Below are 72,089 nucleotides of genomic sequence, written 5' to 3'. Positions count from 1 at the left end.
AAATTGTGTTCAAAAGAGTGATAAATTTGCATCACAAAACTGCAAACCGGAAAAAAGTCAGACTCCGTTATCACTTGACACTACTTTCTGGGGCGTATCACTGCGCCGCGCGGTGCATCCAGCTGCCCGGAGCGCGTCATGCAACTTAAAAAAGTTAACGATAACATGTCTGACTACGACACTGATGAAGATGACATTACATTTAGCACAGAGCCAAGGGGATATCTTTATGAACCCGAATATACTGATGCTGAAATTCGTCAGATGGAGTTAGAACGGGTGAAGAGCCACAGCCGGAGCCGTGAAAGAGAGAGAGGGTGATAGACAAATGGTGGTGCACTTGTCAGAAGTATGATGTCATGCCGACAGAGGTGGAGTGCTACTGCTGCTACGAATGGAGCCTCATCATGCCACAGATGCAAGACCTTTCAATTGATGAGGAGGTCAGCGTTGCAGCTTCTGTCTGCATCACAAACAATAAGGACTTATCTGCACTACTGAATGAAGGTGTCTTACAGACCTTTTTTCACGTATCTAGGTACGTGAAAAAAGCAGTAGCACTCCACCTCTGTCGGCATGACTTTATACTTCTGACAAGTGCACCACCAAATGTCTATCACCCTCTCTCTCTTTCACGGCTCCAGATGTGGCTCCAGGAGCGACATGACTGTGCCTCGTCTCTCTCTCTACCATTTCTAACTCCATCTGACGAATTTCAGCATCAGTATATTCAGGTTCATAAATAAATAAATGGCTCTGTGCTAAATGTAATATAATCTTCATCGGGGTCGTAGTCAGACTTGTTATCGTTAACTTTTTTTAAGTTGCATGACGGTGCCTACGCGCGCCGGGCAGCTGGATGCACCGCGCGGCGCAGTGATACGCTCCAGAAAGTAGTGCCAAGTGATAACGGAGTCTGACTTTTTTCCGGTTTGCAGTTTTAGGATGCAAATTTATCACTCTTTTGAACACAATTTGTTTTGACAGGAAAAAACGCTTTATTTTGGTGACCCCAGCCATGTTGCTGGACTACTTTCGTCTGGACCAAAACCGAACCAGATCTCGGGTCACAGGACGCTGACAAGGGGTAAGACAGTGCTGATGTACAAAACGATTGGTGAGGATGCCATACAGGTTCAAGTCAAAAAATCCGAACTATGCCTTTAACAGATTTCAAATACACATTTGTCTTTAATTATCTCAATCTTAACAAACGTTGGAGGAAAACAGGAAGACATTTATAACTGTACTTCGAATTTACTTGAAGATACAAGGTCTACAAGTTTCAAAGCAAAAGATCTTATGATCAGTAGTTTCCGGGAATTTGTTTTATTTATCATAAACAGAGGAGCCAAAGTGTAAATCTGAGTATCTGAGGTTGGCAGAAAATGGTTCAGAATGAAATGAATCCAGTACGAGCTGGCTGGTGGTCTGGAGATGCCAGGCTACTACTCAAAAATACTTCTTTCTCCGTTTTAAATGTAAGGGAATAACTTCTAGCAGAGAAAAATAAGTGGTTTGTCAAGAAATGTATGTATGTGGAATAGAAATGTTTAAAAAGACTCAAAGGCTTGATTTGCTATCTCTGTATTAGTTTTATTTTAAAGGAGTAGTTCCTTTTTTCCAGTGTGGTTGTGTGAGGTATTTTTCAAAGGTTGGTTGTTTACTGTCAGAGAGTCCCAGACAGCTCAACCTCTTTGTTCAGACAATGTTCAGAAAACCAGAACAAAAGTTAGATTCAATGTTGTTAATAAGACACTAAATGTTGTTAACAAACACTGATGTCAGTGTGAGAGTCTCTTCGTCTTCTTACACTGGGATGTGTCTGTGAGGGGCAGTCGGCCTTGTTTCAAGCAGTGAAAGTGAACCAACCTGGAGCTGGGTTCTGTTATATCGTTTCATTGTATTATCATATTTTATCAAATATTCCTGAAATGTACTGGCAGAATTCGGCATCTTTTCCCTTTTATTTACACTTTTTTTTTTACACTGATGCTGATCTAAACTTAACATCATGTCACCTGAAGGTGTGAATCTCAAACCTGTGTGCCTGCAAACAAGCCTTTCACCTAAACTTAAGAGTTTTGATGCAGTTTTCCTGCCTTCAGAGATAATAACAATCAATCAGGTGGACTTACAGCGAAGAGGACATCGAAGTCTGCTCCAGTGAAAGGTTCATCCATCAGGTCTTCAAAATAATCAGCCAAAGAGTCTAACGTTTCATCAGCCAGCTTCTCGTACTCTGCTTCTGACAGCTCCCTGACACACAAAGTCACACATGATGAGTTTTGAAAAACACTCTAAGTTGATGAAACTACAAGAAAAGAAGGATACTGTGTTACCTTATCTGCACAGGTGTGGGTTTCTCCAGCCTGGGAGCTGTCAGGTGGATGTTTCTCCTCCAGTGAACAACATCTACTCTGCTCTGTGAACACTGACACAGACACACATCAGACAAACTCACTGCAAAGTCTCTTCAACCATTAGAGGAGGTGATAACATCAAAAAATGTTCAAAGTTGAGACATTTTACTCATTTCTTTGTATTTTATAAAACAATGTTTTTTTATTATCCCTTTTGTGATACTCTCTGATTTAATTATTTGATTGATTCATCAAAATTAATGGCTCTGTGAGAAGTATAATCTGTATTGTTTTTTCTGGGTTAAAGACTGTTTCCCATGAGCACCATTACCCAGCAACATAAAAACATGACTCTTACCAAGGTGTGCGTTTGTTAAAAAAAAAAAAAAAAAAAAAAAAAAAAAATCAATGGAGAGCAGGTATTCTTTTTAACACTACTTTTCTTTGCTCAGGACAACATTTCTCAGGATGCAAAGCAACAAGGTGATTTACTTACTTGTAGTTACATAGAGCTACAATCAAACTTTGTAAACTCGGTTTTTAGTTTAGTGTCGAGAAAGTGATCAGACTATCTGTTTAGTGCTCCTCACAGCCTGGTGCTTTTAGACGTGTCTGTAACGTTAGTGAATCCTGGTTGTGTCCTATCAGAGCTCATCTACCAACTCCAACCTCACCAAGCAGAGCCAACGTAACCTCACTCTTCATTTTATTGATAGTTTGAACAGACCACTGCAGAATAACTGCTGACTGTGGGTTGGAATGGACATTATCACAAACAGCTTAACCTGGGTCTTAGCTTGGGCTCTATCACTCTCCTGTTTAGCTCTCCTCTGCTCTGACGTTTCTCATCTTTTAGCTAGTCCAGCTGCAGTGTCCACCATTAATACAAAATTAATCACAGAAATCCTTCTCAGCTGAGAAAAAAAGGTCAGAGCTCTGCAAAACTTTGCCTATTGGCACAGTGTTGTTATACCATAAATTACCTTTATCAATTGAAAAGCATGTCTCCAGTGTCTCTTATTCCGAAATGTTGGTTGCGATTTCACTAAATCTTTCAAGACAGATCGGGCTCTGAATGAAGAAGTGCTGCAGCTCCTCATTACTCCATCACAGTTTCCCTCAGTAAACAATCTGTTCAGCCGAATTAAATAGAAACTCCAAAACTTGTCTGCAAACATCGTACTTAAAGTTTCCACTACATGTATTCCAGCTGTCAGAGAGAATCCTTAAACTGTGTGGTTTCTGAATGCAGTCTGGCAGGACTTACTTTGATAGCAGGCTGACTGTTAGGATGCAGAGTGTGTCTGGTGAACGGAGGAATCCCCGTGAGGTGTGACAAACTCCTCAGCTGAAATGTTAAAGGACATAAAGTTATTTTGACCCTGGTGGACTTAACTGCGTGATGTAACAGTCAGCTAACAGCCTAAACGGCGACATAATATCCACAAAGCAGCTCGTAATGACTCATTTCTCTAATGTTACCTGGAGATAAAGGTTCCTGGTCGTCTGCGCGTTCACCAGGTGATACATCTTTAAACACAGACACGGAGTTTTATTAAAGATCATCATCATGGTCCCCTGCTGCGTGTTTACCTTCCTGAAAGTTCATCCACACCGGTGTCCTCCCTGTGAATTCTTCTTCTGGGTCTATAGGTCAGCTGAAAACTGACGCTTGGTGCGCACACTGCCACCTAGAGGACGGATGGTGCCAGTGTCCGTTTAAAGTTTTAATGAAAAGAGTTTCATTTTCTCTTCCAGGACTAAAGTATTCATCAGATCTAAGCCTTTGAAATTTTATTTCCGAGAACTCGTGCTTAAATTTCAGTCTTTATGTCTATCTCTCAAGTTTGCTTTTCTTTTCTTTTCTTTTCTTTTCTTTTCTTTTCTTTTCTTTTCTTTTCTTTTCTTTCATGTATTTATTTATTTTATTATTATTATTATTATTATTATTATTATTATTATTATTATTATTATTATTATTATTATTATTATTTAAAAAAAAGAAGGAAAGAAGGATTCTATAATTTCAGGGCACGTATGTGTTTAAAAGTGTCTATAAAAGTGTATAAAATATGCACTGTAGAACAAATATAAAGCCTAAGGGATGAGATGAAATAGAAACTTAACTTTTGTACTTCACCTCAACAATTCACCAAACAATTAAAATGTGCCTCTACAGCACAGTGTGAGCTCATCAAAGTGCTTAAACTGCATGACAAAATAAATTAGTGTGAAAAGATGAGACAGGGAATAATGAGCGTTGAAAACTAAACAATCACGTCAATGTAATCTGCTGGGGACTTATTTGGGGTGGTGACGTTGCTGCTCTCCGGTGCTTGGGCCTCACACTGCTTCCTGCTTTTCTCTACTTCTCCACCAGATGTCCTCAGATCTGCAGACCTGATATAAGCAGCCCGGTAGATCTCCGCCGTCCTCACCTGTTTTCATTTCAGTCAGTGACCTCAGTTTAGAAAAAACTATATGTTCATCATTGCAAAAAAGCTTAACAGATGCAACAAATTTGATGTTATTTTATTTATTATTATTTTCTATAATGATAAAAAAAAAAAAAAACACGTGTATTTTTTTTAATCACTAAACAGTAAAAAAAAAAAAAAAGAAATTTCATTAATACTTACAAAAGTGCTATTATATCAGATATATTAAAAGGTAATGATTATGTCAGAGAGAGGGATAATGTGACACGCTCAAATGGTTTCATTTTGTGATTTTTTTTATATGTACAGTTAGTTGTAAATGGGAGCTGCGTTGTTGCACTTATGCACAGATATTGATTTTATTTTCAGTACCAGTGTATGCCACAAGAGGGCTCATTCAACCTCTGTGTGAGACAGCTTGGTGCGGTCAGCAGCTGCTCTCAGAATTTTCATTTTCCAGATTCTGGTTTTTACTTTTTTCAATGCTTTTTAAAAAACAAACAAACAAACAAAAAACAATAAGATGTAAAAATTTCAAGTGTTAATATTTTATGGGAAAGAAAACTTAAAAATGTTGTTGATAGACAACTCAAAAACACGAGTGTTGAAAATATTTAAAAAGACAGGCAGAAGCAGGAGAAAGATACATACTATCTGTTGTATGTCTCATGTTTTTTCCCTGTTGTTCACAGAAATACCTTATCCGACTACAGTCTTCATGTCCAGAGCCTGTGACACACAAGTTCATGGTTTGATATATCCTTTGGGTCACAGTGAAACAGTTTGGTGAGATTTTAGAGTTAAACTTAAGATTTTACCCACATACAGTTATCTGCCCCATGCAGTGTTTTTCTGTTTGAAAAATAATCAACAAGCTGCACAAAAGCTCACACCTTTGACAATCCAAAACTGAGCTCAAACATTTCTGTCTCCCACTGACACAGCTTTTTATAACATAATCTCATGAAACAAACTTTGTCATGGCTTTGATTGATTATTTAATAATGATGAATATTTTTCACATAACTTTTGACTTTTGTCACATTTATGTTAATCTGTGTCATGATTTTGACTTTATTCTTTACACTTTGATCTAACTTAATGTGTTAATATACTTAAACGACCAAAAATGCCTGACTCACTTCCTCACTTTTGAAATCAGAGACTCATGGAGACCTTCACACAGCTCACACTGTGTTTTCATGTTATGTCCAATGTGCTCATTCAGGTTTCTTGGTAGAAGCATGTGTGTGTGTGTGTGTGTGTGTGTGTGTGTGTGTGTGTGTGTGTGTGTGTGTGTGTGTGTGTGTGTGTGTGTGTGTTAACCCTTTCAGTATCAACACCTCAGAGCAGCTCACATTATTCATGACTTTGACCCACCAGAGGCCCTGCAGTCCTCAGCCAATCAGGGGCCTCACAGCTGGGGAGATGGGTAGAGCTGGGCTCTGATTGGCTGGCAGCTACTCTGGTGAGGCCGAGCTGTGTCGGATCAGTGGAGGATTTCTGACTGAGACGCTGTGAGGAGATGAGAGGAGGGGAAAGTTAAACCTGGATCATCTCATTATGTCAAACTTCTACCGACACACACACACACACACACACACACACACACACACACACACACACACACACACACACACACACACACACACACACACACACACACACTTACTGATCCCAGTGATCAATACTGAAGCTCCAGTAAACGTAGTGAGCTCAGCTCTGTAATTGCAGCTGATCTTATCATAGACTGGCTGGAGATGTGATGACACATGCTGATCATATTAAAGCCTGCTGGGCCAAATTCTGAACACAGAACCAAAGTTTTGTATATTTAAAAAAAAATTCAATTCAGATACTTTTGTGTTGAGTGAATGAAAACTGTGAATAATGAACATTTCAACATTAACTGTGTGCTCAACATAAGGAAAAACTATCTCTTTGAGTCACTGTAATGCACTTTTTGATGAAAGACATCTTTCTACAGCCATCAACCTGAAAAACAGGAAATGTGACCAGTTTTTCAGAACGTTTTTCCATGCCTTACAATCACGTTCACACAGGAGTCACAACCAGCTCTTCCCCTGCGGCCACTCGTTGCAACAGACTCAGAACTGTGCTAGTAGCTTTTCTGATATATTACGTCTGCTGTCACATCAGAGCTGAAATTAAAACACACAGGACAACCTGTAATTGTAAAGTTTGTCTTTATTACAAAATATATCCAAAATATTTTCCATTCGCTGAAAAAGAATATTTCTCAGGACATCACAACGAAATCTTTAAGCGTCAGTGTGCATGTTCATTCAGGGTGAAATACAAACATTAGTATCTCTGCAGTAAACGGGCTGAAAACTGTTCTTCAGAGTTATTTCCTTTGGTTCAGGAATCTAAATAGAAGTCACCTGAGCGTCTCCATGCCCATGTTAACAATAAATCTGAAGATGAACAGTTCCTGATCTGATGCATAGTCCCATGAGGTGTATAACACCTGGAGCTCCCTGAATTATCCTCCTTTCTTATTAAACCACCTGTTGTTTCAGTACAGACAGGCTGCAGTCTGAGTTATAAAGTGCCTCATGTTTTCCATTTGTTGCCCTTCATATATTGTATGTATTTAGTCCCTCTTAAAGTGAGTCCTGTAGATGTTTCTGTCATTGTGTTGATCTGTTCTCATGATCAACCAGGATATAAGTCTGCTGAGCTGTGAGGCTGCTTTCTGTAAGCTAACAAACAAACAGATGGTGAGGAAAGAAGCAGAGTTATGATCCTGTTTTCAGCTGCACACATTTCAAACTTTTGTTGTTTAGCTTTATGAAATATTTGGCAACAGGACAACAGAAATGTTACATTTGAGCCCAATCTTAAAGAAGAAAGCTTTTTAAATCTCTTTCGGGGTCACAAGGAGCTGGAGTCTATCCCAGCAGTCATGGGGCAGGGGTACTCCGTGAACCAGTCTGCAGCCAATCACAGGGCTAACGTGTAGAGGCAGACCACCAATCACACACACTCAGAGAGCTGCGGGCAATTTAGAGTGACCAATCCACCTGATGATATGTTTTTGGACTGAACCCACACATACAGGAGGAGAACATGTAAACGTCTTCTTGCAGTGAGTCAGCCGGGCAAACCATGATGTTAGAATACAATGATTTAGCTGCTCTGTGGTAAAAATAAAAAAATGCAGAAACAAATTGATTCAACTCCACTCAGCATTGTGCGCAGCTTCTTTTTATGTCCAGCATAGATTTTGGTCCACAGACACTGGTGTGCCTCTTTGAAAGCACTTGATTTGCAGGTTGATTTTTGTTGATTATTAATTAGTCCTTTCCTGATCCAGGATCTGGAGCTGCTCTCAGGTTCAGGAAGCTTTCTTTGTGCAGGTTCCTGGGGTCTCCTGCAGGTTCACCTTGGATCTGCACACAGAAGAAGTTCATCAGGTAAATCAACATACATTAGCTCAGACATTTTATGACGAGACAGATTTTATTTTTAATATCTAAAAACAAATATATTTGAGCGGGTCTAGAGCTCCGCCTTCAGCACTAACTGTTACAGGTCTGGTGTAAATCTATAACTGCGTTTTTCTTTCAATTAAATACCTAATGAAGAATAAGTGCAGATTAGTGATGGGGAAACAGTTCTTTTCAGTGTACTGAATCAGTAGAATAAGCTCAGTAAAATCATTTGTTCAAAAGATTTGTTAACATAATTGTTCAGTACTGTCTGCAGCTCTGCTAGTGAATCAAAAAGCTGACACACGGCCGAATGTTTCATTCTGCTCGTGGCTGGCCGGTGATGAATAATGGGCCAATGAGCTGAGAATTTTGCAAGAGAAATTTAAAGTTTGCAAACTGAAAGCAGCTGAAACGATCACACAAGTTTTTCCCTAACTGTTGTGTTTCATACGTTTAGTACACAAATCATTCACTGACTGTCCAACTGAGAGGAGGACACAGACTTGGAGGCGGAGCTCCTGTTCAGTACGTTCAGTGATGACTCACTGAGCCTCACACACACTGTACTGACTGAACTACAATCGAATTGAGACTGTTGTTAGTGGATGTCGAATCAGTCAGCTGAGTGAAAGTAAGACAGATTTATTAGCTGTCAGCAAACTGGCAACAGCCAAACCAACATTTCCTCAACATCTAAATGTTAAATAAGTAGATGTAGAATGTAGGGGCGGGACTGAGCGACACAGGCCCCCTGACCCAATCCTGTCCTGTTGGTTCAGTCAGTATGAATCAGGGACATGAAAGGAAGAGTGAGAATGACTTTTATAGTCCACAAACAGAGGGACACGAGATGAGAGGAGGCCACAACTGAAGTTGACAAATAATCAACTCTTTTCAGCTGGTGATTCAGTTCAGTTGGTTTACCTAGATGAGTCATTCATTTTTAACAAATTGGTCACAAACAACACATCACGGGTGCAGATACATGCATTAAGATGTGTGATTCATTTATTGAAATTAACTGTACTGTGTTTTATGATTTTGGAATCCAATAAGATAACACAGAACATGACTTTGGCCCACTGATTCTCACCTGTTGTGTGTCATGTGACTCTTCACCAGGTGTCCAGCAGCCAGAGCGGCCATCAGTGAGAGCTCTCCAGCCAGAACGGTTCCACAGACGACCCGGGCCAGCTGACGGGCGTTTTCACCTGGACAGTCCTGACTGGCTCCCTGCACGCCGAGCATCTGTGAACAGGAAACCAACAAGTACAGATTACAACCTGAGGAGTACAGATAAATACTGCTTCTCACCGGTTTGATGTATTAAAAAAAATGAATGGATATAGCACGGTTAAGTGTGCACATGTGTACCTGAAGACAGGCTTGTTGAGGGGGCAGGTTGGTGCCTCCTCCCACAGTTCCCAGTTCTATAGAGGGCATGGTGCAGCTGATGTACAGGTCCTCTCCTGTAGGTCCAGAGGCCTCCATTAAAGTGATGCAGTTACTGCTGCCCACAGACTGAGCGGGGTCCTACGACGAACACAAAGACACACAATATTAACGCCTGAAGATCGCCCACTCAGAGGCATGCATAGAGAATGAGTCCTTTTGCTCTCACCTGTCCACAGGCGATGTAAATGGCAGCCACCAGATTAGCAGCATGTGCGTTGTATCCCCCGATGCTTCCTGCCATGGCAGAGCCCACCAGGTTCTTACTGATGTTCACCTCCACCAGAGCAGCCGTGGATGTCTTCAGCACCTGCAGCCACAAGAGGGGACATGAGTTTATGATGCAGAAAAGATGAGAGCAAACAAAGATCCAGGTAAAAAGAATTCATGAAGGACTTTAATAAAAAAGGGTTCCCTTTTGTTAGATCTGTCACTTGGCAGATCATTTTTTGGCAGGTTTGTAAAAAAAAGTCTCAAGAGATTCAGATTAAAAAGATGAATTTACAGTATTATTGTCCAGATGATGAGGACAAATCATGCAGAGGAGGAAGGACTTTTGTCTTTAGTTTTGAGTATTCATACTTTCAGCTTTATTAATGAAACATTTTATGATTAATTTAGAGTACTTGGAGTCTTAAAACTGTCTGACAAAAGTGAAAATAAACTTCAAGTCATTAGAAGTTTCTTTGTGTGAAGTTTCTTTGAGGCATACTCGGTAGAGTTTCTCTTATCAACTATTTGTATTCCTGTGACGTGTGAAAGCAAAAAGCAAATATTTATGTGCTTCTCTTCATCAGCCAATTCTTTTCAGTTTTTAGTATGAAAAGCCCCATTTCACTATCTGTTAACACCTGTATCTGAAGTTAAAGAGTCTGCATCTCTCTGAATCAGTTGAATAAAGTGAGCTGTACAGCAGTCTGTGTAATGAAGCGTCTCTTTCTCTGATGGGAAGCACAGATAATTTCTTTCTTGTTCTACAAAGTTCGCAGAAGTATAAACCAGTTCAAGCATCTAAAGTGAGCTCAAAGGTTTTTTTTACTCTGTTTTTCTTGTAATGGACCACGTGAGACCAGGCACATGTTTGAACAGACATAGAGAGAGCTGCAGTGAGAACTCTTCATACCTCTCTGACCACCTTAGCTGGGATAGTGGCCTCACAGACTGCAGACTTCCCCCGTCCTTCAATCCAGTTGATGGCAGCTGGTTTCTTGTCGGTGCAGAAGTTCCCGCTGACCGCCACGACCTGCAGCTCTGGGAAGTGCTGCTGGAGCCTGCTGAGAGCCTGCTCCGTCCCCTGAAGACAGACCACGTGGTTATTATCACACAGAGAGGATAATATGTTGCTTTGTTAAGATCTGTTGTACAGAGCACTTGGGTCCCCTAAATCTGCAGTATGACCTGATGGTGCATAAAGTAAAGGGTTAAGCCTACTTTTTTGCAGCTTTAAAACTTAGCTAAAGAAATATTCTGCCCTAAAACTTCCATGAGCATTTAAAACATTTGTGCATTAACCTGACATTGAAACCTGACTGTAAAAAAGCTTATGCTCAATGGGACTGGGCCAACTTGTTGTGGTGCTACGAAGCACAGTCTCAGGAGCAGGACCACACCTCAACCGCGCCTCCTCTGGTATTCTTTTAAACTCAAACCAAAACCCCTTCTTCCTGTTGTTCAATCCCTGTCTTCCTATTTTTCTCTTTCATTCTACACAAAGGGCTCTGAAGGGGGCTTTGACTCTCCTGAGAGCCAGAGCGGATCACTTTAGCTTCCCCAAACCTTTAACAGCAAGAATTCAACATCATGCAGGATCATTTTCTAAATTAAATCAATAAACCACTGACATATCTTACTGACACACACATACAACACACACACGTTTATTTACCTTAGAGATCATATTCATGCCCATTGCGTCTCCAGTCTTGGAGTGGAAGCGAATGTAGAGATTTCTTCCTGCCAAACCGACGAGTAGCTTCTGTAGCCGAGCAAACCTGTGAACAGAAAACACACTCTTCAACACCAGAAGTAACATGACCATGACCTGTGTGTGTGCGTGTGTGTGTGTGCCTCTCTGCCTGTCCAAGTCTGGTGTCATGTTTACCTGCTTGTTTCATCAAAAGCAGCTTTGATGGCCTCAAACCCGTCGCTGCTCTCCAGCCAGGCCTTGACCTCCGCAGCCTGACAGGCAGAGGGCAGCCTCACCACGGGTCCTCGAGTCATGCTGTCCGCCAGGATCCGGCTGTTGGCTCCACCTCCAAGCTGCAGATCACACAAACAGGGTCAGGTTTTAAACACGATTATGCGTAAAAACAGCGAAGACGTTGAAATTGATGAAAAAACATTTCTGTCAGCAGGATGAGAAACAGTTATCCAAACAAGGCATAACAAACACACAAAAAGACTCTGACTGAAAGGTCTGACACAATCACACAAACAAAAATATAGTCTGTTTCTGTATTTTCTGCACCATGACAAAGCAGTTTGTCAACAGAAAACTGAGAACTAAGGCTCACACAAAGTCATTTTGTGAGCTTGAAACCTCATTATTATCTTTAGATAACAGCTTCAAACACTCACAGCAATAGCTCGACAGCCGCGGTTCGTACTCGCAACCAGGCATCCCTCAGTGGTTGCCATGGGAACCTGGAACTGCTTTCCGTCCAGAAGCAGCGGTCCAGCCACGCCCACAGGAACGGGCATGTAGCCAATCACGTTCTCGCAGCAGGCGCCCATCACCTGGAAAACAGAGGGGATGATGACTTTGTAGAAGAAGGAGAGAGTATGTGCTTGTGTGCAGCTGTGTGTTTGTGCATGTTTACTTTTGAGTAGTCGTAGTCTGTGTACGGCAGAGAGGACAGAGCAGATGGGGAGGGCAGTTTGGCGGAGATCATCTGTCTGCGTATGGCCACGCCCCTCTCTGGACGCTCCATCATGGCCTCCAGTTTGTAGGCGGGGATGTGTTTGGAGTTGACCAGCAGCATCACTTCAGCATCGCTCAGGAAACCAGCACCCAGCTGCAACACCCAGAAAAAAATCCTCTGTCAGGTTCTATTCCCTGCCGACTGAAGCAGTTTTCTCCTCCAGTCACTGTCTAAATTTATATTTTAATCTGTTGGCTGTAAATATGTTTATATTTTCTACAAAAATCAGATTCTCTGGCTTTGTGTGAGTGTGGTTTTAAGAATTTCTGCAGACTTTCTGCACTTGACATCACACCGAAGGCTGCTGCTTGGTTTCACCTCTACAGATATCTCCCATCACAGAGCACTGTTAATTCTCAAGCTCGGCCAAAAAAAAGTGCACTTCCAAACTTTTAGATGGATACACAAGCTCTAAATATGACGTCTTCTACTGGTGAGGTAGTTTAGCATACAACTAAACTGATACCATAAATTACCTACAGCTCATGTTTTAACAGAAACTTGTTTTAGATCCAAGTGAGGCCAGTTAACACCATATTGCTAAACTCATCATGTCTAATACATGAGTTTGAAAAACCTCTATCTCTTTAGCATGATGAATTGTATCCTTAAAATCTGTCCAGAAGAGTGAAAAGATGTGTTCTACCTCCTTGGAGTTGGATTTTATAATTCTAGGCAGCTGAACTTTTATTTTGGCCTTTTTCAAAATGTATCCTCTAATGAAACCATCCACACGCTTATTTTCCATTAAAAATCATTACTAATTGTCAAGAAGTTGCGGTAAGAAAGACATGTAAATTGTTACTTTTTTTTTTCTGCATTGAAAGAATGGATATTTACAAAAACCTTTACTTAAAAGTTGCCAAAACCACCCAATTTATCAAATGTGATAAATAAAACATAATCAAAATGATATAACAGCACTTTTGGGAGATTGTATTTAAAAGGTTAATAAACTCCTCAGTTCTAAAAACGTTAGAACTTTCTGGCTATTTTTTGATAGATTATGCTCTTACAGGGTTAATACTGCACTGGAGTGACAGTTATTATGACCCTTAAGTCCTGGTTTATTTCCTATTATGCTGGTAAACAGTTGATAGCAAGGAAAGTGTCCAGAGAGAACATTTGTTATGATTTGGTGCTTTATAAATTAAGACTGATTGATTGATTGATTGAGACCATGCTACAGTTGCACACAGTACATTACCCTAATCAGTGCTGTTTCTCTGGATTTCACTCTGATATCATAATAACCTAAAGATCGGTAGTCTGATAGTGACGTGCAAGCACCAGCCGACTCAAGGAAACCCAGCATTCCTATGCGATAATGGACGACTGGATACTTTGTTATAAGAAACAATGCAGTGTTTTCCTCAAAAAAAAAAACTGATACTCTACAGGGCACACCTGACATAAACTTCCCCTTCCCTTTCCCCTTTCAGGGAGAGACAGCAGGGTGAGATAGGTGCTTTATTGAGATAACATAATAAAATGTCTTTCCATTGGTCATTTAGGTCCCCTACACTGACTGTGGCTGTGGTAGATGTGGACACTCTATATGGACTGCAGAAAGTCAAATTTGTCAAAAGTGGCTTTTTTTTTAATGGACAACGATACGGCGCCAGTATGGACTCCTTCAAAGCAGAACTAGTGAGTATGTTGAACATGATGAGCAATAACAGGTTTGACACAGCTGACCGTGTCTTTCAGTAAACCGTCTCTGTGGACTCATCCATGCCGAGCACGCTCATGTGATGTTTCACTAAGATACACTGTCCAGTGTTAAAATGGAAATGTATCAAACAAGATATCTCCATTTTCCTATCACCTGTAGCGCTCAGTTTCACCGGCTGCAGAGTGAAAGTGTTTTCTCAGCTGCCAAGATCACTTACACTTGAGTTAATGCGACTTACACTTTCTTGTGTAAGTCGCATTAACCTAAGTGTTGGCCAGCTTAGTGTCTGTGCTTTGTTTGAGGTCTTCAGGTCAGTACGGACGGCTGTATTCTTATCTGGCATGTCTCACTAGTAGGGGGGTGTTAATAAATCTACACATCGAGCAGAAACTTCTTGTGAGTTCTGAGACGCTGTGGATCTGGGCTGTGTGAAAGCACAAAACGCCAAAGGAGTCACTCAGAGTGTCTTTTCTACTGTCGTCACACTCTAATTGGTTCATCCTCACAAAGAAAAGGGAGGAACTAAGCTCATTACAGACCAGTTAATTCACACAGCGTCTTATTGGTGGGAGTTAGCCGCAGATAGTGGGTCGAGTTGACGTCAAGAGGAGGTTATGGACCGGCTGCTTGTGTTACCTTGGGGTCGTTGAGGATGGACACACATTTGTCCAGTTCTCTGGGCTCAGTGCTGATGCTCAGCTGATTGCTCTTTGACTTGGGCTCCTCCACTTCCTCCCCCACGATGAAGGTGCTCTTCACATGGGGATCAGCAGGCAGGGCGGACAGGGGCCGGATCACCTCATCTACAGAGACCAGGTGGACTTAGAAACCACAGTGTTTCACATGTGCTCATCATCTGAATCATCACACTCACCTTTCTCTGCCTGGGTGCAGGGTGTGGGGGAAGGTACGACCTGGGTGGGCATGGGGGGGCTTGGTGCAGGTTTTTCCTTCCTGCAGCAGGTGTCGGCAGGTCGTCTGGGGCTCAGGGTTGGGGCAGACATGATGGGGTTCTTCAGTGAGAGGGTGGACTCCATCTCCACCTGCTCAAAGAAGATGTACTTGATGGCCAGCAGCAGAGCCAGGAGCAGACAGATGACCTGCTCCACGTCCATGGTGAGCATCCTGCAGCACGGGGAGAGCACACGACACATCAGGTCATTCAGCTTTGGTTTATGACTGCTTCAAACACAAACACAGTCAGTGCTCAAATCAAAATAAAATAAAGATGAAATAAAAAAATCCCTCATGTATGCAGTGGCGTACAGCACACAGCATGTTTGAAACTACAGTCCACAAACCAATGACTAACATCATAATGGTCACTTTAACTCTTCTTCTATAGCTTGATTGTGACATAGAAACTTCTCCAGGGAAAACTGATATGACCTTAAAACTTTTAACGTTGTTGATATATTTTTTAGACCACATCACACTAAAGTAAAATCAAGATTTATGTTAAGAAGTACAAAGTTTTATAGAGGAGGGAAACTTTAAGGATGAAAAACTTGGAGAATTAAATACGAATAAGATGTTCTCTTGAGATGACTCATCAGAGGACACATGACTAAATCAAAGTTATGAAATAGTGCAAAAATGGAGCATAAAAATAGTTCAGAATACAGGATCAGAAACATTTAGGGATACAAATTTTGTTTTCAGGTCAAAATACTTGAGTAAAAACAACCCTGATAAAATCATAGACTATATAAAACAGGAAGGATGCAGTCTCTCCAATGTCACTCATCTGTTCCTGTTCTGTTCAGCTATAGGGTGCTTTCCTTTCTCTGATTGGACAGTCAGACGATCCTAATGTTTTCCAAACCACAGAGTCCGAAAAAAAGTTCACCCCCTATACAGTGTGCCGATAGTGAAACAAGCATTTCAGACCCAAGCAGTTTAAAATAAACCAGAGAGTGAGTATGTTTTAAATGCCATAAAAGTCTGTTTTTTGGGTTGGTGTGTACATGGTTTCCTGGTTTCAGCAGCCAGCTTCAATCAGAGCAGTTCCACACAGACTTCATTTTTCTATACCCTTGGATAAAATCCAGATCCTGATCCTGATCCTGCCATAAAACACCCTGTCATATTTTCCACATATTGCCCTTTATTGGAGAACATTTTCCTTGGTCTGAAGCAGAGTTTGCGGATGTTTACGCAGCATGTAACACTGCAGAAAACTGACCAAGGATCACCTGGTGTAAAGAGTCACCTGAGGGACAGGTGAGGTTCAGTTTTTATAAGTCTGTAATGATGGAACAAGGATGTTTGAGCACACTGAGTGACACTGAGTGGTTTTTACAGAAATAACTAAAAGACACTGTTAAAATATAGAGTATTCATGTATCTTTAATGTTTCTTAAATATGCCAGAAGAGCTTGATCATTTTCACAAAATTACAGGTTAGAGAGTTAAACTGCATCGATACTAGAGAACACACCCTAATGTTTCTACTGATGTAAAAATGATATAAAATCACAAAAACATGAATGTTGGGTTTTATTATCACAGTCCTTACCTGGTCAGGTAAAAATGCCACAGAGGTGTCTCTGGTTCAATCCTCCGGGGTAGGAGGTGGTCCAGCTGCATGCCCACCTGTGGGATGTCCACTGTGGTGTTGATGGAAAGTGGCTCAGCGATCCAGCGGCTGTGAGCATGAACCATCACCAGACCCAGAGACTGCAAGCAGAGGAGGAGTCACACACAGGTTAAGACTCGTATTTAACTGTGATACGATGGAGTACGTCCATCAAAAGGAGAGGGGTTACCATGATCATCTTGACCCTCTGTGTCACAGGGTTGGGTTTGTTGTCCTCCTCCTCCATCACTCTGGAGAAGTGGCTGAGCTGCCAGATAGGATGACCCTCCTGGCTCTCACGAGACAGCTGCAGGAACACACACACATCATGATCAGTCCACCTGACTTTTAATAGACTCAGGAATATAAAACAAAACATGCTGCTCTCACCTCCAGGACCAGAGAGACACACGCAGGGAAGAACGTCATGAACACAAAGTAGTTCGCCAACACGGACATGCAGCCGAAGCAGCACATGATTTCAAGCTGGCGCACACCTGAAACACACAGACAGGGTGTCACAGAGGTTAGAGGCTGTGGTAGACAAGACATGAGTGAGGAGTTGTGGATGTCTGAGGGGAGGCTGTTATAAAGGGTCAGAGCCCTGCATGAGAGGATTGTTACTCAGAAGTTTATAACTAAAATAAAGTTAGGAAAATAATGAACTGGTGACAGATGGGTCATAAATAGTGAGTAATAATAATATCACACGCTAAACTGGAGGAACTTTGATAAATCTGTTTGGATCACACAGCTAGCACTCACCCATGTTATCTTCACCTCTCTGATCAGGTGACTGATTCTGTTTTCTTTACCTGTCTGACCTCCTTTTACAAATATCACCACATTCCTAAATTTCAACAATCACCCTCAGCTTTTCCTTTTCAAACTGGCTTGCCTTCACCCATACGTGACCCCTGAGAATAAGATAAAGCCCTCGCTACTCCAACCTCAAACTGGGTTCAAAAAGGTGAAGCTTTAAGCAGGTACCTGACATGGTCCCCACTCCGATCACCAAACACTCCACCAGAGCGTCCAGAGTGAAAGTCGGGCCCAGCACAGCCATCCCACGGGCTATGTTGTCCCGCACTTCATCCTGAAAAGTTGTCACACAGTTACCCATGGTAATGTTTGTTGAAATCAATGTAAGATGTTGTTGAGTGAGTATTTCTTCATACTTGAGAGCTGGAGCTCAGGGCGAACTTGGCGAGCGCGCAGGCCTTAGAGAGGTCGATGAGAAGCAGGAAGAAAGGCAGAGCCTCGCTGCAGGTCAAAGCAGAGCAATCAGCTGGAGTGTTCGACAGAAACAACTGATCATGAAGGATAATAAAAATCTGTCCTTACTTCAGGCCAGTGAGCTCTTTATCCAGAAAGTGAATGACCACGGTGCTGAAAACAAAGCTGGAGAAGATGGTGAAGAGTCCAGCGATGCCTGCAGCAAAGAAAAGAGGGGGAGTTAACGCTGTATATGTAAAACCACATCAGAGGATCAGCTTATCATAAAGTTACTATTCATACTGTACCAAGGATATATTTGGAGCCAAGCTGTCTAAGGTTCTGAAACTGGAAGTAAATGTAGACGATGGCGATGCAGCGTGTGATGGTGAGGATGATGATGTCACTGCTCAGGATTTGCTGTAAAAAGAGGAAAATATTTTCAATCTATTTTTTTTGTTTATTTCCCAACATGTCATATTTCCACAGACTCTACAGGTAAAAGTGAAACGTTGGACAGGTAACAATCCTAAATAAATCGCCACAAACTTTGATTCTAAAACTCAGTATTTGATTAGGGCTGGGACTTTATCGTGTCTATCGTGATTATTTGCAGAAAAAAAAAGTTGCGATAAAGAAATGAACACATTTTATCTCTGTTTATTTTGCACCCCAGACAGACAGAATGCCTCGCCACTGAAGAAGGCGCTAAGGGCACTAAGTTCCATGTATTTCAAAGGCACAGTGAAATTTTGCCTCTAAATAGGGCAGTTTATTATGGTTTACCAGCCTAGGGGAGAGTTTAGTGTTTTTTCCAAAGAGCACAATTGGGCCACAAGGTATACACACACCACTGGAAGAGATGGCGTGGCTCAGTCTGGTGGATGGAAATTGTGAAAAAAAAGTCCAATGGAAGTGTGGATAAGAGCAATAATGTGTGTAGAAGCCATAAATAATTGTATAGTTGTTGTTTTTTGTATTTTGGGTTTTTTGGGGGGTGTGAGGTTGTTGTGTGGTAATTTGTTGGTTTGTGAGGGGGGGCACATTAATTGGTGAGTGGTTTATTGTTGGAGTGGGGGCGGAGAAATGGGGTGATATCCTTTTTTTTTTTTTGGATTACCTGTGTAGTTGGGTGGTGTGGAGGAGAGAGGGGGGTGAGTTGGGTCATCGTATTTTTTTGTTGAACTTTGTTTCCTTTAAATCACTGTTAAAATCCTTTTTTCTCAAATCAGTTTGTGATTTGATTATCGCCACAATAAAAGATCAATCGTTTGGATTTTAGTGATTTTTGGCCCCAATGAGTCATTTTACCAGGCCCAACCTCAGCCTCTCAGCGATTGTTTTGTTTCTACAATGTGTGAAAATTATGCTTCAAAATATATTACAGAGTAATTCTATCCTCCAGTATCACTTTAATGCTCCACACATAGCGGCCACAGACTGCATATGGTGGGCACAGACACCAGAGCTAGTATGAGTATGAGTACACAGTGTCTCCAACACCACTTAAGTTTTTGAAAAGTTTTTAAAAACTTAAGTTTATTAGTTGAGGCTTGCAAACATTGTAGTAACAATCGTTAAACTGGTATTACATTTAAAAAGCCCATTTGATTTTGTTCCTTAAGCTTGATGATTCAGTCATCATTTGATTTAAAAAATGTTACTTCTTGTGTAAAGTACTGATATTCTATTGATTGTGATAAATAAAAAAAAAGAATTAATTAAATCATTTTTTTCAAGAAGCACCAATACTTTTTCTTTTTTTTTTCAAAATAAATTCTAAGTTCATTCATATCTTGAATATAGAAACCATAATCTGACACAGTTTTACATCAACTTTAAATAACTATACACAAAAATACTGATGGGACAGAATTCTGAATAAAGATCGACACTTTTCAAAACATAAAACATTTCATCATTTGTAGCTGTTAAATGATTCTAAAACTGCTGAGCAGTGCAGTAGGTTTTGAAGCAATATACGTTTTTTATTAAATAAGAGATGAGAGGGAGGTTTCAGATTACTGACACTCTGTTAATACCTCAGGTAATAATAAAGTTCACTGTGTCGCTCAGAGTTCTACTTTGCATCCTTCACTCACCTCCTCTGTTTTGGGGCAGTCAAAGTTCCAGCCACATATCTGGTCGTTTCCAGTGAACATGTTCATGGACATCATGCAGATGGTGAGAGTTACTGTGCCGACGATCACCTCCCAGGGGTGGGAGGCCACCAGGAGGCCGTGCATGCGGAACAGACGGGTCAGCATGGTGCAGGTTGGCTATCACATAACAAGAGGAGAGAAGGGCTGGAGGTAAGGACAGTTCTCTATGAAACCAGGACACTCTAACTTTTGTTTGAATCTATGATATAAATCCCTCTTTAGCTATTGCAGGAGACCAGAATCTGTGAGTTCATGGCCTCAGCCTGTCAGGAAAAGTTTGGTGCTGTTTTTATGTAGAATAGCAAGATTTGTTGGAAAAATAAAGATAGTGCTGCAGTTCATTGAGTGTCCACTTGGGGCTGGCTGAAGAAACACAAAAACCACATCAACAGTCAGCCAAAAAAGCTGATGTTTACACTCTGGTTAAAACATAGTTTGAGGATATTTGATTATTACATCATCTGTCCTGAACCCAAGTTTGTTTAAACCTCTGAAACTGAATGATAAAGACAGGATGAAAATAAACAAATCACTTTTTACTGAGTCAATGTAATTTAGAAGTTTCTTTTTATAATTGTCTTTTTTATTATTTTGGAACTTCAAATTTTATTTTCGTAGATTACAAAATTTTTCAAAGCATCACTAACTGAGTTAAGATTAGTGTGATGCTGTCTGCACTGCAATCAAATCAGTCACAATTACACACTCAATTTAATCTACATATATATACATTGCAGGTCCAACTTTAAAAATTGTTCTTTAGATCTTTCCAAACTTAAAACTAAGTTCCTTGAAATGTATTAAACATCTCACTTTAACACATTTTCAGGCATGTTTAAGTCTTTTTGACATGTAACAACAAGCCTCTTATTACATAAGAGTGCAGGGACCAGTAGTACATCACTGACAAAAGGCAGTGTGGAAATATGTATAACTTTACCCTGGATAGCTTCAGAGTCAAAACCATGTCATACACTATAGCTGTTGGTTAAAGTCCAAGAAAAAGTGTCAAAAATATGTGCTTACATAATTTGGTAGTTTGTTCTCCTTTACCTCCAGCTCAGTGAAGTTCCAGGAAGTATGGAGAAGTTTTTAACTTGACTTGCATATCAATAAAAAAAAGTGTTGTTTGGCTTTATTTGATGGAGAACTAAGGGCATAAGCAGGAAATTGTGTTCAAGCCATCACCAAATTTGAAATAAGGGACAGCAAAATTATTGGGGGGGGGGGATTATTTTCACTAGGCCTAAATTGTAGATTATAGTCAGAAATATGAAACGAGACGTTCTTTTTGGGAAATGTTTTGAATTGAATGAATTCTATATGACAGAATATCACAATGTTTCCATGACAATACCTCTTTGAATTCAGAATAAGGTAGATTACTACGAAAAAGTTGTTGTATTTACAAAGTACTGATGACTCCATGAATGTAGACCGTCTTTAAAAAAAAAAAAAAAAAAAAAAAAACTTTGCATAGGGCCACTGGTTTAATAATACTTTTACAACAGCTATTTGTTTGTTTGTTTGTTTGTTTGTTTGTTTCATTCATGGCATAGAAAATCTCCTTTTTATATTTTTATTTTTTTTACCTTCTTGTACGGTTACCTCAGGGTAAACTCAACGGTGACCGAGCCAGTCTCAGATGTTCAATCCACTGAAACAAGCTTCCTGGACGGGTCAGCAGAGAGGCTTTCTCAGCTTAGTCTATTTTTGACGGACCTGAACGTTTCTGAATCTGGGCTAATGAGTATCCTGTTACTGCTCTAAACTCGCTCATTCTGTAAGATAAACTCAATATTTAACGTGACTTACCTTGGCTGGAGACGGAGAAAGAGCAGACGGGGAGAGTTTTGACGGTGGACAGGTCCCAGCCTCCTGGTGTGGAGCTCAGACAGCCGGCTGGGCTCAGCGTCTCATCAGGACGGATGGAACGATGGCACGCTTCTGCATCATCCGACCCTCAGCCAATCGCAGCGCTCACCTGCTTCACGAGCGCTGTAACCACGCCCCGTTTCCTAGGTGACAGCATGGGAGGGGTATGGTCAGAGTGAGGACGCCTAATCTCACCACGCGCTGACAGACGCAGTGAACAGAAAGGCTGTGGACCGACCTATCAGGGACCTGGCCAGTTGGTCTTTGTGATACCGGGACACAGGGGCGAGGATCAGACTTTAGGGGTGCTCAGCCCCAGGAGTGACTGTCTGATATACGGAGAGTGTTCCTTTTTTATGCGATTTCTATGTACAGCAAGAGCACTTCAGAACTTGTGTTTCACACCAAAAACTCCTTTAGAAACAGAGCTGGATTTTGCTTTGTTTGCATAGGTACTGGATTTGTACAAGTGCCTTAATTATCATGGGCGTGACTATTCTAACATGTAAAAGGAGGTTAAGAAAAATCCACTCTAGATTAAAATATACAATATTAGTGTACCAATTAAAATAACAGTCGTTATTGTAGCATAAACATTGTTATGACAATTGTGAAATTGTTTTTACTTCTAATTTCTCATTAATTTTCTCACACCCTTATCTGAAAAGAAAGATTTTTGTCTCTATCATGACAAAGCATTCAGAATTTAGCATTAGCTTCCTACTACCTTTATTGTTTTGATCATGAAGTTACCACTCCACTTAACCACTTAGGTGATATGTACAACTGTGAGCTTCACCTGTCAGCATCAAAAAGGATGCTACATTATAGTATGTTGCAGTTAACAAAATCTAGCGAGCCAGAGATCTGTTTGGAAAACTGTTCAATATCATCATAAAGACGAGTTAGTATGTATGCTTTGTCATATTCTCTTTAACTCCAACAACTTAGAAAGTAACTCAGATGCCTGATTGCAGGAAAATTAATCACAGAGGGATGTGAACAACCTTGAACAACCTTAATAATGTCAATTTACTTTATGAGAATATAATGTCTGAACATATATACATTGTGAGAAAGGATCAAAACAGGTCAGGAGGTCCGTAACAGAGAACTTTCCTGTGCTGTTTGTATTAATGATTCTAGCTGTTTCAATCCGCCTCAAGTCAGTCTGTTTTGATGATGGGTGACAACTTGATCTGTGCCAATGGTGACAATAGTTGGGAGTACATAAATGAAAGTGCAAAGTCACATCTGTTATATTGTGTGAGTCTGGTTCAGAGAGCCACAAGTCAGTTGATGGAAAATGGTGCCATCTACTGGTAGTAAGGATTCACTGGGCACTGTTTCACTTGTCACATCAATCCTATTAACAAGTACCACAAAACTTGGCAGTTTGTTACTGAAGAGAGCCCATTGGTCACTCTGAAAAGTGTTTGCATGAGAAGAATCCTTATTGTCAGCCTTTAAAATCAGCAATGCTATTTAAGTACAATTACCACCACACAATTGTTGTGCTAATTATGATCACAGATGTGATAAAGAATGAATTTGACTTTTTGTTGCAAAAACCTGAGTAATTAATTGTTTGTCCTATTATGTATATGCTTAAGTAGACTTTATATAAGCCACGGTCACCTGAGAAGTCCAGAAAAATGTCTCATTTCATGATATTGACCATAAAAAAAACTGCTTTAGGATTTAAAATAATGGATTTTTCAAGCATGTTTATATATGAATGTCTACATATAAATCAATTAATAATGTATTTATTTAAAATGAAATGAACTAAAAATAAATAAATAAATAAATAAATAAATAAATGAATTTAACACCATTGGTAGACTGTTTTACTCTGAGCAAGGTTTTTGTCTTTTAATATCTTGAAATTAGACATTTTTCTGGACTTTTGAGATGTTTGTAAGTCACATTAAGTCAATAAAAGACAATTCCTAATGAAAAAAAAAAGTCTTAAACTTGCTTACATTTCAGTTTTATAGTGTAAAAATGTTACACAAAAGTTCATAGTATTGAGTCTCAAAAGTTATTTCTATTGCTCTCTGATTCATTTCCTCATTTCCTTGAATGAAATTTAAATTATTGCTTTTATTTCCTTGTTTATAGAGGAAACATATTGAAATGTATGAAGTTGCAGGTCACACAAAAGCATATATGGCAATACTGTTGAAACAAAAAGGAAAAAAAAAAAAACAAGCACAATTTCTTGCGATAAGTTCATAAATGTTTGGGAAAAAAAGTGAAAGTATCATGTAACTTTAACAAATGGCATTTTTTTAAATTATAAAAGGATGAATACAAGGTCACTTATTCAAAGAGTGAATTAATTCAGTCAAGGTTTCTAATCAAAAAAAAAAATCTTTCCATGGTGATCCTCTGATAGTTTGATTCTGATGGAGTGATAAAATACAGAGCATGGTGCATAAAGCTGGGCCGGTTTAAGTCACAGTTCTGATCGGGAAGGACAATAGTTTGTGATTTAACCAAACTTTTTTTTTTATGACTTGTCTCATTATTAAAAGATATGATGTTGTCTTGTTCAAAGTGAATTTGATTTGACTCAGCTCTCTGCTGTGCTTGTTGGGCCTTCACCCAGACGTGTTGTGACTCATAAAAGAACGGTGCTTCGCTCGATTAATGGACAGAGCCCAGTATTGACATGTGATGGAGGAAGCCAGGTTTGTGCCAGGATCCTGGGAGAAATAACACTAATGCAGCTTGAGGGTGATGCTATTGCTCCTCAGAGACAAACAAAAAGACAGAGTGGGTCTGAGAGACTGAGCATAAAGGTGTTAATGATTCAGCTGTGACTTCAGGCCCTTGTTACTTCCTGTATACGTCCCCTGGGAAAATATTATTCACTTACATCCAGAAAGCTGCAGAATTCTACCACGATGCTGACCCCTGAAACCTGAAACATCAGCGTCTCGCACCTCTAGTGACACCCACGCATCACCATTTGTGTATCCCATAATCCCCTGCACAGACCAACACATACAGGCTGTCTGCAGGGCCATAAATTCTGCCTCAGCTTATTGAGGGGGGGGGAATTGTAGGGCATTCTCCATGCAGCTGCCCCCTCCTGTGGCAGACTTGCTCTGTAATCCCTGTTTGCAAGGTCAAAAGATATTTTAATATCTGTGCCGCACGGTCAGATCAGTCCTTATCTTTATCAAAGCCATACACACCTGTTCTAGTATAAACATCAGGGGGGAGTTTTCCTATCTGTTTGTCTGTCACAACAATATAATGGATTCATTCAGGACACTTTGAAAGTTTTTTCTGTAGTTTGTGGCATTGTGATGGTCAATTCATCACAACATCATCATATTACCTGAGTTTAACAGATCTGCTTTGTGCTTTTTCTTGCAAGATGAAGACTTTTTGTTGTTGTGAATAAAATATGGTTGGGATCTCTGGTTTAAAAAGTGATAAAATATACTTTAACAAATGCAAACAGCTTTTTGTAGCGTGTTAGCTGTCTCTCTAAGCAGTTTCTCGTTAAAGGGGCTGAGCTGATCGACTTCTATAGTTGTTGAAACAATTACCAGTGACATGTAACGCATTCAATCCAAAGATTGTATAATATATGGACGTAGTGTGCGTAACATCACATATCTGTTCCTGATGCAGAGTAATGAAGCTCATCAACAGTGGGGGGCATTTTGGAAATGCTGACTCAAGAGGCGGGCTTTGAGTCTCCTCTCAATCAGCTACAGGGTACCAGATCTGTCAGTCATGTGAGCTACGCATCTGATTTGATCAACTGTCATTGTAATATCAGTCTGTCTGTGTCTGTGCCATTAGATTAATTAGCTATTTAGACATGTGGCAATTTTTAGGGTCCTCGGCCCCCAAAGGGGGTCTCTGGTCTTTCTGCATTCAGCCTCAAGTCGACTGTCGTCTAAATACAGCTTTGTGCACTTTTGTATAGGCTTCATATTTTTAAACTGGAGCTTACTCCTTGATTCAACCTCATTAAATACAACTGGAAAATCCCATTTAGTGTTTAAACATCTTTACTTCTCTGTTAGATTGCTGTATTTAAATACAAACTGTATTTTCAACTGTGGTTGTTTTAAGAATTAGCTGTACAAGTAAACTTTGAGCTCAGGTTTTATACTTTAGGTTTTAAAAAACACATTTTCAATTCAAAGGTTCTGGGATTCTTTGTTTGTTATTGATTGCAGTGACACCTGTGGCCAGACTCCATCGCGTTTTCCAGAGGCTTCAGCACTCACTGTCATGAAGACACACAAGGCTTGCGTTTGTTTTTGAAGCATATGAATGGAGAGCAGACATAAACATTAACACTATGAGGTAATGTACTTATTTGTTGTTACATAGTGCTAGCGTTTGAAACGTGACCACAATCAAACTTTGTAAACTTAGTTTTTAGTTAAGTGTTGTGAAGGGGAGCAGACTATCTGTTTAGCGTTCATTACAGTCCGGTGCTAAGACATGTCTGTAATGTGTAACGTTAGTATATCCTGGTTATTTCCTGCCAGTCATCTACCAAGCAGAGCTAACGTAACCTCACTCTTCATTTTATTGATAGACTCTCAAGTTTGAACAGACCACTGCAGAATAACTGCTGACTGTGGGAATGGCATTAGCACAAACAGTTTAACCTGTGTTTTAGTCCGTGCTCTATCACTGGCCTGTTTAGCTTTCTTCTGCTCTGGCGTCCTTTTTCTTTTTGACAGTCCAGCCTCAGTGTCCAAGATCACTACAAAATAAATCAAAGAAATCCTTTTCAGCTGAGCAAAAACATGTCCTTCTTCTTTTAAACTTTAAAGAGACTTTGCCAAACGTATGTCTGATCTGACCACAGATACTGTATTAGAAATAACACATTTTGGTGCTGATGACCTCATTTCAAGTTGTGGATTTTGGACAGGATTATATATAGAAATGGCACTTTTCAAGATCACCCAAAAAGTCCTTACAAGGCTTCTAAAAGTGTTACATGTAATTTAGTCAAGGCTTTTTTGGTGGTTTCTTCTGATGGCATCATCTGGATGTGAGCCATCATCGTCATTAACAGTAAAAGCAGTTGGATCCTGCGGATGAGTTTAGATAAACACACTCTGAGTCTGTAGAGCTGACCCGCTGAGTCCAGCCTCCTGACAGGACGACAGTGTGAAGCAGCGAATGATTAAATAATGAAGAGACCTTAATGCTTCTTCTGGCAGGGCGAGCCTCTGTCAATATACGACCACTTACGTTGGACATAAACTGTCCTCCTCGTCTGCCTGAGGAGTGCGGACATTAGGAAGAGACAAACACCTCTGGACATAAATATTCACACTATTCAAATCAACAGCCTGAGAGAATATGGCCGGAGCAGCCTGCGGGGTGAATTACGGTCCCTTCTTATTTCAAACGCTTGTTAATGGGCTTTTCATTCCCCCTGGCTTTTTGTGCTGACATGAAGAAAACACTTCCTCTTTACAGAAACGCCAATTCTTACACGTCTTTATCTATTGTTTGCATTGAAATCACACAAGAACACAAATCACAGCCATGGTAATGACAGACAACAGTTTGAAATGTTTGTTCTTTTCTTTAACTGATCTGCAGAGATGTTATGGTTGCATTGATACAAAAGGCAGACCAGGAAACATTTGACTCATCTGGCTGGCTGTTGTGTGCTGAAGAGCAGGATCTTGTCTTGGTTTTAAACGGTTTGATAGATGCAGATGACTCCTTTCCAGAAGATGGAGTTTCTTATGTAGTGAAAGGCTACTTGAGCAAATTAGCATCACTCTGCCAGATTCTGTAAATTATCCTGCAGAGTGTACTTGTGCTCAGCTGAAGAGTGTGCCCAAATTAAAAAAAAAAAAAACAGTACACAGACTGAGCAGAAATAGTTCCTTAAGAGTTGTGTACTGAGTGTTGAGTGTTTTCAGAGACAGATGTATCCTAAAATGGACTGTTATTTGATTCTGACCACTCAAAGCACTTTAACAAGTCCAGGTAACTGATTACATTTACTAAATGTAACAGAGTAGCTTATTTGAGTACCTATTCTTCTACATATAGTTTTAAAAATGTATTTGTTTATTTAAAATTAACAGTTATACTTTTAAATGAGCAAGTTTTGCTCTATACTACATTTTTACAGTGGTCCTGAGAGCACAGCAACTTCAGAAAACACATGCAAAAAGACAAAACAGCCCTATGGTCCTCTTCCATCGGTTTTGTTGGATAATGAGGCAAAAAGTATCTGATTATGATTAAGTTAACATTGTATTACAGTTTGTGTAATAAAGCTGTGACTGAAAATCCCCAGCAACAACAACGGTGTCTGGACATGTGCATTACTCTTAAGTGTCCTCTGGAAACACTTCTGTTGGGTTGTGGTCTTTGCAGCACGTTTTCTAAATGCTGCGCACGTGTTGTTAAATTGATGAAGATGTTTTCTTTATTTGATTGTGTTTTTTCTTTTTGCATGTGTTTCCTTAAGTTGCTGCGCTGTGAGCTCTCAGGGCCACCATACATTTTACATTTCCTCAGTTAGCAAGGACATAAGAAGAGAGGATCCAAGCTGTCCATCAGCAGTGTGCCTGCAGCTGATTGGGTGAGGACAAGAACACACTGCTCATGCTGAAATCACAACAAATCCTTTCACATGTAGGTTTCACAGGTTTGATAAAGCTGATACATCTTTCCAACCACAGTCGGCTCAGATGTGAGCCCTAACCTAATTCTGATCAGAACAAGCCGTCCTGCAATCCAGACACTTCATGGTGAACTCTTTGAACTCTCAACAGGCTGTGAATTAATGTCAGGAGTTTCCACAAAGGTCAAAATAAAAACAAAGAGGAAACTCAAATATTCAGGAACTTCAACCTAAATCTGTGTTGTTCTCACATTAATGCCCTCCTGTTGGTTAGACTTCAGCTATCAGCACAGGAAGAGATATTCTGACTGCATTCAGAGGTTCTAGCTTACTGGACTATTGCTCAGAGGTCCAAAGTCTTATTTTCAGATGAAAGTCATTTTTCAATGCATTGGGGGGCTTAATGCTTTCTTCTGCTGCATGCTTGAAATGCTAATTTCATTTTCTAGCAGGACTTGGCTCCTGCCCACAGCGCCAAAAGAACTAAAAGCTGATTAAAAGACCATGATATCTGCCCAGCAGAGTTTACAGGCTGATCTCATCTATGAAACCCAACAATGATGTAGTAATTAATGCAAAAGGAGCTCCAACCAAGAACTGAATGCACTGACTTTTGGGTTTTCATAAACTGTGAACCATTATCATCATAATACCATAATAATGGCTTGAAATATTTCACTGTGTGTACTGAATCCAAGTAATAAAAGATTTTAACTTTTTGGTTTGACCACGATAATGCTTTGAAAACTTGTGACTTCACACAAATACAAACATTTGAATCTGCTCCAGAAGATGTGGTGAGATGTCGAGAGTATTTCAACACTTCTCTGAGATCTCATCAGTAGAGAGGCTGTTCTACGTTTACAGCGCTCTTAAACGTCCAGCTTTCAATCCATCTTTCACCTCTCAATAAGCTAATAGTTCTAATGTGTCAAAATTGATTCCAGGAGGCCTTCTGCCTCCTCCCTCCACAGCTCTTTCTCATCCCCTTTCTTTGCTTACCTTCCTATAATACTGATTTATGAACTCTTTAGTGCTTGAAAAAACACATTGATTTTATGTCTTGTTTTGTGTAAAGTTTGCAGTCTAGGCAGAATAAACTACTCAGAGAGGGAATGAGAAAAGGAAGATCAACCAGAGACTTCAACAAACGTGTCTGCTTCTTTTTTAGTTTAATACACCCTGGTGTGTGATGATAAAAAGAGGTTATGTGTATAGATGGGTCCTGCATGACTTTAAGTTCTTTGTCAAGAAAACTGCCTGAGTGAACTATAAATAGTTTCTGGTGCAAAAACCTGAAGTCACTCGTTAAGATCTCAAAACAATAGAGATTCAATATTTCAATTTCTTTTTTGTCTTTCTTTTTTTTTTTTTTTTATAAATATGTCTTCTTATGTGTCTCTATTTGAGCCACTAGTTACCTCAGTCCATGAAAAAAAAAGTCTTATTTGAAGATATTTTAAGACAAAAATGGGGCATGGGTATACCTAAAATCTGCCTTTAGAGTAACAAGAACAAAAATGTCTTGAATTAAAACATTATACGAGTAGAAACTGAAATGAATTCATTTTACACCATTGGCAGATTTTTTGTTACTCTCCAAACTCAATTTTGAGTTTTCATTTTTGTCTAACTCTAATGATATGATATCATTTTTTATGAAAAATAAGACAGGAACACTTGCTTAGACTAAAAATTCCATTGGTATTTAAAGGTAAGTCCTGGGAAGAGGGGAGGTGATATTTTGGGCCAACGACAAAAATTTCTGGTTAGTTGAATTTGAGTTTGAGTAAGTCTCAGTTCATCCAGGTTTTTGTCAGTGACGCAGTAAAGTAATAGTGAAAAGAATGTTGGAGTGATGGTTTCTGGAGAAGTAGATTTGAAACTTGAATCAAACACTTGAGATAATCATTGATAAAGTTTTATATTTGCACCAAATTGATCATATCTTTTGGTACAAGGGTCACAACCTATGGCCCTGAAGCCTCATTTGACTCTTTGGCAGTGGCTCCCTGTAGCTTTGAATAAAAAATAATTGATATAAAGAATTAATTTTAATTTTTGATACAAAGGATATTACCGATGCCTTGACACTAAATAAAACTGTGATAACTCCAACCCTAAAAATCACCAAACCTAACCTGAAACAGACTAACCCTAACCCTAAATGACATAAACCTAAACCCTTAAGCGCAGTAACCCTAACCTGCATAACATCTTGCAATAAAGCCTGCCACCTCTCTACTTCACTCCCTACAATATCAACAGCCAACCAACTTTGCTTTTGCCTTTATCTGTGGCTAACCTCATGTTTTACACCCATGGTGAGATAATTAAGCCTGGAAGAAAACAAGATTTTGATTTTGTGTGGATGAATTCATATAACTGCCAACATGCCAGATTAATTGCTGTGAGCAGACAGGATCTAGGAGATAGAGATGGAGCATGACTGAAGAAGTTCAGTCCTGGACCCTGTGGAGGTGGAGACTGGCTGAACTGGAGAATGATGGACAAGCTGTCATCATTTCTTTCTTATGGACCTTTTTGCACTTTCTATACACTTTCTTACTTTTGTTTTCCTGATTGCTGCTGTGACTTCAATTTCATTGTACCTGTTACAATGACAATAAAGTTATCTTCTATTGTATTCTAATATATACGCTTGATGGCAAGAAATTAGCAGACACATAGAGTTCCGCATGACAACACCACGCCAGCCGACAAAGTTTAGCAGTGAGAATCATGATCTGTCCTCTTTCTCTGCTGAAAAGTATTTCTTGGATTTATTTAGTAGTGATGGTGGAAACTGGAGCTGGACTGTCAGTCAGAAAAAGGAGCTAAACAGGAGAGTGCCAGAGCATGAGCTAAAGGACAGGAGCTAAACTGTTTGTGCGAATGTCCATTCCAACCCACAGTCAGCAGTTATTCTGCAGTGGTCTGTTAAAACTTGAGAGTCTATCAATAAAATGAAGAGTGAGGTTACGTTAGCTCTGCTTGGTGAGGTTGAAGCTGGTAGATGAGCTCTGGTAGGACACATAGACTGCATAAAGAATGGACAGCGTGGCTCTGCCTTTTACCATTGTGTGTTTTAAAGCCATAACACCCCCGTCACAGGCGCTCAGGAGTGACCATGTTAGACTCAGATTCTGAGTGGAGCCAGGTGACAAAAATGATAAGCTATTTTTGAGAGAGTCTTATGTCTTCTTGGCTCTCTCTCCTGATGTATTTAACTATTCCTAAAAACTTACACAATAACAGCATCTGTCAGCCATTTTTAAACATGATGTAAACTTGTTTTAACCCCTTATAACTTAAGAAGATAAAACTTTTTTTTTTTTTTTGAAAAAAAAAAAAAGAGGACTTGAACACAAAGCAGGCCAACAATATCTTCATATTGTCACAGCATGCAACTTTAAATAAATACATAGCCTTGCTGCTTTGCATCCTGGGAAAAGTTGTCTTAAACAAAGTAAAGTACAATATTCAGTGTGCACAGAAGAAATTTCTAGAGTTCAAAGACAAGTTACAGGCAGTTTGTTGTGTCCTGTCATATGGTGAGCCAAAGAGTGAGCTCTTCAAGCCTACAGGAAAGGTTGGGAACTGGGGCCGCGGTGAAATTATTTAGTCAAAGCATTCATGATTGATTCCATTCATGCTGCTTGTAAAACACTTTGCACTCAGTTTTTTTTTAGATGGTGATTTTTTTCAGGACCAGGGTCCCAGTTTAGTTTTTATTAGTCTACATTAAAATGAATAAATAAATAAACCAAAAAAAAGGAGGGGGGGGGGGGGGGTAATGTGATTGTGCAGATAAAAAGATGGGTCCCTTCTCATCAGGAATCACTGATGTGCTTCAAAGTCCATAACTCAAGCATGTTCAAAAAGTATTCAGAGGGTAAACAGTGGAATGTAAAAGGGTCATATTGTTATCTTCCAGAAAAAAAGCCCAGCTGATCCTTAAATTTTGTAGTTCTGAAAAATGAATATTACTTATTTGTTAGAGCTGTTTGTCTCTGGATTTTACACTGTTATAAAGAATAAAGAATAAAAATCGTTAAGCTCAAACAAAATACAAAAAAACAATGCATTCTGCAGGTGAGCGTCCTCCACTCTGACCGTGTCTGGCTGCAGCGTGTCTGATATCAGCTCTTTTAACACCTCTGCTCTGCTGGCAAACTACATTCTTCCCACCTCCAAAGTCAAACTATGTTCGCTCACACTCACCCGTTACCGTTCAGCCATTCATCAATGTTCAACTGTCCAAACACCAGAGGTGTTAGAGAGACAGCGGGGCCAGACCTGTATGAAAGCTTTCCACTGAGGCTGTGCAGAAGATTTCCAGTCAGAGGACAAGACATCTGCAGGAAAACAACCCACAGATCAGAGATGTTTGAGGTTTGTAGCTTCCTGATAGATGAATGCTGAAAATCATTCATGATGCTTGAACTCCCAGTAGACTTACTGTGGATGCACAGTCCTAACAGCTCTTAAAGCCACAACAAACAAAACAGTAAACCACAGCTTTTAGTTTCTTATGGACTGGGATGTTCACGGAAGCTTCTGTACTCCCTTTTGTTCCTGACTCCTAAAGCTCCTCTGATTAGATTTTTAAAATAATAGCTCATATTTGCATCTCAGGGGAGATTTTTATTAAGAATTATTAACCCAGTGTTTCCTGGAAGAAAAAAACTGTTATCCTAAATGCTAATTCAGTTTGACATCAGAAACCAGACTGTCTGTGCTCAGGCCCAACCTTTTAAAACATCTTGTCCTCAAGAGAAAACACTCGGCCTGTGTGAGGAATCTCAACATTAAGTTTCATGTGTTACATTTTTATGTCTTATTAAAAGTTTAAAATTTGTACTGGCAGCTTTGAGTTGAGGAGCATTGTCATTCATGTCTATGATTTATTCTTCTGCCATAAGTTTCGGTTTAAGGTAAATATTGCTGGTATGGTCATCCAGGAATGCTATTCGATTCATTTTTGCCAAGTTGATCTAAAAGTCTGACAGTTTTCTTTTTCCTCCTAAGATTGTGACAAAAAACAAGTGACATCCTCCAGCTTTAAAATATGAAGTCTCAAAACTGCAGTTCATGAATTGTCCACTTGAGGCTGGCTGAAGAACCACACCAAACCTGAAGGCTGATAGCTCAAAAAATAGAGATGTCATCAGTAGCTCATTTCTCTATCAGCACAAACTGAACATGAGTGTTTTTTTTTCCCAAAACTCTTATTAAGTTTTAATTTCTGAGTTATGAGAATTAAGAGTTTTGCCCTAATAGGGGCATGGCTTACTCTGACTGTCAGGTGGACACCCTGTAGCTGCCTGTGGAAAGGTTTAAGGCCGCCTCTTCACCTCAAAGCTAGGTTGAGTTCAAGATTTCCAATACGACCTCTGCAAACATTGGGCTCTGAAATCCCATTACAGAATCAAATGGTTAATGTCATAGCGATGACATCCATGTCTTCTGGATATCTCTAGGATGTTGATATTCAAATAATGTTAATGCTGTCAAAGCCATGTTTGTAATGTACCTGTTCACTGAGGGGATTTAGTACATTAGCATGCATGGTTTTGCAAATTTTAGTGGTTAATTGATTCAATAAAATCAGGTTATTGGCTTTTTTAATGCTTTTTTTCTGTATCTCTGGCATCCCTGTAGTAGCTTTACATGTTTTTCAGCTATTTTTTTTCCCCACTGATGTTTAGAAAACTCTTATTTCAGGCTCTGTATAAAACACTTTGTTTTAGTTGCCTTCTCTTTAAGGCCCCTCACTTCACAAAACCCCTTACCTCTGGAGGTCTGTTGGAGATGGAGCTATGGGCAGCCCTTGGTGTTTGAGGTCCACCCCTTCAATGTGTCAAACGGAACTTGGTAGATCCCTTAGTAATGACTTCATAATTTCAGCAAGACTTGTAGACACCTTGTAAAAAATCTTGCTATTAATCAGATTCAAGGATTTCTAATGTGAATATGTAGACTTCTGAAAATATGAATACGTTTAGTTTCAACACCCGGCATTGTTACTTCATATCCATGTTTAGAATGGGAAAGTGGAATACCCCCTCTTTAATCTTGCCTGAAAGCAAAAAAAACCCCCAAAACAAAACGAAGAACAGCTTAACTTCTGCCCAGAATCTAACGTCTCAGACAGTTGGTTTGTGTTTTGGTGAAGTTTTCAGGGCCCATCAGGTGGCAGTTTTAGGACTCAGAGGCTTCGTATGGAGCTCTCACTCAGCTACACAGAGACTGATTGCTGCTGATAGCTGCTCCTGCCCTGTGGACAACACCCCCTCACTCCAGAGGGGTAATGTGGAGGTTTTACCAGGGAGAATGTGTTCCTGGGCAGCGACCCAAAGGAGATCTTCGGGTTTATCCTCAGCGACAGGTTTCACACACAGCTTGTGGGCCAAACCCACAAATAACAGCAAGGCGTCTTGTTTGCCATCATTCCCGGGCCTGTTTCAGATTACTGACTGGCTCTTTGAAGCTGGCTGACAGACAGGCAGGGTTTTCCCCTTCTCCACTGCCAGAAAAAGATTGGGTCATCAACAACTCTGCCACCCACGGCATATCATAAATGACCTCTGGATAAGATGTGTGCTTACTTAGGAAACTGATGAAAGAACTGAGGGGAAGCGGTACCACTGGTCTGGTGTGGTAGATTTCCTGATTTCACAGCAGACTCCTCCCTGAAAGAGAAGACCTCAGGGTGTTGATTTAAGAAAAGCTGCTGCTACTCTTTACCATTCTTTATCACAGGCCTGCACTGGAAGAAATGTCAAGCTGCAAACAAGCTTCAATAAAAACTGCATATTAGCAACAAGAACAACAAACTCCCATGTTTTCTTAAATGTGTTATTCAGATAAAAGACGTCCTGTATTAAGACAAGACAACAAATCACTGATTTAGTCTGTTGTCCTATCATCATATGAAAGTCAGTGATTAAAAAGTTTATTATCACATTTTGATAAAATGTTTTGCAGTCATTTGAAGCAGGTAAACTGACAGTATGGGCAGCACAAGGAGTCTGAATGCTGTTTGTGGATAAAAAATAATTTATATTGTTTAAGCTGTTGAATGTTCCCCTCACCTCAGTCATGCTGTCATCATTTTGATTTATCTATTCTTTTTTTGATTTCACTTAAATCTAAAACACTCAACACCTGTGTGGAAAGTTTAAGTATGCAACAAACTGAGTTTACACAGTTTGATTGTTGTGTTTACAAAAAAAAAAAAAAAAAAACAAGAAAAAAAACTAAATGAATATGTTACCCTGTTGCTTTGCATCCTGGGAAAAGTTGTCTTGAACCAAAAAAAAAAAAAAAAAAAAAAAACAGTGCTAAAAAGAAGATCTGCTCTCAATTCATTCGCTTTAAAATAAATCCACCTCTAACTCATATGTCTACGACAGTGGGTGATAGTGCTCATGGGAAACTGAGTCTTTATCTCTGAATAGCACTACCAATCCCAAACACAGGTGTCACTGCATTTAATATCAAACAGATTGCCCTCACAGCGCCTTTGATCAGCATTTCCGTAAATATGTCTGAGTTAAAGATTACTTAACATGTAGTCCCTGGTGAGGTGTTAAATTATGAGACCTTGGAAGAACCAAACAAAACAGAACAAAATGATTGGGGGAAAAAAGGTTGGAACTGAATACCCCACATTCAAACATCACTGAAAACAACATTAAGAAGTAGCATGGCAGTACTCTGGCAAGCACATTAGTAGCTGTCAGCCACATATCTATGGGCCCAGACCCAGCCAATCAAGTTGCCTTTTTTTTGGTCAGTAAATCTACTATTTGTATAATTTGGTCAGTCTGACCATCCTTGTTTTAGTTCCACAACCACCATGGGTAACCTGTGGGTGAGGACTTGCGGGGGGGCATCTATAAGGCAATTGTAACACTAAGTGCTACTTATGAAATTAACTGAACGGCTCATTCACTTTCATTCCGAAGCTGCTACTGGTTTAATTCTGGCTGCACAACCAGGAACCATTGTCATAAAATTCACACAAGACAAGCAAGAAGCAACTTTAAGAAAATTGAGCAAACCCCCCTAACCCCGTCAACATTGATTGTTTGCAACATCTTATCTTTGAGGTTTCAGTAACAAACTAGCTTGCAGCCGACTGTATGTCAAGAGTTTTAAGCTAAAATTAAAATGAAAACTGAAATGTTAACAAGACCTTGCCAACAGGAAATCAAAATGGAAAAAACTTAAAATACTAATTTCTTAAAGGAGCTCCAAGCTTGGATCTCAAATTTTTAGAATCTGGTTTCCAAAGTCAGAAAACAAACTTCAGGCTCAGTGTGAAACAAGCTTCAATGTCTCCCCGATTGGGTCTTTATGGCAACTCAGTATAACGTTAACTGGTGTTACAGCAGTTTATGAAAAAAACAGAAGAAAGGTATCAAAGTATCAACCTGATATATGCATTTTTAGTTTATAAACTTCAAAAAGTTATGATTTAATATTTACGTTAACGTGCCACACGGCCAAGAAATCTGTTGTTGTAAAATGTTGCACAGACAATAAAGGTGAAAAAGTACATTTTTGTGCCTCCAAAACAAAAACAAACAACAAAAACAGGTGTAGCTTCACTGAATTGTCTTCAAACACAGTTTTATTGATGTGTTTCATGAAATATGGCATCTTTTCTTCAAGATTTGACCAACTACCAATAGGAAGAGGCGAGGTGAACTGCTTGTTGCGGCAAAGGACAGCATCGTGGTCTGAGGATAAAATATAATCAGTATGTCTTTCATGACCTGCTGTAAGAACGGATTCCATAATGACCCAGTTGTATGATTCTCTGTGATGGACATATTTGTCCTGAGCTGGCCACCCTCACCCTCAGAAAGCTTTCCCTGGGACCTTCCGACACCGTCAGAGTCCAGGCAATAAAAAGCCTGAAACCAAACCCACAACCTAATCCAGCACGGACAATCGCTGGCAGAGGCTGCTCCTCCACAGAGCTGGATCCCTGCAGACTGTCTGTGTGCTCTTACATGAGAGAGGAGACCACATCAGTGGAGCTTATAAAACCACAGGGTACTGGAATGAAGAGGGGAGGAAGATCATTAAAGGCTGAATGCTGGGTTAACAAATTTGACTGCACATATGTAGAGAACCAGAAAAATCCCAAACACTCTGATGATTATTACATTACTTTTATACCAGTTGGTTTTTTAGTTAATTAGTGTTCTGGTTTGTAAGAAAAACTTAGTCTTTTGCCTCAGTGGTACAAATTTTGTGCTTATCAAAGTGTATTTGGGACTCTCACTGGTGCAGTGATGACATTTACCAAAAACAAATTTAGAAGAAATTACAGTTTTTTCTCTTTTTTTTGTCTGTGGGTGCTGAACTGGATTACGGTGTCATTTTAAAATGAATGAAGCTGGATTCAACTCTGAACTGTCTCCTTCAGCCTCCTCAGAGTGTGAGGAAAGTCTGCATTTTCCTCCACAGAAGGCCAACACCAGGGTGACCCCGCCCACCGACGATGTCATCCAAAGTGTCAATGAGCAAATCAGCCTAGACAAAGCGAAGGGGGTTATCAGAGCGCACAGGAGTTCTCCAAGAGAAGACGCCCACGAAAACAGAAGAAATTTATCTAAGTATCAACCTGAGAAGCGCGTTTTTAGTTTAAAAACTTCAAACAGTTATGATTTAACATTTGCGTAAACGTGCCACACGGCCAAAGTCGTGCGTAAAAGTTCGTTTTGCTGCGATTACCATGCGCAGCTTCTCCGAGCCCTGCGTCCCCGGTGGGGTACCACAAGCCTTCTCATCCAGAGTGGCAGATGCGACTTTTCACGGGAACATTTACCCAGGACCCCCGCGGTTGTCAGCCGCCACCTTTTCCTCTCGTGGATCATCGGATCTGAGCGTGAACTCCACAGCAGAGCCCATGATTCACAAGTCGCCCCAGGACCAGCCTCCAGTTTTATGCAGGCTTACGAAAACTTTGGAGGGAGAAGTGTCTGAAGATGAGCCCAAAGTTTTTCTGGAAGACATCAACCTGTGGGGACAGTTCCACAAATATGGAACGGAAATGGTCATAACTAAATCCGGGAGGTACGCAGAATGTCTCGTAATTACGCACGGAGAAAAGTAAACTGCTCAACATGCTTCATGGTTATCTGTTCTCCCCACAGGCGCATGTTCCCGCCGCTCAGAGCCAGGTGCACAGCGATGGACAGGAAAGCGAAATACATCCTCTTGATGGACATCGTGTCAGCTGATGACTGCAGGTACAAGTTTCATAACTCCCGCTGGATGGTGGCGGGGAAGGCGGATCCTGAGATGCCCAAACGCATGTACATCCACCCGGACAGTCCAGCCACGGGAGAGCAGTGGATGTCCAAAGTGGTCAACTTTCATAAACTGAAACTGACCAACAACATATCGGACAAGCATGGCTTTGTAAGTTTAACTGAAGGCATCCCTGATTTACAGACAGGGAAACTTCGGAGAAAACATTTTGAAAACGATGTGAAATGGTGATTAAAGCTTGGGGTAGCTGAGTTCCCTAACAGGAAAATGTGGTTACATTTATCGATTTAATATATTTGTTATTTACAGACAATCCTCAACTCCATGCACAAATACCAGCCAAGATTCCACTTAGTCAGAGCCAATGACATCCTCAAACTGCCCTACAGCACATTTAGGACGTACGTCTTCCCTGAGACTGAATTCATCGCTGTAACAGCTTACCAGAATGATAAGGTGAGACATAGTGTTTAGGAAACCATGAATGAAGTGTCATCATGTAGTTTAAGCTACATTTATTTGACACGTAATTTGTTACAGAATATTAATATTTTCAGGTCACGCAGCTGAAAATAGATAACAATCCTTTTGCGAAGGGATTCCGAGACACAGGAAATGGAAGGAGAGAAAAGAGGTGAGTTTTTGTTTCATCACTTTTGTATTTCGTTTCAGAATATAAAATGAATCATATTTATCTGTAAGGGCTCAGGCCTGTGGTAAAACTTGTTCAGCTCCATCAGACGAAGTCGAGGCCTTAGTTGAATAAAGAAATTGGGCCTTTTATTACAACCCTTAAAATGTAACTTTACTCAACAACAAAAACAAAAATATTACTGTAATAATAATAATAATAATAATAATAATAATAATAATAATAATAATAATAATAATAATTATTATTATTATTATTATTAATATTAATATTATTATTATTATTATTATTATTATTATTATTATTGTTGTTATTATAATAATAATAATAATTATTATTATTATTATTATTATTATTATTATTATTATTATTGTTGTTGTTGTTGTTGTTGTTGTTACATCAATAAAAGTGGATTATCAATACAGTACAGTATTTTTTCCTGTTATTTTTTGCTGAGGCGACAGTCTTATCATTATTGTACACCACACACTGAGTATATCAGATAATATGTTTATTTTAAATCTGGTATTTTAAATCTGGTGTGTCAAACTCACGGCCCATGTGCCAAACACAGCCCACAGGAGGCCAAATCCTGCAGTCTGTAAATTACAGAGAAGAGCATCTGAGAGTTTAGTTTTGATCAATCCTTTTGTAATGAACTGACACAACTTATATTTATATTTTTTCATGTCTAAATGTCAAACAGTGGAGCATTGGTGTATCTTTTTTTATAACTCCATACTTCATGATCTTTCATTTTTTGCTCTTTACTGACGCCTATAGTTGTCACTGGCTCTAACCTTTGGCCCCACAGACTGTTTCGGTTTCTGTTCCTCAGACTCGCTCTGTCTTTGGTGAATGTGCTTTCAGTGTTTTTGCTCCTTCATCCTGGTCTGAGCCAGAAGGTCACATAAAACTGGATGAATTTGTTAGTTTAGATTACTTTAAAACTAGGATTAGGGCTCATCTGATTCGTCTGTGCACTGGTTTACTGCTGAACACTTTAAATTTGTTGATTGATGTAATGTTTACTTGCTGTCTATTGTTCTCTCTTGCTCCTCATGTGAAACTAATTGTCTGCAAACATTCATGTTTTACTAGCCCGTGATTAAACCTTTTTAACAGCTTTCATATCAGTGCATTCATGTTTTAAGCCAAGTTAAATGTGACTTAAAGGTCTTAAAGTTTTTTGTCATCTTCTCCTCTGTGCCGACACTACTGGGGGGGGGGTAAATTCAATGCTCATTTGGTACAACAGTACATGCACAGTATGAACAGTAATGTTCTCTAAGAGATTGTATTGTTTTTCCCTTGTGTACAAGTGTCATAATCAAAACAACTGTTGTTCTTCCTTTGCGTCACCAGGAAACTCCAACATTCACCACTAAAGTCTGCAGAGATGCCAGTGACCAACGGGGAATCCAAACCTGAAACAGACTCGTTTGTGCAGTATAACAACAACTCCCAATCACCAGGTACAGAGCAAATTTTATCTCAGACAAAAATGTATTGCCTTGTTCCTAAAGTGGAGGTCAGCGCTCTCTGGGGTCAAAAGTATTTAGAAATCCTTTTTTTGAAAAATATATAGACAGAAATAGTTAAAAACATTTTTTTTCTTTCTCTGCTTTTGGATTTGCCTGTTTATGTATTTCTATAATGTGAAGTCACTGTTTTGGGGTTGAATAGTTTGGGAACCTCTTACTCTATGTTACTCATTCTGTCTATACCACTCTGCAAGTCAACAACATAACCTTCATTTTTTAGATCCTCATGAAAGTGTCGTCGACAAAGACAAGGATGTTGAAGATGGTCCTGAGCAGGACAGAAGACCAAAGCCAAAGCTTTCCCTGTCAGAGAGGCAGTCCAGTACAAAGACAGAGACCAGAAACAGCCATGGCTCTCCATCACTAACTAATTCAGCGGGTTGCTGCGAGCCACGAGACTCAGCACAGGACCAATATCTCAAACTGTACAGCGGTTTTCCTCAGAGCTGTGTTTATCCAGTGGACTCACACAGACCTCTGCAGGATCAGAGTGGACCCCCCACAGGTCTTCTTCAGGCTGCTCAAGTCAGCTCCTGGAACAGCTGTTCTTCAGTTGACAAAGCCGTGTTGTGTGGACTGAGCCTGACTGCACCTATGAGGACGCCTGGGTTTCCCATCAGCCTTCCACACCACCCTCTGATACAGGTACACAGGTGACACAGGAAAACACTTTTTAGATCCTAATCAGAGAAAGACTTCAACCGTTCTCATAAGGAGGTCATACCACAGAGACTGGTAACAGATCATACAGTCAGAATCCACTTTTGCTTCATTTCCTAAAGTTGAAACAAGAACTTTGATGTTTGCCATAAAATCATCAACAACCTAAAAGGAATCAATCAGGGTGGCTGTGAGAAAATTTTAAATTCCAGCACTGTGAAAGATATTTCAGCTTCTTCAGATACTTCAATAAAATAATGAAAGGTTCTTGGACAAAGCAAGTTTTAGGAAGTGAGCTAAACAATAGCACTGAACCAGCTGACCTCATTTACTCAGGCGGATCAATTCAAAGCTCTGACTGATGATGCTTTAAATTGTTTTCTCAGGGTAAAAGTAGGAGTGTAGGGTATTAAAAGGTCAGAATTTCAGTAGGGGCAGAGATCGTTGAAGGGACTGCCCGTTTATGTTGACTGCATTCACCAGTTCGCACATGCTGTGTGTTCAGTCCGGCAAACTGCATGACTGACAGACAGACAGCTGGAGTCACAGACCAAGGAGTCCCCATGCTTCTCACTCCATTGATAAGTCTCTATTCATGTTGGGCTGCAAAACCTCAAACCCGTTACTCCTGGTATGACTCTGCTCATTATGTAGGTTTGTTGTTGTGGTCAAGCTAAATCAGATCTGGTCTTTGACACGGTTTGTTTTTTTTGAAAAATCATGGGGTGTTTTTAACTAGTTTCTGTGCAGCACTCACATTTATGGTGAATTAACCCGTCACAGCTCAAGCATCCAGCAGAAATTAGATGGCTGGGTATTAGCTGCGACTTGCCAGACCAGCCACACACCCAAGCCGCAAAGGAGCGGATCCAGTGTAAGTTGGCAGATTGACTTGAATGGAAACCTTTCTGATCCTGTGCTGTAATGGAGCGGAGACAAACTGGAGACACATCTGGTGTATTTCAGCCATAACACAAAAAAACAGTTTCAAGAACATATCTTACAAATGCTTACAAGGTATACAAAAAAAATCATTAAATGTCCAACATGCTAGAGTATTCAGTGTCTAAAGCTTTCAATTTTTATATTTATTAGTCTAAAAATGCCAAGTTTTTATTTCATTTTTTATTTTATTCTTAATCATGATAAAGAAAGGGCATCTAAGATAAAATACTCTCTGTAACTCTCTGTCAGTCTGCAGCATTGAGAGATCCATCTGTGAGCATATCCCTTCTAGTCAACAGCTGATCACTGTCTTTATCCGTTTCCCTGTTAACAGGACCTGGTAAGCCTTTCACAGTTTGAAGGCCTCCTCTTGTACCCCTACTCAAGCTTCACTGCAGCTTCGGCCCCATACCTCGCCCCACCTGTGCAGTCCGGTGCGGAATTCAGAGCCTACTCGAGTGTCCACGGCAGGGATTGCTTCACCTCTCCTATCATGTCTACTGTTCCTTTGGTGAGCGGCGGTGGCTTGAAGTATTTCTCTCCTGATTTGCTGATCTTACCGAAAACAGACCAGAAGAATACAGAGGAAAGAGCTAAAGAGGACTGCAGTCAGAGGGAGTAACACATGGACTGAATCTGTGGCATGTGACTGCTGAAGTGCTCCTGCTGCATGTGGTCTGCTCCCTCACCTACGGACTAAAGGCTGCTTTTCGAACGGAAATGACACAGGTCTCATTAAGTCTTAGCTTATCTGCATCTTGACTGAGGACTGACTCCCTTTGGTGCACAAAGCATTTGATTCCAATTACGGAAACAAAGGAATGAACTGTGGTTAATTTGAATTCATGCCTAGCTTGCTAAACGAAGACATTTACCAATTCAGAAAATTTCTCACAGCTTATTGACTGATTCCTGACAGAAGTTTGTCATGTAAATATCATAAATTCTGCTTCCAAATAAAAGGAGTTCACACAGAGGGGTCAAAAAAGATACTACTATGAATACTTGGCTGTTGTAATTCAAACATAAATCTATTGAACAATCTTTGCCTCACATATGGTCCTTTTGTTAGTTCGTCTTTAAAGTTGGGTTGTATTACGTGCTAATTCTAAGTCGCAGGTAGGTATAAACAATAGACTTAAAAAAAAAAAAAGGAAATCATCATGCTTGACTTGAAGTGAGGTCACCACAAAAACTGTCCCCCCCCAGTTGGCTGGCTGCAGTATAGGTCAAAAAATCCTGCTCTCCAGTCATTCCAGATGGGACGTGGTCAAACTTTTAAAAATTGATACACCTGGTAGAAATGTTTCCTCCGTCAGATTGTTGTGACAATTTGATGATATAATTTGGCTGCCTTGTTTTCAAGTCCTCTTTTTTTCTGAAAAGTTTTGTTTTCATTAGTTATAAGAGGTTAAAAACAAGGTTTCATGTCACGTCATGTTTAACCATGATTGACAGCTGCCATTTTTGTGTATTTTTTTCACCACCTCCGACATTTTGGATTATCTTCCTTGTAGCCGATTAGAGGCTATAAGGAAGATCTGGAAAAGCTTGTGATAAAATGAGGATAAATCTTTCTTTTTATAAACACCACTTTGTTCAAGACAACTTTCCCCAGGATGCAAAGCCACAAGGTAATGTAATTATTTGTAGTTACATCGAGCTGTTATGTAAAATGGGACAACAGTCAAACTTTATAGTGTGGTTTTGTGTCCAGAAGATGAGCAGACTATAGTGTTACTCACAGACCGGTGCTCTGAGACATAATGTGTCACGTTAGTGAATCCTTATGTCCTACTAGTGCTCATCTACCGACTCCAAATTGATCAAGCAGGATAAATGTAACCTGGCTCTTTGTTTTACTGATAGACTCTCAAGTTTGAACGGACCACTGCAGTGGCCTATAACTGCTTCATGTGGGTTGGAATAAACATTATCACATACAGTTTAACTCATGCTCTAACAACTTGCTGTTTAGCTTTCTTTTGCGATGATGTCCTTTTTTCAGTCCAGCTCCAGTGTCCACCACCAAAAAACACAAATTATATCCAATATGATTTCAGCAGAGAAAAACACAGATCTCCTCTCTGCTAAACTTTGCAATTTAACGCTTAGAGACTTTGCTGTCGTCAGATTGTCTGGGTAATCCACAAATACTGAGAAATAACAGCTATTAATAACAGGTTTTGGCACTGGTAATCTGATTTTAAATTGTGGGTTACAGAAAGGGAAATATATAAAAGAGAGACCCCAAGATCATTAAATAAGTTCCTCACAGGGCTGAATGAGTAGCAATCCTATTTGATGGGAGGATAAATCAATGTGTGGATGCATGTTTTCTTATTGCTCCAGTAAATAAAAAATAATATCAATACAGTTTTTAGATAACGAAACACTTTTAAGTATGATTTTCTATGATGTAGCGATTCTCAAATAGAAATCTGCTGCGCACCTTCCGGCTCGCCGTACCAAGCACCTCAGGCGCTTGATGATGACGTTATATGTAGCTGTGATGGTAAACACTTGTTCCCTGTTGTGAACCATGACTGTGTTTTCTTCGAGGTTTAAGTAATCCTTTTACGGGAACAATGATTTCCATGAGTTATATTCTGTTGTGCGGACAGTTCCTGCTTCTCCTGACGGTGATTCTGTTACAATGTCTGGATGGAATTCACTCTCAAAACTCAACGACCATGGAAACACCGTCTACATCTCCTGGTCAAGGAGCTACATCTCTCCCTTTCAGCGAACAGCCGCCAGAAACGGTGACATACGACATACCTGTGGACGGTATGAATCATACAGAGATCTATGTGTACAGACCACCCTCTCCAGTCGTCCTCTGCAGCTATTTGTGAGTATCATACTGTAGCGTGGTTAGGATGATGTCGTTAGCATGCTAGCTAATGCTAACTTAGCACAGCTGCTGTGCTACCTGATTAACTGTCAATAATGTTCACTTCGAAATCATTAATCTGTCATTTTACGCCACTATATCATACCTGATAACATTACAGTGTGAAAATATGGAGATTTTAGGGCTATCCGAAAATCAGCCGTTACCCCTTTCACATATGACAACTGCTCTGTAAATGAAATAAACGAATGCGCAAGAAAATGTTTTTTTCCTCCTTTTTAGTGCATCACTTTATTATGTTTCATTACGAAAACCAAGATAAACTGACAAAAATATAACTTAGTACCCTGAAATATTATTAGTTAAACTTAAACCATCATTAGCCACATCACTACAACCACTTTAAGGCTTTTCATGTTAAACTGCTTCTTCAGCATCTGCCTGATGATCATCACCATCACTCCTCCCCATACATGTCAAAATAATAATAATAAAAAAAACATTAAGAACAGTCTTTTAGAAAAAACTTTTTTTTAGATATCGTCATAGCCCTCTGCTCCACCACATCTCAAATGGAAATAATGTTTATCACACTAACTACATTGATCTGATAATGTCACATGTTTTTTTCCTAACCACAATGATCTAGATTCTATTGTTAATAGTGTATATAATATTAAATGTGGTTGTCACACCATATTTGGATGTTGAAACTATCATAGTTCTTTTATTCAGTTAAGTTTTGAATACACAACTTACTTGAAGCATCCATTTAGAGTCAGAAAACCTCTGTCTTATATTATTAGCCTGTGGTGTTTTCTGCTCTTTCTGAAGAAGAGATTTTTCTTTCCATCTCTACCTAAAATTATTAGCTAGAATTTATCACCTGGCTAACTTAAACCTGTGATATGGTGATCGTCACAGTTAGCTTCTCACTTTAATGAGTCACACAGCTCTTAATTCTCCTGATGATTATTAGAGAATGCTGTGTTAAAGCTTGTCAGAACTTATGTTGTACAGAGAGAACAGGGCTAAATCATAGGCCGAATAAACTTTTTAACAGGTGCCAAAGTATAACTCATGACTCATCATGTTAACATGTTTTTTTATAAAAAGGGCTGATGCTCTGATCAACTCTTCAGCGGTAGATATTACAAAGCTACCTGTGTGTGTGTCTGTAACCTGCAGTCAGAAGGATTTCATGCAGTCTTTTAGATCAAACCAACAACAGGAAAGGGAATTGATGTTTTCCTAATGTCTTGACCTGAAAAAAATATTGGAGTCTAAAGGATCAGCCTAAAACATAGGAGGATCAAGTCAGGAGTACTGCAGGAGGAAGGGTGAAAAAGCATGAGACTCCTCACCAAATCGGTAGTGTTGGCAGGTCTGCAAGAGTGTAATTTACCAAAAATCAAGTCAGATGAGTCCAATTCTGACTGTAGCATGCTGAATTCATCGTCAGGTCAGATTGCTACAGACAATACTCCTGGTGTTAACTGCTACCTTTATGAAAAATGCTTGAAATTAGAAATCCTCTAGAATAGACAAGAAAAAAACAATTCTGAAACTTTGGATTTAATGTGATGCAAGTACATGGAAACAGTTATGAGCGAAGAAATGCCACTATTATTAGGCAAACTGGCAGCATGTTAATAACATTAGCAGGCATGAAAGGACATCGAAGAGCAGCTGGATCCTTCTGAATAAAAGATAAGCATGGCTGTACCTCTCTGAAGAAAAACACACCTGAAAAGAAGGCAACAGTAGACAGAAAAATGCTGAATAATTGCAATGAATCTGGGTTTCATTCACAAACTGCAAAATTAGAACTCAAGAAGATCCATTTTCAGAATTACCACCGTCTGTGGATGTATGCTCTATATGATGAACTAAGGCAGAGGGTAGAATTGCCTCATAGTCTGTCCATGTTGAATCTTTTTTATCCTCCAAAGTCTCAACAGGAGAGTTGGCACCCAGTTTCTTAACCAGCACAGAGGTCAAAATCCAGCATCTATAATGGTATTGAGGTGCATTAGTTCACCTGACATAAGTAATCTGTATTTCTCAAGGTACCAGTAATGCTGAGCCAAAGGTTTTGTAAACAGGTAGAAAGATTTTCAGTGCATGTCCACCTTTTTGATCCTTCAAAACAAACATTGGATCTTAAAATAATTTAAAACACTCTGCAAATTTCAGAATCAAAGAAACATGGGTGGAAATATATTTAGTTTTAAAAAAGGTGCAAGTATCTAAAAGACTCATTTCAGGAAAGGCATTGTGGCCTGTAGGTGTCAGAGTACTTGCAAAAACTACAACATGAATTTAAAAGCAAGTACAAAAGTGCACCTACTTCCATTGTGTTGTGGCTTTTGCATTGGTGTTGTTGCCTTTTCAAATCGGCGGACACCTCCTGACCACCAAAGCTTTGCTTATTCCAAGATTTGGTAGAACCTCTGTCTGTACAATAAAAAAAACAGCATGGCTCTGTTGTTAAAGAGTCTGAACTTTGACTGACTGACCTGCAGTCCAGACTTATAAACCAATGATTTTTTTTTCACAACTTTAAATGTCATGCTGAACTGTTGTGAAATTAAAATCCCGCGTCTAACCAAATAGGTGAACATCTACTTGGGATTTTCTGCAGTTTGTCTCCTGAACAGAGTGTTGTTGAAGGGTACACATGAACTTGACCCAGCTCATGAAGTATTGCTGGCATAAGATGAGAAATGAGAGTTGGATTTTCTCAGTTTCAGCATATGATACTTCTTTTGCTTCTTCTTCTTCTTCTTCTTAAGTCTAAGTATGTTTTTCTATTTTTTTCCTCTATGTACGATGAAGACCTGAGGAGTTCATCTTCTGTCAGGACCCAGTGGACCATGCAGGCAACAACAGTGCCTACTTGGAGATGGGCCATGGTTGTGTTGGGGTACGTTTATTTTTCTTATTTACAGTGATATTAATGCAACCAATCACCCAGCTTTTAACTCAAGTGTTTTTTGTTTAGTGGGGTGGCCAGACTAAGAAAGAAGTGAACCACACACCGGTGATCTGCACTGCCCTGGATGACATAGAGTGTGCTGGACCGCGAGAATTCCTCAGAGGAAACGTGCCATGCATCAAGTAAGAGACACCACACTGGTTACAATAATGTATTTATATGTATGAAAATTGTAACCTTAACATGATCCAGAGATTAAAACCAGCAGTAACAGGACAAATCCACTAGAGAGCAGTATTCACTAAAGAGAAGAAGTGCTTCATTCATCACCAGTAAACTGTTTTTCTGTGATACCTGTCAGGAGATCAGAGTTATGATGTGTGATACACAGTTTAAAAATGTTCCAAAAAACACAGCTCAAGGTAAATTTCATTTCAAACATAAATTAACCACTATTAATACTAAAATGCTTTTTGCCACTACATCTTGTTGAGTACACACAACCACAACCATGGGGAAGACTGCCGACTTCATATTTCTCAAGAAGAAAATCATCTGCACCCTCCATGAGGGGATTATATTAATAGAAAGTCGGCTGAAAGGGATAACTGTGGGAGGAAAAGAAGAACAAGGAATGGCTTTGAGGGGATTACCAAGAAAAAATGTATTGAAGAACTTAGGAGAGCTTCAGGAAAGTGGAGGAAGAGCGGACAGGCTCAGAATCCAAGCTGCTTGAAGTCAGGGGTAATGTTTCCACAGTCAGTGATGGTTTGGGTTACCATGTCATCTGCTGCTGTTGGTCCAATGTAGACGTTTAGAGCACTTTATGCTTCCTTCTGCTGACAAGCTTTATAGAGATGATGATTTCATTTCTCAGCAGGACTTGGCTCCTGCCCACAGCACCAAAACTACAACCAAATTGTTGATCATTTACTACTGTGCTTGATTTAGACAGTTAGCTTTATGATATTAACCCCATCAAAAAGAGGAGCATGAAAACATATGATCCAAAATTACCTATAAATCAGCTTCATTATCACCCCAGCAGTGCAACAGGCTGAATGTGATAAAGGAGCCCCCACCAAATGTTGAGTGTATAAATTAACTTTTTAGAAGTTTGACGTCCCTGCGTTTTAAATCCTTTTTTGATTGATCTCAGAAAATATTGAGATTTAAGATTAATATATCTAATATTTAGGAGGTATAAGTTGTAATCATGATTCAAGCAGAAAATCTTAGAAAGTTTTCATTTTAGTTCAAGGAAAATAAAATAAATGAAATGTCTTTACATGAAATAATGAGAAGAAAATGAGTTTACATGGATGTTCTAATTTTTGTGATGCACCTGTAGATGATTTTTTATTACATGTCAATCTTAATATTAGATAGCTGCCAGCCAAAAACCAGGATAACTATAATTTCCAATATAAAAAATTGAAGTGAAGTGAATTTTATCTTTTTGCTCAGTTGTTTCTGTTACAGGTGACATAAAACTGCTCTTAAAGATAATCCTTTGCTTTTTATTCACACAGATACACTGGGCACTATTTCATCACCACATTGCTGTACTCCTTCTTCCTCGGGTGTTTTGGCGTCGACCGTTTTTGTCTGGGTCACACTGGAACTGCAGTTGGGAAGTTATTAACGTTAGGAGGTCTGGGGATCTGGTGGTTCGTTGACTTGATCCTACTCATCACCGGTGGCCTGATGCCCAGCGATTACAGCAACTGGTGCACCTACTACTGACCGACAGCAGAGGGGGACCGAGGACTCAGGTCAGCCTCTCAGTCCAGGAGCACTGAGCACTGAAGGGAAGCTACGAGTCTGTATGCCGGGCTGTTTCAAGGTGATCTCACTCCTGCTGTGCTAAGTGGAGGACTCCTGGAGGGTTTCTTATTTAATCACAGGAGATTTCCTGCTTTGAGAATGCATTATAAAGACTGGCCTACTTCCTGTTTTCCCCAAGAGGACTGTAGTGGCTTTCTATCTTTTCTTTAATGGTAACTTTGAACTGTAAGTGCCAACAAACAAATAATGGTTTATTGTTGCTGTTAAAGACAGACTATGTCTACATGGGCTGCTGGTTGATGTATGCCTGCTACACTTATCCTGGTTCAGCCCAGAATTTATCATAAACATATGCTTTCAGTCTCCCAATTGACTGTCATCATAGCTACTCTGTTAATCTCAAACATGTTCATGATTAAAGTGTAAAATCCACATAATTACATCACTTCTCTCCAGACGTGACCACAAAAGCAGATAGAAGAGTGACAGAGAAGAGAAGCTGTTTTGGTGACACCTGCTTTACAGTGTGAGATCACTTCAGGTAAACCAAACACAGCTTCGTGCTGATGCTTGAGGAGATGTGGTCAGTGCACGTTAATTTTAAATTATATGCTCATGCAGTGTCACATACAGTCATAAAATGTATCCATAAATCTGTTTATAAGGTAGCTCAGCTGTCAGCGTATACACAGAATTGCAGCTAAGACTGTGTTTCTGCTAAAATGTCATTCCTAGCATCACTGTATCTGACGTTTTCAACGTATGAAAGTGGATTTGGACTTAATGTAAATAGGGATTACATTTGCATCAGAGTGCTTTGATGTTTTGCTGTTTTTCTTTTTCTTATCCAGAGGTGTGTAGCTGTAATGCCGTGCAGATAAAAACACTGGCAAGATCTCCTAAAAGACCGGATTCTGTTAAGGTCGACTGAGTTTTCCTTTCTAAAAAAAACCTCAGGATTATAAAACCATAAATACGCTGTTTCTGCTTTTCCACCTATCTCTGCCTGGTTTCACAGCATATAACAAAAAAAAATCTTTGATGTATTTCTTAAGAAGTTTTTATTGGATATTTCTCCAAGAATTGTTCAAGATAGTAAAGGTGATAATGCAGGAAGCCCAAAAAGGTTAACACGTTTTTTTTCCCCTAAATTCTTCAAGTGAGTTTGCAAGTCAAGTCAAGTCAAATTTTGTTTATATGGTACATTTTTAAACATCTGTAGATGATAGATGCTGATAGAGCTTCCTTTACTTGAAGCTTCTGTGGACTAAACATATCTTGGGAGAAAAGTCCAAGGTGATAAATAGCATAAATCTGACCTTTAAGTTAGGCTGCAGTCACTGCTTGAATACGTCACGTTGCTTCAGGAGTTTTCTTCTCTAGTTTAACTACGAGAGCTGATTGTAAAGACAGTCTGCAGTTTTCCTGAAGGCAACACTTATGACAGCTCCTCTTATTCAGATTACCAAACAGGCCTCCTCTGACTCTCCGCTGTCCTCTCTGCTCACCTGTACCGAGGCTAAAGGAACATGAAAGTCTCCAAAACAAATCTTAGTCTTTATTTCCTCCAGCTTCAGGCACAGCTCTCATTAAACAGTGAAGTCTTCATCCTCCACTACACTAAACTTTTCATCTTGACCTGAACTGAAGGTTTTCGTGCTCGCTCAGAGGCAGGTTTCAGGACAGGCTCATTACCTCCTCAGACTTTCATCAGGATGAAAAAACGCCTCTGAGGTCATAAAGAAAGTAGAAGACTTGATGACAGGCTGGATGAAAACTCTTTACTGTAAAAAGTAGATTCTGTTTGATTCACAAACCCCTGTCCTGTCTCACTCATCTGTCAGGACGTGTTGTTTTTTATTTCTTTCCTTTTTTCTGAATGTAATTACTTCTGTTTATCGCTGTTTTGAATCCAGCTTTGAAAATATCCCATATTCACAATACAAAAGCAGTTTTTTTTAAAATGTGTAATATAATGGTAATAGTATTGATCTTTCTTAAAGGATCTCTAAAGGCAGTGATTTTATTTATTGTTCCAGGTTGTTATTTATTTGAAGTTTGAAGATTCAGGGGACAAAACGGTCTCGTCTGCTTCCTTCACACACAACTTTCCTTGGCTTGTTTGAGAGATGAGATAAAAACTGTTTCATTTTACATCTGTATTATTATATTGTATCTGTATTCCCTCTGTATTAAAACCCAAATCTCTCCTTTGTAAGTCTGAGGAGCAGTTAAATGTGTCTTAAGTTTGTTTTTCACTGTACACAGCCGTGGCGGCTTGAATAAAAGCCTCTGATTAAGTGTCTTCTCTTTTTAAAGATACAGCCTGGATCATTGATTGAATGCTTAATATAATGAAAGATGTATTTTATAATGGCCATTTCACACAAGTTCATGAAAGTTTTTATGCTTCTAATTCTTATTTAATGTGTAGATCAGTAGGAACGTTCAACTGCTGAAATGTGACAAAGGAACAGCTTAAAGTCAGCAATGTGCATTTTGATTTTGGGTTACACTAAAAAAAACCCTGAAATCTGAACTTTTATGTCATATTTGTAGTAAAAATCTTCTCATGAGACTTAATGTAAGCAACTTTCTCTGGTCAAGTCAAGATTTTTTTTTTTTTCCAGGAAAGACATTGAAAGACAAAAAATGAGGTTTGACTTGCTTGAAATGACTAAAAGAGAATCTGCCAGTGGGGTAAGAAAACTCCCTGGTTAAGTTTCTTATATTGACACGTTATTTTACTTTGGAGAAACTTGACTTTCTTGCCAGATTTGGCAGACATGTTTTAAGTCACTTCAAGGAATTCAAGCCTCATTTTGTCTCTTAATTGAGACATTTTGTTGACATTTTTAATTGAGTGTGGCTCCTACAGAGTCAGGTATGTAATATTTTGCTAGAACTGAGACATCAACACTTGCTTAGAAATCAGTTTCTGTGGAGGACCAGACGTGGTTCTCTTTTAGTTGGTCCCTCCAAAAAACCTTTGGCCAGTCGTGACCCAGTGTCTGTTTTTCATACAGCCCCCAGCTTTCATCTTACTGTGCGTTAATTATGTCACAGAAATGAATCATGTTCTAAATGATGTGTACAGTTACACTTTCTGTCAAGGCCACAAAACAAACTATATCTAGTAACATCTCACTAAACTACATTTGGACTGAGCATAGGCTACTTGTATGAAGCTAAAGCTCTGTACATTCTGCAGTAACTCAACAGCTCTTACAGCTGACGTCTTTAAATGAATGAATTTATCATGATGTGGAAATGTGAAAGTTCAAAAAACACATAAGAAGACAGAAGACCAGATTAAAGTTATGAGATGGAGCAGAAAAGAGAAAAAAGTTGTGCATAGGAAAGTTCAGAATGCAGGATAAGAGAAATTTGGGTCTAAACATGTTGTGTGCGGATCAAAATGGTCTAAATATAAAAAAAACAATTCTGATAAAATCCAGATCCTGATCCTGTCATAAAAACATCCTGACACATTTTCTGCATATCGCTGAAATGGAGATATTAAATTAATGGAGAACATTGGTCAGAAGCAGAATTTGCTGATGTTTAGAATTAATAGGCTATGTCTGCAAGATTTTAACCAAATGTGGCCTCTGGAAAGAGTTTGGATCTGGTTGATGATTATCATATGGGGTTAAAAAATAAGACATAAACTTTGGATGTAGATCATAAACTCTGATGTTTACAAAGATCATACACCAAGTAAGAATTACGCACGTTTCCTTGTCGACTGCTTTGTGAAACCAGTGAATCATCCCTTGAGTGACATTTGGAAATCACACATTTATAACACACAGCACCTCCTCGTGCTGAATGCTGAAGAGTTGGTTAGCTCCTAAACAGAGCTGAGGTGGCTTTACTGAGGCATGTTAAGAGCATCATTACTGGGTTCAACCACAACACTTTGTTTTTTTTCTTTTAGATGAAGTAATAACTCTTTGAGAAATAGGGCATGTTGATCTCAGGGCACACATCCATCAGTACACGGCAGTTTGTGTTGAGAGTTTTGTTTCGGCTCTGATCATTCTCCGTGTGGTGTTTAATTCAGCTTCCCTGTTTTCCTTTGAACAACATCAAATTCAGGTGAATGTCTGAACTGTCTCGTAGCACTTACAAACTGAGATGCTGCTCTGTTGATCAGGTCTCTGTCTCAGCTGTGGTGGTTGTAGAGACCCATCTTTGATGAGAGCAGCACCATAATGGACTCAGCCCCTGTTTAAATCTGTGTGAACAGCTCATAATGCCTCCTCCACACAATACACCACTAACATATATCATATTTATATGCAAAGTGGGAGATGGTGATTGCGTGTTGCCAGCAGGTAAAAAGAAATGAGTTTATCTTGATGAAATACCTCCTGCCCGCTGGCCACGTTTTTACATAAAGCTACCTACTGTTCAACACAAAGAGGGTCAGCTCGAGTTTTAATGGTGCTCACTCACCTTTGACAAATGCATTTAAAGTTGCAGAACCATCTGCAGGTTTTCTGCAGCAGCAAAAAGGTGGAGAGGGCAGCTGGAGGGGCTCTGCAGGGTTTGATGTAATGCCAGTGAAGGCACAGAGAAAACTTCAAAAATACAGAGGTGTATCAAGGACTGTGCGAGCTGTGCACCCACACAGGGCCTCAAGCCACTCAGGGGCCTTGTGGCTGCAATCCTGCATTTTTTTTTTTTCATTATTTTTATTTTATATTTCTAACACTTATGTCTTTTATTATTATATGAAGGGGTAACTGTGCATCCATGTCAAAGAGCATGGCCTCCCTATTTAAATTTGCACGGGGCCTTGCAGAATTTCCCTGGAGGTACAAGTTATCCCACAGGAAGCTACATTATTTCCACAGTATAAAATAAAGTTAGAAAAAAAAAAAAAACCTGTCAGAAAGTCCAGCTCCAGTGTCCATCATTACTATGAAATAAATACAAGAACTCCTATTCAGCAGAGAATAACACAGATCTCTCTTTTCACTGCTAAACTTTGTTGGCTGATGTGTTGTCATGGGGACTGAGTGCCATAAATCAATTCTGTCTGACCCAACCAAGAACCTGAAAAGTATCTTTTAGAAATTACCTACTTGGGCGCTGATAATCACAGATTATGATCAGGCATATCTAGACTTTTTCAAGAACACTTTGAAAGTCCTCACAGTCCTATTGGCAATAAACTGTCCTTACCCAGCTCTCCTTTCTCTCTGAGCTCTGCGGTTGACACACCTTTGAAAATTTACCTCACAACTTTGAACCCTGCTGCTATCATTAAGTTTCTTTGTCGAGACTCTCAACTGCTGTTTCTGAGATTACTGGACAGGCACCGGGATGGAAATACCCATGTTGTTTAGCCAGCTGAATGAGCATGCTAACTAAAGCTAACTTTTATACACTGTGTTTACAAATATGATGCTAACAGAAGCTAACAATTTGACCCCATCTTTCAGTCTGTGATGTCAACTCTTTGAAGGGGTTTCGACTTTAGACTGTAAAAAAAAATGGACGTCATTTTGCTCAGCTCGAAGTGAGGTCTCCACAAAAACTGCTCCCCCTGGTGGCTGGCTGCAGTATAGGTTAAAAAAAACTGACTCTCCAGTCATTCCAAATGGGCTGTGGTCAAACTTCAAAAAATTAATACACCTCATAGAAATGTTTGTCACATCCTATTGTTGTGGGGATTTAAAGATGTTATTTGGTTGTCTTGTACACAAGTCCTCTTTTCCTGAAACGTTTCATTTTCATTAGTTATGAGAGGTTAAAAATGAGGTTTTATGTCAGGTTTAACAATGATTGACAGCTGCCGTTCTGGGGACTCTAATATCATTTTTGTCAACCAGCTCCACACAGATTCTCCCAGAATCCCTCACAGTCTCTACTGCCCAGACTCTGCCTGCATTACTGCTGCCAATGACTGCACCTGTGATGGGGGATTTTTTGCTTTAAAACCGTAAATGGCGGAGCCACGCTGTCCATTTTATAGACAGTCTATGGTTTTGACCAATCAGAATCAGGTATCTTACACAGTCTAAAGATGAGCAAGAAAGACGGCTAAAAAACTGTGACAAAGTGTGTGTCCAGGATCATTCATCGCTCACATAAATGTTAAATAAAAAAATCACTATATATAACCAAATAATGACTCAGACTTGCTTCTCTTGAATGATGTCTGCTAATAACTTGAGAGAAAAGCTCCTCAGCAGCTTCCTGCCTGTGACCATATAAAGAAATCTCCACGAGCTGCAAACAAGGTGCCAAATCTAACACGATTTCCTCACAGTCTAATTAACCGAATGGAGCAAGGCGGCTGCTCCATATCAACCACCATCTGCTTATGTGCTGTCCGTGTTATTAGCCCCCCCACACGTCTCTGCAGGCATGTCACCCATCAATCACAATCTGTTGCTCTCGTTCGCTCTCTCATTACTGAAGCACTGCATCATCACAGGATGATTATTAATGAATGCAGACGAATAGATGCTGAACAAAGAGACGACATCTGCTCATCTGCTGCTTTTTGCTGCATTAAGATGAACAGGAAAAATGAATAGATATGAGTGACTTACATGAAAACACCCGCCATGTCACATTACAGCTGGTAAACACTCTATTACTCATTTCACCATAACTGTCATATTTTATATTTATTAAAATGACTGTACTCTATAACAGGGTTTCCCAAAAATTTTCAGACCATGAACCCCTTTCAGATTAGACATTTTTTCCAAGTACCCCCTCATTATTGTAACAATGATTAGCTTGATATTAATGCTGTTTAATAATGTACTATCTAATATTTGGCAACCATAGAACCAGACTTTATTTATACTTTACAAGTATTTCATTTTGTAAACTTTGAGAAAGTATTGACTCCAAGGCAGTGATGTGCACAGAGAGGGGGAGGGAGGGTGGTCAAACCCCTCATGGCCCAATTGTTGAAAAACACGTGCTCAGATGCCCTCTTTGAAGCCAAAACATGCACTGAAGTGTCCTATAGGGAGCAAAAATGCACACTAAAGTGCCCTCTCAGGAGTCAAAACGTGTGCCAAAGTGAGTGGCCTCCTAGTTGTCAAAACATACTTCACTGCCTTTTTGGATGGTTAAATATGACGAACTGCTCTCTTGGGTGGCAAAAAACACACAGTGTGTGCCTTTTTCTTTTAGCCCCCGCCCTTCAAAAAGTCTGTGCATGCTACTGTACCAAGGTTTAGTTTTTTTTTTCCCTTCTGAGGTTGTTGTGTTCTTATCATGGATGTTCAGCCGACAAATCTGCAGCAACTGTGTGAGCTGTCATGTCAGTATGGGGAAAAATTTCGGAGAAACCAATAATCGTGCTAAGATTCAGTGAATCAAAGATTAAAAATAACAAGCTTGTCGTTAATTTAATTCCTAAGTCAGTTGGATCTTGAAGGATTTATCCACCTGCACTGCTCACCTTGTAATGTTTCTCCCCTTTTACAGCTAACATAAAGTGAAAGAAAGAGGAAAACACTCACCCACAGAATCTGTGTCTGTGCTCTTTGACTTGCAGACTGCGACTCTCACATTTGCCTCTCTGTTGCTGTAAACACTCTGCTACCCTGCTGTGATTTCTTTCCATAAAGCACACTATCTCTTCTGCTTTTCATCTTTTATAGTCATGTAAGGACAGGCTGGGTCATCTTTATGATGTCCCAGTAAAAACAAACTGTCGAGCACTTTCCACATGTGTATTAACACTTGGCATGAGAGAAGGGGGTGGAAACCAGCGGGCTGAGCTGACAGAGACACTTACACGGCAAAGGTACGTTCTATGAAATATTCATAACTGTATCCAGAGGTGAGCCTTCAGCAAAGCCCCTCTCAAAAACACCAGAAGAAGCAGACATCTGTGACCCAGCTTCTGCTCAGGGACACACGGGTAGAGATGCAGAATCTTGCCATGCTCAGCTGTGTCCCAGACCCATCCCTTCTGCATCAGTTGTATTGGACTCAAGCAGGTAAAGGTGTCAATAGTGGATCCAGCAACATGTGAGCGCTGCAGCGTTATAACAGCTAGGGGCTTGAAACAACACTTGTGTGCTTGTCGTTTGATCAGCTCTCAGGTGAGCAGCATGGCAGTAGAGAGGTGGACATTCATCTGGATAACCAAGATATCCTTGGGGATGATGGTTTGGAGACTCTGTCTTCCTCTGCGAGAAGAGTGCCCTTCTGGGTCAACGTACTTGATGTTTGCAAGGCTGGCCCTTAGCTAACATGGAAGGAAGAATAGCAAATAAATGCCAGGGTCCTGGTATCACGGGGCTGACTAATGCAGCAATGATGATAGGTGAAGAGAGGTTTGAAAAAGAACGTATTTTCAGTGCATGATTAGGATTTTTGTGATCAGTCCCTGAAGTGCTTACCTGTAACAGAGCTATTTTCTCTGTCAAAAGTAATTATTACTTTAACTAGTTGAAAACCCTCAGAGGACCAATTCTTTTTTTTTTTTTAGTCAGATTTTTTGAAGGCCTGATTTACTTTTGTAGACAGGAAGGTATTACCTCACAAGAATAATAGCTCATTCATCCTATGTATATCTTGTTTTTCCAGGAAGCCCAGAGGAATCAAAATGTTTTAACCAAGGGTGATGAGGATCAGCACAAAAAGAGCCAAATGCTCAAAATCAAAAGAAAATGACTCTGTATTAAGTAATTGTGATGACCCCTCTAAACCCCTAGGTGCTGCTAGTGGCAGTTTTCTGGTTGTGTGTCTGTGTCTTGTCTTTCAGAGCCAGTCGCGGGGTCATCAGGAGAGGATACAATGCACCTGGGCCAGGTGTAGTGCCTTTTCTTTAAAACCCACCCTTCTGTTTCAGTGTGATGCTTCCTACCGCACAGCGTGCATCCTGAAGAGACGTGGCGTGGCGTGACTGTTGGCTCGACGAATACTTTAAAGAAGCAGTTTAATTCTGTGTTTGCTGTAATAAATTGAATGTTAAACAGCAGTTCTCTCGTCCGCCTCCCGTTCTTGCTACAGCCCAGGAGCCAGGTTGTAACATAATGCATACTTAAAAAAAAAAAAAAAAATCACATCAATGCTGGAGAAAACTTGGATCATCAAGAATCAACTTAAAATCACAGTTTTCATTGGAGTCTAAAAGCTTACAAAAATTTGGAAACATCAAATGTGAACAGCTGACTTAAAGACATGTTCTGGCAAAAGACAAAAGGAAATGGGGCACAGGTGGAAACAATGATAGACAGGGCTCACTATCACACAAGAGAGAGAAATCATGTAGTAAGTAAAAGGTGCAAACTTAACATAACTGATGACACATACTGATTGTGATGTCAGAGTCTGAAACAGTTTCATCATCATAAATACAAAAGAAAAATGATAATTGAAGCTAAATTGATACTAATAAATAATGAAATTAATGTAAAACTACATTTTCTGAGATATTTGACAACCTGGATTAGCTCTACTTTGACTTGGGAAATAGAGAGCAGTGAAATAAAGCCACGAGGTATCACAGATGTAGAACAGAAGTCACTTTCATTGCAGAAACTTATTTTGACCATAATGGAGGATCCTTTTGGGTTTGAGAGCAGTGATTTTATTTCATTTCACAGAAGTCTGATTTGGTGATTCAACTTAATGTAAACTTTATTTAACCAAAGTTGACCAAAGTGCTGTACAGACTAAAAGCAGCACAAATAACAAGATGCAATACTAAGATGCATAATAAAAGAAAATCTGAGCAAAAAATTTAAATAAATTGAATAAAATACATCAAAATTTAAGTAAGAAATTATGCCAGATGTCCATTCAAACTAAAAAGCTAGTCCTGGCAGGGACACTAAAACAAAGATGGCAGCCCCCTATGAGCACGCTAAGCTGACAAGAATAACAAAACTTGACCCAAACTCATCCATGAATCCTCACAGGTTGAGGGTGACTGGTTTCAGCCGCAAGTCATTTTTGTCATTGTTTCATTTTTATGGATGATTATGTGAACAGAACCAGATTCTGTCACTGCGCTGGTTCTGTTTTATCAGTTCAGATTAAGTACATGTGGTGTTTTTTCCCTTTGTTTACACAGGGTGGATGGTGAGCAAAGGTCCTTGCATCAGTTAAATATCATTTAAAGTGTTAATGGGGTTAGTTAATGTTAGGAAATAATGAATCATGTGAGCACATCTGAAGAACCATATGGGTTAAATAAAACTGTGAAATGTTTTTGATCTGAAAAAGGCATCTATGATTATTCAGAGTCACCTCTACATTATTCATTGTGATGATGACTTGGGGGTTTAATGAGGAAACAATTAACAGGTTGGCAAGTCATGATAAACACAGAGGTATCACATGAAGGTATAACCAGTGAAATGCTCTGGGGAAGATAAATGCATATGTTTTACAGCTTTTGAATTCTGATAGTTACTAGAAATCTCATTTAATTTTTTCTTGTTGACTGTTTTCTTTGCTGCAGGGATCAAAATGTTCTCATGAATGGATGTATTACTGAATACATGCAGTGTGACTGTACTTGCTACAACATGTAAATCATCCAAACACCGCTTTTGGTCACTTGGTGTGCGAATGTTACACTGATACAAACTGAAAGTATGACCTGACTTACACAAAGTTAGCCTAAAAGTCTGTGTTAGTCTTACGCTATTATGGTTGACGTGATAGTTTGTGGGTTTTCTGGTGACTGAAAGTGTCTCCTCTGTACTCTCCTGTGTCAGATCTCATGTTAAATGCTTATCTGCATGGACCTGACTGCAGATACTGAAGATCCTTAGCTCAGAAGTTACCCCGATCTCTTGCTCCAACTGTTTCTAACGCAACCCCTCGACATGAAGCAGCTAATTCTCTGAACTCAATTTCACACTTACCCAAATCCTCTAAATAGATTATGTGTCATCAGTCGGCGTGTGCAAAAGACAGTGAGGGCTTTAACCCAGCATCCATGGCAAAGCTTCTTTGCTCTGCTGGTAATCTGACAAGAGCAGTGAAGATGGAGTGTTTCACATCTCATCCTCAGCACCAGACCAGGCTGTTCAGGTTGGTCCAGCAGGCGTCAGTAAAAAATGGGAGTTCATGATGCTGTCAGTGCAGGTCCTGAGGTATCTGGCAGGGAACAGCAGACTTATCAGGGAGGAGAGTTTAAAGAGGGGGTATTCTGCAATCCCATATCTTTAAAACAGATATAAAGTAACATTCTGGATCTTCAAACTACGTGTGTGAAGATTTTCATACCTCTACATATGTTTTAGAAATCCCAGAATCTGTCTGCAAACTGTTAAAAACTGTTTGTTCTAAAAGTAGCACAAGATCTTCATGAGACTTGCTGAAATGATTAAGTCATCACATAAGGACCTCCTCTCCTGACATGTTGGAGGTGTGAGCCTAAAACACCAAGGTCAGCCCATTGCTCCGCCCTCGGCAGGCCTCCAGAGGGCTGGCCAATCAGAGGGAAGGGGGCAAATTTGTGAAAACCCAAAACAGAGGTTTAACCCCGTAGACTTTCTTCAGGATGCATTTTTGTCACCCCAAATGGCATGGGCTTCGACAGGGGGCAGATTTGAATTTCATGGAATTTCAGCCAACACTGGAAAGTCAAACTTTGGACCAAAACCTAAGGGCTGGCCCTTGTGATTTGAGCCAAATTTGCGAAAACCTAAAACAGAGGGGTTTAACTACGCAGACTTGTTTAAGGATGCGTTTTTGTCACCCTGGATGGCATGGGCTTTGACGGGGTACACATCTTTCATGGAATTTCAACTAAAACTGGAAATCAAAGTTTGGATCAAAACCCAAGGGCTGGCCCTTACGTTCTGAGCTAGATTTGGGAAAACCCAAAACAGAGGTTTTAGCCCTCAGACTTTTATCAGTATGTGTTTTTGTCACCTGGGATGGCATGTGCTTCGACAGGGGACACATATTTCATGGAATTCCAGCCAAAACTGAAAAGTCAAAATTTGGACCAAAACCTAAGGGCCGGCCCTTACGTTCTGAGCCAAATTAGTGAAAACAATGGTTGTAAGTGATTAAACATTTCAAAATGAACCTGCTTAGTTTTGTGACTGTTCAATAAAAAGTCTGTCAGTTTAGTATAATTACAAGTATTGTAATAATCCCATCTTGTCTCAGTCTTGTGAACCCAATATCATGTATCTTCTCGTCATCGAAATATGAAATAGGGTAAAAAAATAAAAATAAAAAAAAAGGTAAATAATGTGGATACGAGCACAACTGGCTTTATTTATTAATTTATGCACACAGTAAAAAAAAATTGCAGCAGCTGCAAAATGAGAGCAACTTAAGATGGAAAGGTATTAAACTGGCTTCTTAGTAACAGTCTGCCAGCACAGAAATGTCAGGTCATTATTTCTTCTCCAGTGTCAATCTTCAGCACACTTTATTTCATGTCAGCCTATCTGCCTTTTGCACATATACACTGTAATTACAATACTTAGAAAGTCATCAGGAAATGTCATTTTAGGAAAGTCTGTCATTACTGTAACTCATACTGATCGTTATGTTGTCAGTTCAGTGAGAAGAAGACTTGGACTGTGCTTTGAAAGCTCCCAGTCTTCACCATTACATTACTCAGGTACAGTCAGGTGCAGCAGAAGCTGAATCCAAAACACGTCATGTGTTATTTTGTGACACACAAGTGTTCAAGATTTGTGTTTGTAAAGGATGATGATGATGATGATAATGATGATGATGATGATGATGATGATGAGGTGTCTCTCACAGGCATAAAAAACTAGATGTTGCTCTACAGTTCTCCATCACTCCATAATGGAGCCTTGAAGGCAGTCAGTACATCATATATCCCCTGTACTGGAGGTGTTGAAGATATATGCTGCGAGAGCGAACATAAAAAAAAAATACAGACTGTTATGATATATGAGGGAGCTCATGCGGTGGGTAAATAGAAAAAAAGAAAGCAGTTAACCTAAAAGTATACTGTTAAAGAGGGGGGATCCTGTTTTTTCATGTATTTTTCATGGATATAACATAACAAAACTGGATCTTTAAACTAAAACTGTGCAGATTTCAAACCTCTACACATTCATATTTGAAATTCATGAATCCGTCTCTAAAATTATCAAAACAGTGAGCAAAAAAGTACGGGTACTTACTGAGATGATGAAGTCATCACATAAAGATCTCCTAAATGGTTCATGACAGGGTGGGCCTCAAGCGAGATCTGCCCACAGCTCAGCCCCTGATAAGGCCCCAGGACTGGCCAATCAGAGCAAAGGCCTGTTTGTGGAGTGGGGAGTCTTGAGGAGAAAACAGCAAAAGAAGTGTTTCAGACAGAGGCTGAAATAAGAGTTTTCTGAAACACCATTTTTTATTTATTTAGTTTTCATTTTTGCGCTACAGGTTCTCTTTTTCAGTAGAGCCACTAATGCTCTATTCCCTCAAGACAATTCACACACAAAAAAAAAAAAAAAAAAAAAAAAAAATCCCTGTATGCTCCCTCCATGCTTGCTTGGGAGGTAATCAAATATTTGTACTTGGACACTGTAATTTACTTTTTTTATTAAGCAGGACGAGGCCTCTCTGCCTCACCATTTATAAATAAATAAACAAATAAATTCCCACCTTGTGCGCCTTGGTCTCACATACGCTGCTGCTGCTAACTGTATTATGTGAACTGTCTGCAGGATGAGCCATGCTGAATGGATGGAGAGCGCTGTCAGAGATCTGACGTCTGTTGCTGTAAAACACAGTGCTCAGAATCTCTCAGCATCCCTCCACTCGTTACTATTGAAAAAAGTAGTGCCTTACACTACTTGATTACTCCATGGAAATAGTAACGAAGTTACACTACTCATTACACTACTTTATCCCCCTGATACTTCTTTATATGCTTCTAGAGATTCGCGGTTGTGTTCCACGCAGTATTCAGCCTCTTATTTCCTGGGCATAACTTGCATTTTACGGTCACGCTCTTCTCCTCCTGCTCTACAAAATCTAAATAATGTGCATATGAACTGTCATAGTAAAAATCCTCATTATCTCCACCACTGAAAGTTAATTTAAAATGCTCCGTGTAATGCGATCCATCGGGGGCATAGACAGCGCTGCACCTAAAACTGCATTAATCGTCCAAAAACTCGTGTTTTTCACCAATATTTCATCATGGTCCGCTCCAAGTTAGTGCTCTGCTGCAGTAGTGTCACTCCAGACAGCGCTGTTTGGCTGTAATGACCTCTGAACTCATGAAGACTTTGGCTGTTTTCGAATCCGCATACTATACTAGCAGTGCCTACTGATCCGACCAAAATGCAGTATGCAGTATGCAGTATGCGAACAAATGTCAGAGTTGTAGTATGAGAAAAACACCCGGATGATGTACTGAATCGGGTAAAATCCACAGTATGCATCGGACCAGTCTGCTTCGATTACTGTTACCCACAATGCAACGCGCCTGGTCCCATATCAGAAGTGAAAATGGCAGAGAGCGGAGCAACAACAACCGGAGTAGCAGAGGAATATAAATATAAGAGCCATTTCTTTTTTTATCTTTAAATCCTCATCATCTCCACCACTGAAAGTTAATATAAAATGCTCTCTCTGGCAATATAATTGCAGATAAGTTACTTGTGGTTTGTTTATTTTCTGCATTTTCAATAAAGTTTTTTGGGGAAAAAAAGTCAGCCATAGCCAACTTCCGTTTTCTTCGAACTGAAGACCAGCGTAGCATACTACAAAATTAACCCAACTAAACAGTCATACTACATACTGCTTATGAAAGTAGTATGTAGTAGGCAGTGCCTACTACTGCATGCGCAGTCAGCTCTCCAGAAAGTACTGCGCATGCCCAGTACTCCTTTCTTTGAGGGGCAATCGTAAACAAAGTCTTCGTGAGTTCAGAGGTCATTACAGCCAAACAGCGCTGTCTGGAGTGACACACACTGCAACAGAGCACTAACTTGGAGCAGACCATGATGCAATATTGGTGAAAAACATGAGTTTTTGGACGATTAATGCAGTTTTAGGAGCGGCTCTGTCTATGCCCCCGATGGATCGCATTATAGGGACGTCCGCTGCACGATTTTGGATTTAAATATCTCCCGAAGCACTGCTTGGATCAGGAAAGCCTTCTGGTTGAGTATTTTGTTCTACTTCATGCTATAAACAATGTAAAAGCTGTATTAACCAAAATTATCCTTTAAAAAGGGCATTTGCAGTAGGAGGGAGTGCAGTGTTGTCAGTGGGGCACAGGTTTATACAAGGCAACCAATTTTACTGTGACAGTTCCATCAGCACTGAGTCGGAAGAGATAGCGAGTAGTTGCTCGTATGGCCACAGTTCAATCTACTGGTGGTAATAAATAGAACTCTGCTTAAATAGTAGTATTTTGGTTGCTCTATTTGCAGTCATTGTAAAAGTAACGATCGTGGCGTTTCATTTGTAACTCTAGTTTAACTACTAATCTAGGAGGAGTAGTGCCGTTACACTATTCGTTCCTATCAAAAGTAATTTAACTACTTGTAACGTTCGTTACTTGTAGTTACATACCCAACTCTGGTTATAAACCGAGTGGTCCAGTTCACGGTTCATGAAAATATGAGCATGTGCGATGAACGTGTTTATTTTTAGTCGTTCACACATAGACCTGATGATACGTCACAATCTTTTAGAAAAAGCTGTGATATAATCACAAATAGATTTGCATTTCTATGTGTCTAACCCATTAACTTTATAAAACATGAACGTAGTCTCCCCGCCGTCACCCGTCTGTTTCTGAAACGGAAAATGAAACACATCGGCTATAGCCGCCATGTTGGTAGTGGCAAGGGCTTAGCGTACAGCTTTGGGGCCTTTTTCAAACCGCCCCCTACACACTCTCCCTACCCACTCCCCTCCGTTTGCGCGTTCTCGCGGAGTGTCCGCCACATTAAGGCCCCGTTTATACGGAGACTCCCGCAAAGATTCTTCCTTTGCGTTTTCAAAAGCCACCCGCGTTTACATGAGGACAGCGTGAAAACGATCCGCGTTCATACGACTCCAGGAGGACAAGTCACTTCTTCTGTTCTTTCTTTTTCTGCCATTTTGTTGTGTGAGACGGTCGGCAATCCAACCGTAACGCCCATTACCGCCAACTACTGGCTCAACTGGAAATGTGGCTGAGCGCGGAGCCTTCACCTAAAACTGCGAGTGTGCATGCGGTGACGTCAGCGTTTCACCCTGAGACGCTCCGCTCTGTGTTTACACGTAGCTGGATGGAGGAGCGGATTCAGATCTTTCCACTCTGGGGAGCGTTTTCAAAAGTTTGCATTTTCACTGAAATTGCAACGTGGTCTCGTCTAAACGGAAGGCCAAAACGCAATGAAATGTTTGCGGAATCGACCGTTTTCGGCGTCATATAAACGGGGCCTAAGGGCCATCCCAAACCGATCCGCGGGGAGGGGTAGTGGGCCATAAAACCCTTCACAAGCGAGTCTGCACCGATGCCAACTTGCTGAACACGTGTAGCGCTAAATTGTGTCCGGTGTCATCCATGGAGGAAGCAACAGACAAATGTCAGTTCCACGCATATGTGCCTGCACAAACAGTGTTAAACTAACACAAATATTTAATGATTGTCATGCAGATGTTCACAACTTAAGATGTACATTTCATTGATTAAGGCCTGCCTTGCATTTGTTCTGACAGTTTGTGTTTATTTGAGTGTTTAATATTTACAAAAACAAAATAATTTATTCAAGCAAGAATGAAACATGAAAAAATCTTCAATAAAAAAAGAAATGCAGCCAAAGAAGCGTGGGAGTAAGTTTCTTTTGTATTTCATACATTATATTTTCTTGTTTATCTGTTTCTGCCTGAGATTGAGTGAAGTTTCTGTCCCAAAGCTGTATTTATACCCTGCACCCTGATGAAGTGAACTTCATTCTGCAGCGAGTGTGACTCCATCACGGAGTGCACTCTGTCATGGAGGGGGAGTGTGTAGGGGGCGGTTTGAAAAAGGCCCATAGGGCGCCTGTCGGTCAGATGACCCTCTGCTGTGCCTCTTATTGGGCGAGCTCGCAATCTTAATATCCTCTGAACTGCCGAGTTAGAAAAAAAATCACCCCTTGTACAGTGTGTGCTGATAATGAATTTAGCAACTCAGACAGGAGACATTTTTTGAACCAGGCTATAAATAGGTTAATTTCTGGTTGGAAACCTTTTTTTTTTGTTGTTGTTGTTGTTTTTTTGGCTTAGTGTGTATGTGACTTTCAGTACTTCCGGTACATCCAGTACCTCCGGAGTCAGCCTCAGGCAGGCACTTGAGAAACAGAGGTAGGTTTAGCACTTCAGTACTGTCTCATATTCTTGGACCGGAGGTTGCCACTTGGTCCAACCACTCACTCACGTCACATTCATATACAGCTGCTTTTAAAACACCCACCAGTGTTTACAAACAGCTTCAGTAACTGCTTGCAGAGCCACTAGGGCAGTATGTGGGATTAAACCTTTACTTTCCAAGTGGGAATCAACTGAGCACATCACTGAGCCAGGCCACCTCCTCCCTGTTTTCTTTTTTGTTTTTGTTTTTTAAATAAAGAGAAAAGAGCCACATGCCTGATTGACTAATGGCTTAAATTCATGTGCCACATGTACTGAAATTATAGTCCCCGAGGCAGAGGCCCCCATTCCTCCACCGTGTAAATGTCAAGGTTGGTACACGGCTTAAAAAACTTTTACTCATTTAACATTTTGAAATAACAAGTCAGCTCAAGACTGTACAGTGCCTTGTTTTTTGAGTCACTCAGACCTTTGATGAATCAGTAGATTACAGAGAGCACATACGCTGACATGTTCATAACGTTCTGTTCTTGAAGGGAGCTTAACCGACCTTATCATCTTTAAAACTGCAGATCAGAGGAACATGATATCCTTTAGAGGAGATAGTCTGAAGAGAGTCTTGGATGAATCACAATACCTTCTGGGTTGAATGTACACCATAGCCCATGTTGTAGGTCTACTTAGACCCTGTACTGACTTGCGCATGTAGCCGTGTTTGTGCCTTCCAATGAGGAGGGTTTACTGAGTTACTGAAACAAGACCCCAGGAGCTTGATCTTCTCCAGAGACTCTTTATTATCACCCTTGGCTAATATTATCAGGACTACACAAGAACCAAGAGGGACAACATGAAGATGTCCGATGAGCACAGATGTATCTCCAGTCCCTCAGTGCCCAGAACTGATGCCTCGGTCCCCATGTATGGTTCCCATTACATCCCAGTTCAACTGGTTTCAATATGACCTCACTGAAACCTCAATTCCCTGATCTTTTCATATATTGACCCCTTGTACTTGTCCAGATACCTTACTGACTGGGGGGGTCTGTTTACCACTCACCTGAGCATGTAGAGGTTGATTGCTAACTGTATGTTGTATGTTACCACTTTGTGTGAAATCACAAATGTGTGTTGCTTTGAACCATCCATGGCACCAATCCTAGAAATCTGTTGGTATGCCAGACATACTGTCCTGACCTCATAGTTGGAGCTAGAAACACTGCTGTCCATTGATTGGCCAAAAGTATCGTCACTTACAGAGCGACAGCGGCAGCTGTATTTCTCCTTGCTTGTTTGCACTTTGAAACAAAGATCCACATGGAAATCACAAAGACGAAATCACAGACCAATTGCTGGATGTCTTCCATTGTTGCTTTATGTTCACTGTGTTGCGTTTTTCTTCTTCATTGGATTTCGGGTCCATTGTGTTGAGCTGCTATGGCTCACGCTGCATGGTTGGCTGTGGAAACACAGACAGGATCATGTTTTACTGATCTGACCCATACCAAACTGTGATGATCCAAACCGGACCACTTGGAGGGAACAAAGCTGCAATCATAAATAAACAAACAAAAGGAAGCTGAGGCCTATATCACGAAGCAGGATTTGTGTCTTAGCGAGATAACTTCAGGGTTAACTCTCGATTACCTATAGCACGAAGCCGGCTCCTTTTTTATCAGAGTAGGTAACCATGGTGACCTACTCTGAACGGCTATCCTGCTCTGGAGCAGGATAAGTTGGAGGTTGAATCTGATCCTATAAAAAGCCACTCCCACTGGCCAATCGGCTTCTCAGAGACGATGGCCTGCCCTTTTCTCCCAAACCCGGTGGACAGAGGTGCATAAGTTGTAAGAAGAGTTACGAAGAGAAAGGGTGTTTAAAGACCGATCAGATCCACTCGATCAAAGCGACGATTCACTGTATGAGAGTTATAGGTTCTCACGGCCCGGACCACTCTACCTCGGTGAAATATTAGAGCCGTACATTGCCCGTGCAACCCGCAGGAGTGGTGCACTGACTGTCCCACAGACATTGTGCATCGCCCTGCGATTCTTTGCCACGGGCAGCTACATGTACTCTGTCGGGGATGAGGAGCGGCTGAGCAAGTTTACGGCATCCTGTGTTGGCTGCTGCCCTCACGTAACTTTGGGATTAATTCATAGCGTTCCCAGGATGAATGAGAAGGAGGTGGAGCCAGTTACCTGTGATAGGTAGCTGATTCTGAACAAAAGATGAAGGAATTCTAGCGCAGATTTAGTCAATGAAATGTACACACAGCAGAACATATCACCACTTTTTTTGGAACATTTTAGGGGGAGCTGAGCTTCCCTTGTAGTCTTAGAGCAATCACCACTGCTTGAAACAGACTCTGATGTTCTTCTGATGATGTTCTTGTATTTGTTCTTTATCTGCTCCCATGTTCTTCTGACTCCAGAAGGATTAGCTACATCTGGGAGAATGACATGATAATTGGGATACACGCAAGTCATTTGCACAGTAGCATTTATTATTTTATGAGATTTAGAAGTGTGATCACTATCATACTGAGCCACTGATGAGTAACTTAGGCATTTACACAGTCCGCTATGCATTGCCATGCATTCTGCCTGCGGTTGGCCGCTGCTACCGTGTTCCCCCTTACCGAGTTATTGCTTCTCTCCTCCTCGTATTTCTGCATTATCAGCCGCTGCTCTTCAGCGGTGAAGTACGGAGCTTTCTTAGTCGCTCATAATTGTGATTGGTCAGCTGCCTCTGAGCCCTCCTCTTTTACGTGCCCGTTCACGGCTCTTGATGAGTCAATCCTGGGTTGAGTTACCGTGTTGATAACTTGCGTCGTGTAATCGATTATCCTGATTGCCATTGTTACGGTTACTCAATCCTGGATAGGTGTGAGTTACCGCGGATAAGTTGACCGCGCTTCGTGATATAGGCCTCTGCACACACCTATTCATACACACGACACACACACACACACACACACACACACCATAGATTGTACAAAACATTGACGGAGTATCCGCGACGTCACCCGTCTGTTCCTGAAACCGTGGAATGAAGCCAATGTGTGGACGCAGCCACAGTCGCTATGACGCCGGCTGTTAGTTTTTCTTCGAGCAGCTACAGGGCGCCCGGCCGTCACGTGACCTGAGCTGTGCCTGTGATTGGAAAATCAAACGATCCTAGAGATCTAAGAGATCTAAACCGCAAGGATAGAGAAAAATTCATTCACTGTACAGTGTGTGCTGATAGTGAAATCAGTGTTTTAGACCCAAGCCATTTTTGAACCAGGCTGTAAATATGTTAATGCCTTAAAAGTCTGTTTTTATGGCTGTGTGTGCACGTGACTTCCAATCTTTCTGCAGCCAGCCCCAAGCGGATTCTCGAACAGCGACCTCTAGCACTTCAGCATAGGCTTCATTTTTGCTAACTGGATGTTGCTCCTTGACGCACGTACACACACACACACACACACACACACACACACACACACACACACACACACACACATAAAGGGCACAAAAGCAAGCATGTACGCAAACATGCTAACATACACATACACACTCACACACTTATGCACACATGCACACAATGGCAAGCATACACTTACTCATGTATAAGTGCACAGAATTACGTGCAGATACATATATTCAGTTTAGACACACTGTACTCCCGTGCAGGAGAAGCATCACCTCAGTGTTCTCAGTGTTTTAGCAATTTAAATGGAAAACAGGGGTAGTTACATCTTTATTTCTACTTCTTAAACGAACACTTCCCCAAAAGGTCTGTAACTTCACATGATGTAATAATAATGCCCCAATATGTAATAATGTAATAAATTTTCACTTCATTCTGCAACAATGTCGCATTTCATGATAATCTGCTGTATTTTGTAATGAAATTCTTTAACGCAATATGTAATAAGTTTTCACTTGTTATGTGCCGGAACCGGCATTTTGTAATAAGTGATGCAACATGTATGAACTTATTACATAATGCAGCAAGGTTTATTAAATATTGCGTTCAAGAGTTTTATCACAAAATGCGGTGTTATTTCATACTGAAGTGAAAATGTATTACATTAAAACAAATTGGGGCGTTATTACATAATGTGACATTACAAGGTTAAAACTAGATCCATCAACATTCATCAATGAGAGACACCAAAACAAACGTTAATAAATCATCAATATTTCTTTGAAGTATCAACACCTGTCTAAACTAGAATAGGGAAACAACTACAAATATATGAAAATATTAAAGTTATGTTATCCTTAACTGAAGAACAGATGGTACAGAACAGCCTACAGGAGCAAATTGTTGCTTATGTTGAGACAAGTCTTCTTAATGCT

General features: G+C 40.1%; 3 protein-coding genes across 3 annotated transcripts in view; 1 reads left to right on the top strand and 2 right to left on the bottom strand.

The window, feature by feature from the left end:
- fxn (frataxin) overlaps positions 1-4,021 on the bottom strand; it is a 13,152-nt gene extending 9,131 nt beyond the window's left edge. The window contains exons 1-4 of the mRNA XM_074670777.1: positions 3,846-4,021; positions 3,631-3,711; positions 2,343-2,434; positions 2,139-2,259 (exon numbers count right to left, since the gene is read on the bottom strand). Of these exons, the coding sequence (XP_074526878.1) occupies positions 2,139-2,259; positions 2,343-2,434; positions 3,631-3,711; positions 3,846-3,935 (384 nt within the window). The 5' untranslated portion in view covers positions 3,936-4,021. The remainder of the gene's footprint in view (positions 1-2,138; positions 2,260-2,342; positions 2,435-3,630; positions 3,712-3,845) is intronic.
- Positions 4,022-7,031: 3,010 nt separating this feature from the next.
- hmgcra (3-hydroxy-3-methylglutaryl-CoA reductase a) lies at positions 7,032-22,196 on the bottom strand. The gene is made up of 20 exons (XM_074671320.1): positions 22,078-22,196; positions 20,203-20,379; positions 18,409-18,520; positions 18,230-18,317; positions 18,064-18,148; positions 17,876-17,981; positions 17,276-17,382; positions 17,076-17,192; positions 16,826-16,986; positions 15,182-15,432; positions 14,944-15,110; positions 12,531-12,725; positions 12,289-12,447; positions 11,813-11,970; positions 11,597-11,702; positions 10,835-11,005; positions 9,881-10,021; positions 9,634-9,792; positions 9,353-9,507; positions 7,032-8,217 (listed from the first exon to the last, which is right to left on the bottom strand). Exons 2-20 carry the CDS (start codon positions 20,365-20,367, stop codon positions 8,163-8,165), a joined length of 2,658 nt encoding a protein of 885 aa, XP_074527421.1. The 5' UTR covers positions 20,368-20,379; positions 22,078-22,196; the 3' UTR covers positions 7,032-8,162.
- Positions 22,197-45,347: 23,151 nt separating this feature from the next.
- Positions 45,348-51,339, top strand: tm2d2 (TM2 domain containing 2). The gene is made up of 4 exons (XM_074671353.1): positions 45,348-45,728; positions 48,570-48,657; positions 48,736-48,851; positions 50,202-51,339. Exons 1-4 carry the CDS (start codon positions 45,463-45,465, stop codon positions 50,413-50,415), a joined length of 684 nt encoding a protein of 227 aa, XP_074527454.1. The 5' UTR covers positions 45,348-45,462; the 3' UTR covers positions 50,416-51,339.
- The last annotated feature ends 20,750 nt before the right edge of the window (positions 51,340-72,089 follow it).

This window comes from Halichoeres trimaculatus, unplaced genomic scaffold (genome assembly GCF_033239565.1).
Source record: "Halichoeres trimaculatus isolate MK-OKI-2021-1 unplaced genomic scaffold, fHalTri1.1 fHalTri1_scaffold_5, whole genome shotgun sequence".
In the NCBI taxonomy this organism is placed as follows: domain Eukaryota; kingdom Metazoa; phylum Chordata; class Actinopteri; order Labriformes; family Labridae; genus Halichoeres; species Halichoeres trimaculatus.
Note: the sequence above shows the minus strand (reverse complement) of the source record. Positions and strands in the feature narration are given on the sequence as shown.

What these genes read in the sequence shown, in the direction of transcription:
- hmgcra (XM_074671320.1), bottom strand. Translation starts at nt 20,367, where the DNA reads ATGCTGACCCGTCTGTTCCGCATGCACGGCCTCCTGGTGGCCTCCCAC. An exon ending in CCCTGAGCTCCAGCTCTCAA is followed by an intron (nt 17,982 to 18,063) that starts GTATGAAGAAAT and finishes ACAACTTTTCAG; the next exon opens with GATGAAGTGCGGGACAACAT. An exon ending in GTGTCTCTCTGGTCCTGGAG is followed by an intron (nt 17,193 to 17,275) that starts GTGAGAGCAGCA and finishes GTGTTCCTGCAG; the next exon opens with CTGTCTCGTGAGAGCCAGGA.
- tm2d2 (XM_074671353.1), top strand. Translation starts at nt 45,463, where the DNA reads ATGATTTCCATGAGTTATATTCTGTTGTGCGGACAGTTCCTGCTTCTC. An exon ending in GTCGTCCTCTGCAGCTATTT is followed by an intron (nt 45,729 to 48,569) that starts GTGAGTATCATA and finishes TGTACGATGAAG; the next exon opens with ACCTGAGGAGTTCATCTTCT. An exon ending in GGAAACGTGCCATGCATCAA is followed by an intron (nt 48,852 to 50,201) that starts GTAAGAGACACC and finishes TTATTCACACAG; the next exon opens with ATACACTGGGCACTATTTCA.